Below are 72,089 nucleotides of genomic sequence, written 5' to 3'. Positions count from 1 at the left end.
CAGTTTGACATTTGCTTGCCTTTATGGTCAGATGGGCCTGCTCAAAAGCCTGCAAAACACATCCCAGGAGATCAATATGTTCTTTTCATGTAGGGCTGAACACTGCAATGTCATCCATGTATGCCATGCAGAAGTCCTCCATCCCATTCAGAACTTGATTAACCATCCTTTGAAATGTAGCAGGTGCATTCTTTAGTCCAGAAGGCATTACCTTAGACTGGTAGAGGCCTGCTGGGATAGAACATGCAGTTTTCTCCTTGGCATGTTCTGTCAGTGCTATTTGCCAATAGCCTGAGGTTAGATCAAATATACTGAGGTACTTGGCTGAACCAAGTCTATCCACCAGCTCATCTGTCCTTGGCAAAGGATGGGCATCAGTCTTGGTGACTGCATTTAGAGCTCTATAGTCCACACAGAATCACAACTCCCTGGATCCTGCCTTTGGTACTAGAACAACTGGACTAGACCATGGACTTGTAGAGGGCTCTATAACCCCGAGATCAAGCATCTTGTTGACTTCTCCTTTGATGTGGGATCTCGCATGTTCTGATATTCTGTACCCCCTGCTTTTGACAGGTAAACAGTCACCAGTGAGGATATCATGCTGGCCCCAAGGGGTCAAGCCTGGTGAAAACTGGGAGGCAAACTGATTCAACATAACTTTGCACTCCTCCTGTTGTTCAGAATTGAGCTGAGAAGAGAGATTAACTCCTATCTGTTCATCTAAAGGTTGGCCTCTGAGGAGGTCAGGTAGAGGTTCACTCTCCTCTTCCTCTTGAGCTGAAGCTAGAAGCAAAGCTCCCTCTTCTGGTCTCGAGACATAAGCCTTTAAACGGTTGGTGTGAAAGACTCTGGGAGCCTCCTTAGGTCTGCCTAAATCCACCAAATAGTTAACTCTACAAGTTTGCCCACAACCTTGAAGGGTCCTATCCATTTGTCCTGCAAGGCCCTCTGCCTTGGTGGCACCATAACTAGTACAAGCTGGTCGTGAGTAAACTCAACCATGTGTCATGATTCCTGCCCCTCATGTCCCCAGCCCTCCAAGATGTCAGGCAGGAGCCAGGCCACGGACACCTACAACTCTCACTGACATCCTCTTTTTCTTGCCTTTACCTGACCTATGGACCCTTCATATGGTCTCTGTGCTCTTTCCTTTCTCCTATTCTCCCATTAATGGTGGCACCCGTTGGGATGTCCTCTTGGCCTCCTTCCACTCCTCTAAGGCCATCATTAATGTCTACGCTAATGGGACCGTCTTGGTCCAAGGCCCTCAGGCCAACCTTCACCTCTTTGATAGACGCTTCCCGCGCCTCATCAACTTCCTTTCCTCTCCTGCTGTCCCCCCTCCTCTGTCCTCAGCTACCTTGCTTCTACCCTCCCTCCCTGTGCCCTCCCGTGCTCCTTCTTCACCTCCGCAGGGCGTACCTCTGATCTGTACCCCTCCCCGGAAGTCCTTCAAGGATGACAACCTTCTCCACATTGCCACTCTTAACTCTCGCTCTGCCGTCAAACATTCCTCTGATATCTGCCGCCTTCTTGAGGAACTGGACCTTGACGTACTCGGTCTCACTGAGACATGGTTCACGACCAGCTTTGACACACTCCTACCTGACGGTTACAAGATCCTCTCCGTGCCCAGGCCCAACCGTGCTGGGGGGGGAGTGGCCCTTATCTTCCCTGAGTGGATTCCTGCCACTGTTACTCCCACGCAGACCTACTCCTCTTTTGAATGTCTTGTCTGCCGACTCTCTCTCTCCTAGCCATTCCCTTACCGTGGCTACTATCTATCGGCCACCTGGTCAAATTTCCTCCTTCCTCTCCAAGTGGGCGGACCTCTCCTCCTCACTCCTGTCCTCAACCACTCAACTCCTCTTTCTTGGAGACTTCAACATACACCTGGATGCCTCCTGTCCCCCCTCTGGACTGTTTCGTGACCTCTGCGACTCTCTCTCTCTCTATTCTCCCGTCTGGGCCGACTCATTCTGCAGGGCACACTCTTGATGCCCTGATCTCTTCTGACCTTCTGCTCTCTGTCCCTCTCTCCACTCCTCTCTCCTGGAGTGATCACTTTCTCCTCTCCTCCCACCTCACCCTCCCTACCCCACAGGCAAAGCCACTCTCATCACTGCCATCTTCCTTCTCGGTCATCCTACCCATAAAGCATGTGCCAGTTGAGGCTTTCGCTGCCACCTTCTCACCCCCTCAACCCCCTTCGGCTGACTCCCACCCTGACACAGCCGTCTCCACTCTCTACTCTGCTATATCTGATACTCTTGATATTCTTGCCCCTGTCATGAGAATCCGCCTGAAGCCCAAAGCCAAATGTAACTCCTGGTATGACTCGGATCTCGTCACCCTTAAACGCAAGTGCAGGGTGGCAGAGAGGAAATGGCATGCTTCATGTTCATCCTCTGACAAACTGGCCTGTCGCCTGCTCCAAAGGCAATACCGGCTCTCCGTTCTCACCAAGAAGAGAGCCCTTATCCAAGCCCGCATCACTGCGGCATCTAACAATTCGGCCAAACTCTTTAAAATGTGCAAGGAGCTGGCCAACCCTGCTGCAGTCTCTACCTCTCCTGTCCCCTCCCAGGCCCTCTGCACGGCACTGGACTCTCACTTCATTTCAAAAACTCAGGACATCCTGTCCTCACTCTCCTCCTATCACCTCCCCCCCCTCTATTCCCTGCCCTTCTTCTGGCCCTTCTGCAGCCACCCCTCCTCTCTCCTTCTCTGCCTTTCCCCTTTTTTCTGCTGACGAGGTTTCGGGACAAGTCCGATCTATGAAAGTCTTGTCAAAACAGGTCCACCCCTGTTCCTCCAAAACTATCAAGGACCACATCGACTCCTTGGCTCCTGCCCTTGCTGACTTCTGTAATCACTCCTTCGCCTCTGGAGTCTTCCCATCCCCTCTCAAGCACTCCCTTGTGCACCCCCTTCTTAAGAAACCCTCTTCCGACCCTTCCTGCCCAGCTAACTATCGCCCAATCTCTATCACTCCCTTCCTGGGCAAGCTCCTGGAGAAACTGGCCATCTCCCAGCTAAATCTCCATGCTGAATCTGTTGGTAGCCTTCATGACCATCAGTCAGGCTCTGGCGTGGCTGACCTCTTTCCAGTGATACCCAGGTTATCACAGAGACGGTTGAGCCGGATGGCATGGTTGACAGTATCAAAGGCAGAAGAGAGATCGGGCAAAATGAGAACACACAGAGTGTTGGAGTCAAGGTTCGAGAGCAGGTCCTCACGGATGTTCAGGAGAGCAGCTTCCGTGCTTCCGGCAGCTCTGAAGCCAGACTGATGGTCATGAAGACTACCAACAGATCCAGCATGGAGATTAAGCTGGGAGATGGCCAGATTTCTCCAGGAGCTTGCCCAGGAAGGGAGCGATGGAGATTGGGCGATAGTTAGCTGGGCAGGAGGGGTCGGAAGAGGGTTTCTTAAGAAGAGGGTGAACAAGGGAGTGCTTAAGGGGGGGATGGGAAGACTCCAGAGGGATATACACATAGGGAGTTAAACTCTACCAATCCTGTGTTTCAGGTCCAGTCTCCAGTCGAGTAGACTCCAGGGAAGGGTTCCAGGTCATAAGAGGTCAGAACCGGCTGAGTGACGTCCCCGTGGATACCAGGTGAGCGTTACACCATGTTGGCCTTCTGGTCATGCCAATGATTGACCAGGGCCTCACCTGCTTTTACGTTATCACTTGCTTCTGCCATCATGTGTGACATTCTCCTCCGGAGACCAATCACATAGTCAGTCACTCTGACTGGCTTGGGGGAAGGAACACTCTCCAACCCCTCCTTGATCAGGGCCAATGGACTTCTGACTGGATGGCAATAGAGAAGTTCAAAGGAACTGTAACCAACTCCCTCCTGAGGGACTTCTCTATATGCAAAGAGAAGACATGGCAGTAGAAGGTCCCACTTTCTTTTAAGGGGTTCTTCTAAAGCACCTATCATGCTCTTCATAGTACGATTAAACACCTCTACCAATCCATTTGTCTGTGGATGGGATACTGTAGAGAACTTGTAAGTGACACCACAGTTTTCCACATGGCTTGCATGTAGTGAGACATAAAGTTGGATCCCCTCTCGGATGTCACTTCCATAGGAAACCCTACTCTGGTAAAAATACCAAGTAGAGCCTTAGCCACAGCCTGAGCAGTAACAGTCCTCATAGGTATGGCTTCTGGGTACCTTGTAGCATGGTCTACTACAACCAGGATAAACCTGTTCCCTGAAGATATAGGAGGGTCAAGGGACCGACAATGTCAATGGCCAACCCGCTCAAAAGTAACTCCCACCAGTGGGAGAGGCACCAAAGTGCCACATTCTTGGCTCCACTCTTGCCAGAGGTTTGGCAAGTATGACAGCTCCTACAGAATTTGTCAACTTCTGAACCCATTTTAGGCCAGTAGACGTAGAGAGAGAGTCTGTCCTTGATCTTCTTGAAAATCAAGTGACCAGCTAAAGGTATCTCATGGGCTAACTGTAGGAACTGGAGTCTGTTAGAGCAAGGGGCACTACAATTCTTTTGCAGTCCCCAGGGATAGACTCAGTCGGTTCACTGTAGAAGAGGCCATCTTCCCAGCTCAACCTGTGCTTCCCAACTTCTTGCCCATCAAGTTGGTTAGCAGCCTGTTGAAGACCTTCAAGAGTAGGACACTCTCTCTGTCATTTGCTAAAGTCTGCCCTGTTGGTTCCACCTTCTGGCAGTAAAGACTGCATCTCAGGATGGTCAACAGGGTCAAGATCTCCAACTAAGACAGTGTCTTCTTCCAGATCTGACTCTTCAGATGCTGGCACAACCACACAAGGTTGCACCTCACACTCTGCCTCAGCAGGTGGAGAAGTCACAGGAGTCACTTTGGACAGTCTTGGTGATGTCCTTGTTGGTAGCACAGGGGTGCTGTCTGACTTTTTCCTGGAGGTCTTGGGTTTCCCCTTTGCCTCTGTTTTCCTAGAAATAGCAGTGAGCAACTCCAGTGGAGTGGGAGTGATAGTTTCCTCTATCATCTCCTCTGGAGAGCCTCTCAAGGTTCTCTCCCTTGCAGACCTAGTGAGCTCCCGTTTCCTTTTACTGGGAGGCCTGGGGGTGCTTGACACAACTCCAAGAGTTTTCAGGTCATCACCCAACAGGACTCTCCCAGACACTTCACTCTGCACACTAACAGGTATCTTGACAGTCATATCATTACACTGGATGAGAGCTGGTAACTGGGGAAGCATTTGCACAGGGCCTACAGCTAACTTGGTGAGGTGTTTGGGTGCCTTAGCAACATCCTCCACCTTGAAAAATGATTCATCCACCACAGTTATACTGGCTCCAGTGTATCCGAAGGCAGAGGTTTCCTGACCATTCACAAGAACACTATCTTTATAATACTCTTTAGTATTATCTGGGATGGTATTATAGACCTCTAAATTCTGTTGTTCCCACAAGCCCAGGGACATTAAAGAAACACTAGCTGAGACTCTCATGGGTTCATCAGCCGGTAGGTGTAAGTTGCCACTTGCCATAGGTACTTCTTCCTCTGGGGAGAAGGCTAAGGAGACAGTGTTGGACCCCTGAAGGTTTAACCTTACATCTGGGATCCCCTTTCACATGGTCATTTGACCCACAAACATAACATTTCCAAAATGTTTTGATGAATGGGGGTTTGTTCTGACCTCCATCTGGTTTGGGTCCAGATGGCACACTAGCCTGATTTGGTTTCCCTTGTGGTTTATCCTTATGTTGCTGTTTGTGGCCCTCTTTTGGATTGGAGGTATTAGAATTCTCTTTGCTGTCTTTCTTTGGCCGTTTCCCCTCATCCTTTTTCTGAGTAGCCCCAGAATCCTTGTGAGTAGCCCTGTTGGTAACCCACAAGTCAGCAGCCTTAGCTAGCTTCTTTGGATCTATCTCCTTACAATCAGCCAAGTGCTGTCTGAGGTCAGGAGAGCAGACATCAAAAATAGACTGCAACATAACAAGATTTCTCATTCCTTCAGAAGTGTTTACTCTGTAACCCTTAATCCAACCATCTAGGTTTTTCAAACACTTGCATACCCATGTAGCCCAAGGGGTACTGTCATGCTTTTTGAGGTTCCTAAACCTCTTAAGGTACTGGGAAGGGGTCTTCCCAAATCTAGCAATTAAAGCTAGCTAGCTTCTTTTTTTTATTTTTAATTGTATATGGTTTACAAGAAACCTTTACAAAAAATGACTTTAAGAAGTGAAAAGACATTCATTACATTTACATTTCAATTATACAAACAAGCATTAAAACATAGATCCAATTTCCAGTTAAAATTTCCAGAGAATAAGGGACAAATTTAAATTTAGATTTGAAAGGTTCAGTGCGAAGTACAGTGCAGCATTAAAGAAAATACCGACATTAAAATTTAAAATTTCCAAAATTCTAAAATAGAAATAAACCTGCAGAAACTGAAAAAGAAATTTCATAAAGACAAGCATAATCATAACAATCATAATCATAACAACGGGGCGTATAAATCTAAAGCTTTGATAAAACCAGCCACTGCAAGTCCATCCTTAATATTTGAAATAGAGAGACACTGTGACCAGATCAGATTGCCCGCCCCCATTTGCCCCATTACATTAAAACAACCTAAATATTTGTCCCTTAAAGATGTGAAAGCAGTACAGTCTAAAAAGAGATGCCGAGCAGTTTCAATCACCCCCAGAGTTTTACAAAAACGGCAGATAGGATCTAAATCAGAAAACTCCTTCATTTTATGTAGAACTTCCCGAGTGGGGAGGAGATTCCATCTGAGTTTAATGAGAAGGGAGCGATAATATCTGTTGGGAAATTGATTCAGAATAAAAGACAGCAGGCCTCTTTTCTTATGGTCAAATTGTAAGTCTCTCAAAGAGGGATACAAATGTAATTTTTCAATAGTGTTACTCCAGTCGTGACTGAAAAGACATTCCTTGACCTTGTTAGGATTCGTTAGTAGGGTGTCCCTATCAGACGAAATATCCAACAGGGTCTTGTCACAGAGATCACTAAAAGCTAGCTTCACACACTCATAATCCATCCTATCCACCTCCCTCAACTCCATCACAACATCGGATGCAACAGTGGGTAGCCTACAGAAGAACCAGGGAAGCAATTGATTCTCTCAAAGACTTTGAATACCATGGTTATATTCAAACATTTCCAACCAATCCAAAATATCAAGCTTAACCTCATACATACCCACAATTTATTTAGGCATATGGGGTCTCTTAGGACTGGAAGACCTAGAAGACTCTGGGAGAGAAGCATTTTCAAGAGACAATTTCTTCATTTCAAGTTCATGATTAAACTCCATTTCTCTGAGCTTAAGTTCTTGGTGTTTTTGTTCATTTTGAGCATTTAACCGTTTGAATTCCAGTTCAAGCCTCATTTTCTCTAGATCAATGAATTCAGGGCTGAGTGTAGGACCTGTGGGGTCCCAGTGGACAAGGGTCGAGGTTGCTCAGCAGGAAAGGGGCCAGGGAGGCCTACATTAAGAGACACAAATACCTCTACCAACTCATCATTAACAGACATAGATTTATCCTCAATACTTTCCACATTTGCTAGAGAGTCAGGTATTTCAGACCCACTCCCCAGACTTTGGTTCTTTAACAACTTTTCAACTAATTCAATCTTTTTGTCTTTGGCAGAGAGTTTCATTTCTTTACACAGATTTCTTAAATGATCAGCAGTGCAACTCAGGAGGGTCTCCTGACTGGCTATCCATACCAGACATGATTGGTATTGTTAGTAGTGATGTTAGCCTTGTGGTTAGTTGATCCAAGGTAATAGCAGCACTCTGAGGAGCAACATGGCACTCCAGCAATTTAAAAGGGAGGGAAAGACTAAGTTATTAGAAATTAGCTCAAACCAACAGGTAAGTACTCAGGGCAATTGAACAAGAGGAACTTCAGTGAGGAGATCAGCTAGAAAAGGCTTAAGGCCAAAGTCAATGGGTCAAAAGTATTTTGCTCAAGATCACACAGTTCAGGGTAGTTTGTGGTAAAGTTTGTGGCACAGATTCTGGACGAGGTTGGTTGAGGGAAAAGTTATTTCAAAGAGAAGAGAAGGACCAGCCTTCGGATTGGAGAAAGATTTCAAACACTTTCACCGCGGTTGAATGAAACGAACAACCGGATTCGCACAGTACCTTAAAACGGAGAGGGAGCTGTAGCTGAGGCGGACGTTCCTGGTGTTTCCTGCAGGCTCACAGTGCCTGTAGCGACTGTCAGACTGACACGAAGTAGGAACACTGGAGGGTTCTGCGCCACCCAGGGGAGAAGCCAGCAGCAGAGCAAAACAACAAATAAAAGGTGTGCTCCTTAAAACCCAAGCAGGGTCCGATCTTCCTGGCTATCCAGCCCACTGTAGCTCTGTACAGCGAATTCGACCAGAGGAGGGGTCCTGGCTTGCAGTTTGGGCGAACTGGTTGCTCCCACCAGCTCAAGGGAAGAAGTTTCCTGGAGGATCTTCTCTGTCGTCGGATTCTGGAGATTCGGACCTGCAGCAGGGCTTCACCGGGCGGTTCAGTCATTGTAGTGGTCCTCTTCTTCCAGTTCCTCGTTGGTTATTTCATTCCAGTGGCGACTCTGCCTTTCCAGTCCCAGAGACCTGCTTTTTATGCAGTTTTCCCCCATTCATACAGCCTGTCAATCACACAGCAGGGTGGCTGTCCTGGCAAGGACAGTCCCCTCAGCCAATCAAACAGGAGTGCGACTTGGGTTACCAAGGGAACCCATGGCAGGGGTCCGAAGACCCCTCCCTCACATCCTGCCTAACTAGACTTTCAGGTGCCTTAAGGAGGGCTTCTCTGCAGAAGCCCGCTAAAGGCAGCGAACAAAGGAATCATCCCCGGTTTGGCACACAGAGAAAAACACGAGAAAGCCTTTAACAAAAAGAAATGGCGAATAAACCCAGCCAGTGCCAAAGTAAAATGTATTTGGTCAAGCGGGTTTATGTTCGAGGCTAATATAATAGCCTAAAACATTACCATTTTTATATATGATAATCGCGGTAGAAAAGTTAGGGTAGATACCACTGCCACCAGCCAAGTCTTAATGTAAAGGGAGTGAAACAATGCCCCAAGAGGCACAGACAAAAAGGTATAAGAGTTAACCCTTCCCAATACTCTATATAAGATGGGGTGTACTGGGTCTGTGGTTTAAAGTGACTACATAAAGTTAATGACAAGTTTACATGTTTCTGGGGGACAATAGTCAGCCCCAGAAAAATGGAGTCAGTGGGAAGTCTCAAAGACAACCCTGTGTCACTGCACTGAGGCCATGGAGTAGGTGAGGCTCCAGTGCTCAAGATCACACAAAAAGTGAAAACGCACACAGCAAAACACATGTAAGAGTGGGGAAAAGGTTCACACTCTTACCAGGTGAAAAATATAAATCCTAGAAATCCAGCAAAGCTGCTGAGGGACTCATTAGGTAAGGGAAATCAGCCATTTATGAGAATTCTCCCTAACACGGGACTGCAAGTCCAAAATGTCTATTACGGACCCGCACCGCATCTGCTTGTGGTGACTGGGTGAAAGTCATGATACCGACAACTGCTCGAAGTGCTAGTCCATGACTGCCAAGGCCTTGCGGTAGTGTAAGGGGAAGTTATAGGTAGGTCGGTTTCTAAACCTCGTAAATCCAAGAAATCGATGGGTATTTCCACCGACGATTCGAGAGGTGACTCGCCCTGTCGGAAGGAATCCCTGGGATCTCGGTCCTGCAGTGAGTCCCGCCACTCGTCCTCATCTCGGCACTCTCGGAAGCAGCATCACTGGTCGCCTTCCCCGTCCTCGTTGGATGATGGCTCTGCGAGGAAAGTGGCTTGTCCCACTAAATACTCAACTCCTGAGGAATGGGAGGCATTCAGGGAGCAAATGCTGGCGATTATTCAATCCCAGGGCACAGTTCCATCCGTGCCTTCGGTAGAAGCCAGCAGGGAATAGTCTTGGTCCTATGCTTGCGCGCCTTCAGGCCCAAACACTCAGCGTGATCAACATCGGGAACAGTCGAGGTTCAGTTCGGACAAGGCTCTGGTGGATCGCCAGAGACGTGCCAGATCCAGGTCTCGGTCTTCGCCCCCAACGAAACCGGCAAAATCTGGAAAGGTGTCGAGGTCCGCGTCCAGCACTGTGTCCGTCGAGTGCGACTGTTGGGGCTTTGCCTTCGGGCCGGCCCACGGAGACTTCAGCACCTTTGTCGACACCGGAGCCTTCAGTGCCCTCTGGGCATAATGGCTAGAATTTGCCGGTGGATGCCCCTGTTACTGTGGATCCTCCGAGAAAGGCTTTATGTAGGGGTTGACTACCCCACTCCTGTGCCTAGGAAGGAGTTTTTTCATTCTCTGCAGGATATTTATGAGGATGATGAGAGGTCAGACATGGAGTTGGAGCCTGTTGAAACACCTGAGGCTCCCGACATAGATTTTTCTGAGGAAAGTCAGTTAGAGGAGTTGCGTTGTTCGTTAGATGATGCCAGTGGCCTTGACACATCTCCTGAGGTGGAGTTTGGTAGGCCAGAGCCTGGGGCTCATGCTGAATCCTCCTATAGTAGGTTGATGTCTAGATTTACAGAGTATCTAGGGTGGTCCGGTCCGCCGGTTCCATTTGATCAGGATGACCTGACTGATATTTTGGATCAGGGTCCGTCCACTGACCCTGTGTTGCCTTTTCATTTGGTATTACAGAAAAGGGTGACAGCTACTTGGCAGACCCCGGAGGCTCTTCAGGCGGTCAACAAGTCGTTGACTAAGAAATACCGCCCATCCAGTAGCGACCCCAGCTACCAATCCACTCACCCCACTCCCAAGAGTTTGGTGGTTCAGGCCGCTACGACCACCTTGAGGCAGGCAGCGTACCCTACCATCCCTCCTGACAGGGACGACAAGCGATTCAATGGTTGGGCATGCCAGGTATTTTCTGGGGGAGTATGGCACTGAAGACGGCCAACTCCACCTGTGCCTTGGCAAGGTTTTGACATACTCTGTGGAATTGTCTCTCTCTTGCGGCTGAGCTTATTCCTGAGGGGGAAGAAAGGGATGGGTTCCTTGCTCTTGTGCAGGATGGCAAGGATGCCATGTGTGAATCCCTTGAGTCTGGGTTGGACACGGCTGATAGTGTTAGCCGGTCGATGGCTGCGAGCACCGTGACAGTTGGGTTTTGCTCTGGATGTGCAAGCTGTCTTCTGAACATGCCCTTTTGATGGCTCTCATTTGTTTGGCAGCAAGGCTGACGAGAGCCTTAAGAGGTTGCAGACCTCCAAAGCTGCTGGTAAATCTTTGGGCGCAGCTGTGCATCAACCTCTGCCTTTTCATCCTCGGGCACAACAGTGTAGGGGGGTTCCTTTCGTTACTACTCCTCTTTTGGTAGAACGAGAGTAGCCGCTAATCAAAAGGGCCACCGTAAAGGTACCCGTGGTGGATGTTAGGCAGAATCCTGTGCAGTGCCCTTAGGGACCACTACACACAATTAAGACTACAAGTGGCAATACAAGTTCACCTTTGGTACAAGCCTGTACTTCGAGGGGATTGGGTCCTCCGACGTATTCCATATCTATGACATGTAATCACCACAGCTTGCTGCTTCGGAAACTTTTTTCGGCGTCTGCGTCCTGCGTCGATGACGTCAATGCGCCGTCGTCGAGGACCTCGTCCGACGTCATCCGATGTGATAAGTAGGACGCACGACGCCCGTAGCCTCAGTTCCGTTTTTTCCGCGAACGTGTTGCTTCGTGAATCTCGGTTAACGCCTCGACTCTTTGGAGTTCTGTTCTTCTCGGTTCTTCAAACCTGTTCGTTTTTGTGAAAATCCTTCGTGTGAAGATGTCTTCTACTTCGTCTTCGACCACGCGTCCGGGCTTCAAGAAGTGCGGGGAGTGTGGGTCGAAGATGTCGGTGACGGACTCGCATGACGCCTGCCTCTGGTGCCTCGGGGAGGCCCACGACACGGATGACTGTATCAACTGCCAGTCGCTCACGTCCAAAGCCTTACGCGAAGGTAAGAAGAAGTTGTCCGTAGGTCGGGTGTCCAAGCCCCGGAAGTCTATGTCTGCGAGGCTTTCGACGGATGATTCGAGGGGTGACTCTCTGCGTCATCGTCGGAAGTCTCGTGGGTCTCCTTCTCTTCGAGGCATTCTCGGAAGCGCCGACACCGGTCGTCTTCCAGGTCCTCTTCGGAGGACTCTGCCTGGCACGTCGCTTACCCCACCAGCCGTGCGACGCCAGAGGAATGGGCTTCCTTCGGGAAGAAAATGCTGGCGATTCTTGAGTCGCAGGGTACTAAGCCGTCCGCGCCCCGAGTGGGGTCGGTCGTGAGAGGTCGAGAGACACCGCTCGCAAGAGTGGTCGGCACGAGTCACGGGAGAGGTCCCGTTCGGACAAGGAGACTCGTTCTCGACGTACCCGTTCCAGGTCCCGGTCCTCGACACGTTCGAGACCGTGTGCACCTGTGTGGTCTTCGAGGAAGACATCGACGTCTGAGCCGTTGAGGGCGTCGACAGGCTTTCTCGAGGCTCTGGCTCCGAGGAAGTCGTCGAAGCCGTTGACGCTCAGGTCGTCGAAGGACACGCTCGGGGCTCCGGCTTCGAGGGCTGTGTCGACGCCGCCGATGCTGGCAGCGCTGCATCTGACGTTGACGCCGATTTCCTCGACGGTGACGCCGATCCTCTCGGCGCCGATGCCTGTTCTCTCGACGCCGGCGCCGATTCGCTCGACGCCATCGACGCCTTTCGTGTCAGAGATACCCCGTGGCACGGGGGAAGGCTCTGGTTAAGAGCAAGCACTCTCGGGTGCCTTCTTTTCGCCACCTGGAATATATTTCAGAGGCGGATGAGGATTCTGATGGCCTGGTTCCTAGTCAGGTTCCAGATGAAATTGTCTCGGGCCATAGTCAGTTTGACGATTTGAGGCAGTCACTGCATGATGCCAGTGGACTGGACACCTCTCCGGAGGTGGAGTTTTGTAGGCCTGAGCCTGGCTCTCATGCCGATTCCTCGTACCGGCGCCTTATGGCTAGGGTTTCTGAGTACTTGGGATGGTCTGCTCCCCTAGGGGAGTTTGTGCAGGATGATCTAACGGACATCCTTGATGTTGGTCCCCCAACTGACCCGGTACTGCTGTTCCATATGGCTTTACTGAGAAGGGTGGCGGCGGCTTGGACTGCTCCGGAGAGTCTCCCGGCGGTGGGCAGATCCTTGTCGCGAAAATACCGTCCAGCCAGTAGCGACCCCTGCTACTTGACCAGGCACCCCACTCTGGAGAGCTTGGTGGTGCAGGCGGCCACGGCCCCGGCAAAGCAGGCGTCGTACCCTACCATCCCGCCTGATAGGGACGACAAACGTTTTGATGGCTGGGCGAAGAAAGTGTTTTCTTCTGGTGGTATGGCGCTTCAGGCGGCCAACTCCATTTGTGCCTTGTCTCGTTTCACACACACTCTGTGGAACTGTGTTGCGTTTGCGGCTGAGGCTGAACATATTCCCGAAGGGGACGAACGGGATGGTTTCCTTGCTATGGTCCAGGATGGTAAGGATGCCATGTGTGAGTCCGTTCAGTCGGGTTTGGACTTAGCTAAATGCGTCAGTAGGTCCATGGCGGCGAGCACCGTGATACGCAGGTTTGCGTGGTTGCGGAAGTCGGGGTTTGCTCTTGATGTGCAGTCCCGGCTCCTCAACATGCCCTTTGACGGTGAACACCTTTTTGGCAGCAAGGATGACGAGAGTCTTGAGAGGTTGCAGACCTCAAAAGCTGCAGCGAAGTCGTTGGGCGCTGCAGTTCGCCAACCTCCGCCTTTTCGTCCTAGGGGACAGCAGTGGAGGGGTGGTTCCTTTCGCTATTACTCGTCCTTCAGTAAAGCGAGAGGAGCTGGCAGTCAAAGAGGCCAACGCAGGGGTACCAGAGGTGGACGACAGGGTACCCGTGGTGCCAAGGCCGCTCGGGCAGTTGCCTCTTTGCCCTCAGGTAACGCCGCAGCCGCTCCCACTCAGTCATGAGGCCATGTCCCATGGTTCGCCGGTTGGGGGAAGGCTGGCGCAGCATCTTGTAGAGTGGCAAGCCATTACTTCAGATGTGTGGGTTCTGGAGATCATAACCCACGGCTACTGTCTTCCCTTTCGGCACAGGCCTCGCGACAATCCACCGGGGAACCTCTCTTTGCAGAGTCCGGATCCGCTCCTTGCGTAGGAAATTCAAGCCCTGCTGGAGAAAGGCGCCATAGAACTGGTGCCTGTAGCGGAGAGGAACAAGGGATGGTATTCCCCTTATTTTTTGATTTCGAAGAAAGACGGGGGATTGAGACCCATCATGGACTTGCACGGTTTGAACAAACTCCTCAGGAAGGACAAGTTCAAGATGGTTACTCTCTCTCAAGTCCTCCAGGCCCTTCAGCTTTAGGACTGGTTGGTGTCACTCGACCTCAAGGATGCTTACTTCCATGTGCCGATCCATCCCAAGCACAAGAAGTACCTGAGGTTCGCGGTCGCACTTTCAGTTTCGGGTCCTGCCGTTCGGATTGACCTCTGCCCCGAGGGTTTTCACCAAGCTCGTGGTGGTGGTGGCAGCGCATCTCAGGCAAGGGGGGGATTCACGTCTACCCCTACCTGGACGATTGGTTGATCAGGGGGAGCTCTCCCGAGCAAGTCCTGGATCATCTGTCCGTCACCTGCCACTCCCTTCACAGGCTGCGCTTCTCCCTCAATTTAAAGAAGTCCCATTTGACGCCAACACAGTGGCTCCAGTACATCGGAGCAGTGCTCGACACTTCCCTGGGACAGTGTTTTCCTCCCCAGGTGAGGGCTCTTCACATTCAGCAGATGGTGCACAAGTTTCAGCATGCCCAGACGCTCCCAGCATTCGAGTTCTTAAGGTTGCTCGGCCTCATGGCATCCTGCATTCTTCTGGTGCAAGAGGCTCGCCTGCGGATGAGATCTTTGCAGTGGGCACTCAAGACGCAATGGTCGCAGTCCTCGAGCAGGATGTCGGACCCGGTTCAGGTGCCGCCCTCGGTCGCCCAGGACCTTCTGTGGTGGGCCGTCGAAGGCAACTTGATGAAGGGGGCTCCGTTTTGGCTTCCCTGGCCGGAGGTGACGATCGTGACGGATGCATTCCTCACGGGATGGGGAGCTCATGCCAACGGGCTGATAGTCAGCGGTCGTTGGTCTCCGTCGGAGTCCAGACTCCATATCAATCTGTTGGAGCTGAGGGCCGTCAGGCTAGCCCTGAAGGCTTTTCTGCCGACTGTGTGAGGAAAGTGTGTCCTGATCCTGACGGACAACACAGTGGCCATGCACTACCTCAACAAAAAGGGGGGGGGCATGGTCACTTCCTCTGTGCAGAGGGGCGATGCAGCTCGAGTTCTGGGCCATCCAGCAGGAAGTTTCGATCTCGGCAGTTCATCTGGCCGGAGATGAAAACGTGACGGCGGACGCTCTGAGCAGGCAGAGCACGATCTCTCACGAGTGGGAGTTGGCTCAGGAGATTCTCCTGGAGATCTTCGCCCTTTGGGGGACCCCGCAAGTGGATCTCTTCGACTCCAGTGTCAACCGGAAGTGCGAAAGGTTTTGCTCGCGGGAATTTCCTCCAAAAGGAGCCTTAGGAGACGCGTTCGTGGTGGAGTGGTCATTCCCGCTGCTGTACGCGTTTCCTCCAGTCCCCGTCATCCCTCAAGTGCTGCGGAGGTTACAGAAGTTCGGTTCCCGGATGATCCTCATTGCTCCGGCGTGGGCTCGGAGGACGTGGTACCCGGACCTTCTCGACTTGTCCATCTGCCCTCCACGTCGTCTTCCCTACCAAGACGATCTGCTCTCACGGGAGGGGGGTCAGGTTCTCCATCCAGAGGTCAGATCCCTCAACCTTCACGCTTGGCTTCTGAAAGGTTGAGGTATAAGGATTGGGACCTCCCTGAAGACGTGATGGAGGTGTTGCTTTCAGCCCGAAGGCCAGCAACAAAGTCTCTGTACCGTTGCCGTTGGCGTAAATTCTGCGACTGGTGCAGAGTTCAGAATGTGGATCCTTTTGCATGTGACATCCCCATGGTTCTGTCCTTTTTGCTTTCTTTGGCCCACAGGGGCTTGCAAGTGGGTACCATTAAAGGTTACCTGGCGGCGCTGTCCATCTTTAAGCGCTTGTCTGAAGAGTGTTCTTACTTTAAAATCCCTTTAATTTCACAGTTTCTGAAAGGGCTCACTAATGTGTTCCCTCCGTCACCTTTCCTGGTGCCCGGTTGGGATTTAAACCTTGTTCTTAGGTTTCTTATGGGTGCTCCGTTTGAGCCTTTACATTATTGCCCTTTGAGGCTTTTAACTCTGAAAACTGTGTTTTTAGTTGCGGTTACTTCCGCTCGCAGAGTGAGTGAGTTACAGGCACTTTCAGTTAAGCCACCCTTCACTGTATTTCACAAGGACAGGGTTGTCCTTAGAGTTCGTCCTTCTTTTCTTCCGAAGGTAGTGACGGAATTTCATTTGGCCCAGAAGGTTGTTCTTCCGGCATTCTATCCTCCTCCGCATCCTGGTAAGGAAGAGGAGAGGCTCCATAGGCTTGATCCTAGGAGAGCTTTAAGCTTTTATGTTTCACGCATGTCCCGGGTCAGAGTGGACGATCAACTCTTTATTGTTTACGCTGGAAGGCGTTTGGGGCAAGCTGTGACGAAACAGACTTTGTCTTGCTGGATTATTTTGGCCATCTCGGAGTGTTACCGCTTGGCGGGTAAGGACCCACCGGCTGGCTTGCGGGCCCATTCTACCAGGGGTATGGCTGCATCTACTGCCCTGCAGAGGGGTGTTCCTATTCGCAACATCTGTGATGCAGCCACCTGGGCTTCAGTACATACATTTGTACGTCACTATTCCCTCGATTCCATCCGAGGACAGGATCTGGCCTTTGGCAAGGCAGTCCTTTGCTCTGCTATTTGATTGGCTATTCTAAATTTTGATTCTAAATTCTTTCCCTCCTCCTTGCTCTGGTACTGCTTTGGGAGTCTGTCATAGACATGGAATACGTCGGAGGACCCAATCCCCTCGAAGAACAAGTTACTTTCTTACCTGGTAACGTTCTTTCGATGGGATGGTCCGACGACGTATTCCATATCGCTCCCGCCCTGCCTTCCCCGCTGCAGAATTTCTTTTGCGATTGCAGCTTACGTTCCGCAAGGCTTTGTGTCTGACTGGCAGTTGACTAATGTCACACGTTCTGGGGGAAAAAACTACAACTGAGGCTACGGGCGTCGTGCGTCCTACTTATCACATCGGATGATGTCGGACGTCGGAGGAGGTCCTAGACGACGGCGCATCGACGTCATCGACGCAGGAAAAAATTTCCGAAGCAGCACAGCTGTGGTGATTACATGTCATAGATATGGAATACGTCGTCGGACCATCCCATCGAAAGAACGTTACCAGGTAAGAAAGTAACTTGTTCTACTATGCTAAAGTGGTAGCAGTAGAGGAGCAGCCAGGCTTATCTCAAGAGTATATGAGCAGTAGCAGAGATTACACAAAGGGACCACAATTACTGTGATTCAAGCAAACACTGACTCAAGGTTTCAGGTAAAAAATATAAGTACATTTATTTTTAAACCATCTGTTATAAAACACAACACTTCTATTAATTCAAAACCACACGTAAAATATACTACAACTAACCAATTCACTTTGTACGGTATAACTCAAGGTAAGTACCCTATGTTTTAACGGACCGGTGTTGTAAAACAAAAGACGTTACTGGGAATACATTTGCGATAATTTTTGACAGTAAGGACAGTTCGGTATTACTAAAGAAACGTGTATCCGTGGCAAGAAATGTTACCGGGGCAAAAACACACTTAGCACCTGAGATACCCAGAGAGCATTGGGGGCAAAAATCATAGGCAATACGTTTGTCAGGGCAGACAGAATAAGAGAACACTCGTTGACAGAAATACAAGAGTCAATAGGCCGGCGCCAGTGTCAAGTGGAATCGGGTTCCTTTTGTCGAGGATCACACAGTGGGACAGTTCAAGATTCAACATTGCCAGGCGTACTTGGATATTGTCAACAGAGGAAGCAAAAGTTATAAGGAGGGGAAGACCAGGGCAAGCCTTGGATGAAGAGCAAAGGGATTCACCCTAGCTCCTCGAAGCAGAACACAGTACCTTATTCAATTTAGAAGCCGGTGCCAGAGCAGTTCCTGGTAGTTTCCTGCAGACCCACGGTTCCTGGTGCTTCAGTCATGGAGACGAGAAGGAGGACGTCTGGAGGGGTCTGCACTACGCAGGGATGAAGCCAGCAGCAGCGATGGTGAATAAAAGGTGCGCTCCTTAAAAAACAGGAGAGGCTCTTCAGATGGCTATCCTGACCACTACAGCAGTGTGCAGCGATTTCGAAGGGGATCCTCTTGCTGTGAGAGATGAGCTGGTTGACCCCACCAAGCTCAAGGGAAGAAGACTCCGGACTGGATCTTCTCTGGTCGTCGAAGGGTAGATAGCTCAGGACTGCAGCAGGGCTTCACCGGGACGGGGTAGTTGCAGCAGCCATCTTCTTCTTCGCTTCGGTTTCTTGTAGTTCCAGTGGCGACTCTGACTTCCAGCCCAAGAGTCCTGCCTTTTATGTGAAAATCCCCCATTCACACAGCCTGGCTGTCAATCACGCAGCAGGGGGGTTGTCCAGCCTGAACAACCAGCTCAGCCAATCATGGCAAAGTGTGACTTGGGTTTCCTAGGATACCCTGTGACTACGCCCCTCCCTCACATTCAGCCCACCTAGACACCCAGGCGCCTAGAGGAGGGCTTCTTGGCAGAGGCCCGCCAAAAGACAGTGAACAAAGAAGGCAAACCTGGTTTGCCGCGCAAAGTAAAACACAAGAAGGACTTTAACAAAAAGAAATGGTGAATAAACTCGACCGGAGCCAAAAGAAAGAGTATTTGATCAAGCAGGTTTATGTTCGAGGCTAATATAATAGCCTAAAACAGTACCACGTTTATATAGTATAAACGCGGTAGAAAAGTTAGGGTAGATAGCACTGCCACCAGCCAAATCTAAATGTTAAAAGAGCAAAACAAGGCTCTATGAGGTACAGATAAAAAGGGCTAAGAAGGAACCCTTTCCAACACTCTATGTAGGATAGAGTGTACTGGATCTGTGGTTAAATGACTATGTAAAGTTAATGGCAACTTTACCCTTTTCTGGGGGACAGTAGTCAGCCTCAGAAATGGAGTCGTCGGAAGTCTAAAAGACAACCCTGTGTCACTGCACTGAAGGTGCTGTGTAACACACAAAAGAATGGGGCTACTGAAGTGGTGTACTCCAGTGTCCACAATCACAAAAACATGTGAAATACACATGGCAAAACATGGGTAAGAGTGGGGGAAAAGCTCACACTCTTACCAAGTGGAAAAATAAACTCCAGAAATCCAGCAAAGCTGCTGTGGGACTCACTAGGTAAGGGAAATTAGCCATCTAATGAGAATTCTCCCCAACAGTGGACGGGGAAATAGAGGTGCCAAAGCCGCTCAGGCAGCTGCCTCTTTGCCTTCAGGCACTGTCAGAGCTGCTCCAAAACAGCTATGTCACCATGTTTCATTGTTCGCCGGTTGGGGGCAGACTGTCTCAGCATCTCGAAGAATGGCGAGCTATTACTTCCGATTTGTGGGTACTGCATACAATAGCCCACGGCTACTGCCTTCCCTTCCTAAAGCGGCCTCACGACAATCCACCAGAGACTCTCTTTGAAGCTTCCGGAACCCCTCCTTGTGCAGGAAATCTTGACCCTGCTGGAGAAAGGCGCTATAGAACTCGTGCCGGTGGCAGAGAGGAACAAGTGATGGTATTCCCCATATTTTTTGATTCTAAAGAAAGATGGGGGACTGAGACCCATCTTGGACTTGCGTTGGTTGTACAAGTTCCTCAGGAAGGACAAGTTCAAGATGGTCACTCTTTCTCGGGTCCTTCAGGTCCTTTGACTTCAGGATTGGTTGGTGTGTCTGGATCTACAGGATGCTTATTTTCTTGTGCCGATTCATCCAAAGCACAGAAAATACCTGTGGTTTGTGGCTGGCAACTCGCACTTTCAGTTTAGGGTCCTGCCATTTGGCTTGACCTCTGCCCAAGGGTCTTCACCAACCTAATGGTGGTGGTGGCAGAGTACCGGAGGAGGGGGGGGGGGGGTTCATGTCGACCCCTACCTAGACGACTGGCTGATCCGGGCGTGTTCTCCCGAACAAGCTTTGGATCATCTCAGGCTCACCTGCCGCTCCCTTCACAAGCTGAGCTTCTTCCTCAATTTCAAGAAGTCCCATATGACACCTTCCCAGCAGCTCCAGTATATTGGGGCTGTGTTGGACACGTCCTTGGGGAAGTGCTCGCCTCCCAAGGTGAGGGCTCATCACTTTGTACAGATGGTTGACAAATTCCAACATGCCCAGAGTCTTCCGGCTTTCAAATTTTTAAGGTTGCTCAGCCTCATGGCATCCTGCATTTTTCTGGTGCCAGAAGCCAGAATGAAAATGTGATCCCTTTAGTGGGCTCTCAAGATGCAGTGGTCGCAATACTCAGGCAAGATGTTGGATCCGATTCAGATTCCACTCTCGGTCTCGCAGGATCTTCTGTGATGGGCCAGCAAAGGGAATCTGATGAAGGGGGAGCCTTTTTGGCAACCGTGGCGGGAGGTGACAGTGGTAACAGACGCTTCCCTCACAGGATGGGGTGCTCACGCCAACGAGCTGACAGCCAGCGGTCATTGGTCTCCGTCCGAGTCCAAACTCCACATAAACCTTTTGGAGCTGAAGGCCATCAGGCTAGCCCTGAAGGCTTTTCTGCCATCTGTGCAGGGGAAGAGTGTCCTGATCATGATGGACAACATAGTGGCCATGCATTACCTCAACAAAAAAGGGGGGGGGCAGGGTCACTTCCGCTGTGCAGAGAGGCGCGATGCAGCTCTGTTTTTAAGCGATACAGCAAGGTATCGCACTCTCGGCAGTTCATCTGGCCGGAGAGGAGAATGCAGCGGCGGATGCTCTGAGCAGGCAGAGCGCGGTCTCCCACGAGTGGGAGTTGGCTCTGGAAGTCCTTCAGGAGATCTTTTCCCTTTGGGGAGCACATCAATTGGATCTGTTCACGACCTGTGCCAACCGGAAGTGCAATAGATTTTGCTCAAGGGAATTTCCTCCGAGAGGAGCCTTAGGGGACGCGTTCGTCGTGGATTGGTCATTCCCGCTTCTATACGAGTTTCCTCTGGTCCACGTCATTCCTCAGGTGCTAAGGAGGTTGCAGAGATTCGGGTCCCACTTGATCCTCATTGCTTCAGATTGGGCCAGGAGAGCATGGTGCCCAGACCTTCTAGAAATGTCCTTCAGTCCTCCACGCTGGCTTCCCCACAGAGAGGACCTCCTCTTGCGCGATTGGGGAGGGATGTGCGGGGAGGGGTTGGGGTTCTCCATCCAGAGGTCAAAACACTCAACCTTCACGCTTGGTTTCTGAAAGGTTGAGATATAAGGATTGGGACCTCCAGGATGACGTGCTGGAGGTGCTGCTTTCGGCCAGGCGGCCAGCGACCAAATCCCTGTACTGTTGACGTTGGTGTAAGTTTTGCGATTGGTGCAGAGGAAATAATGTTGATCCTTTTCAGTGTTCCATTCCAATGGTTCTTTCTTTCATGCTTTCTTTGGCCCACAAGGGTCTTCAAGTGGGTACCATTAAAGGTTACCTGGCAGTGCTATTTTCAAGCGCTCGTCAGAGGAATGTTCTTATTTTAAGATTCCTTTGGTGTCCCAATTTGTAAAAGGGCTCACAAATGTGTTCCCGCCGTCCCCTTTTCAGGTGCCGGTTTGGGATCTGAATTTAGTCTTGAAATTGCTGATGGGTGCTCCGTTTGAACCTCTGTACTCTTGTCCTTTGAGACTGTCTTTCAAGACGGTTTTCTTAGTTGTAGTTACATCTGTGTGTGTGAATTGCAGGCACTTTCATCTGAGGTTGCCTCATGGCATCCTGCATTCTTCTGATGCCATAATCCTGACTAAGGACGAGTTCCCTTCAGTGGACCCTCAGATCCCAATCGTCATAATTCTAGGCAGGATGACTGACCTTCTTCAGGTACCGAGCAGGGTCACCTAGGCTCTCCTGTGGCGCGCCTTCCGAGGAGAATGTGATGATAGCGGAACCTTTTTGACAACCCTGGCCGGAGAAAACACTAGTCACAGATTCTTCCCTCATGGGCTGGGGAGCTCACATGAGCGATCTTACAATCGGCTGTCTTTCTACCCCATCAGAATCCAGACTGCACATGAACGTTTTACAGCAGAGGGCAATTAGACTGGCACTAACAGCCTTTTGGCCATCCATACATTGTAAGAACATCCTGATGTTGACAGGCGACATGGTAGCCATGCATTACCTCAACAAGAGAGCCGGTGTAAGGTCACTACCACTGTGCAGGCAGGCAGTGCAGCTCTGGTTTAGGGCGCTACATGACAGGATTTCTTGATCAGCTGTTAACCTAGTCGGAGAAGAGAACATGATGACAGACACCCTGAGCAGGCAGAGCATAGTCTCCGACAAGTGTGAGCTTGCTCAGGAAGTCCTGCTAGAGATGATAGCCCTTCAGGGAAATAACCCTTCAGGGAACCCCTCAAGTAGATCTTTTTCTGTCCAGTATCAACTGGAAATATAACCTATTTTGCTCCAGGGAATATCTTCAGGGAGCAGCTCAGGGGGACGCATTTGTTGTGGACTGAGAATTTCCACTCCTGTAGGCTTTCCCTCCAGTCACCGTCATTCCTCATGTCATCAGGAGGTTGAGAACGTGCAGCAAGCCCATTAACCCGATTGCACCGCAATGGGCCAGAAGCACCTGGTACCCAGACCTTCTAGGCATGCCCATCTGCCTTCCCCAGAGAGTGGACCTGCTCTCGCAAAAGGCAGGCTACCTTCTTCACCCAGAAATCAGAACTCTGAACCTTCACGCCTGGTTTCTGAGAGGTTAAGATACAGAGATTGGGGCCTACCAGATGACGTGATGGAGGTGTTGCTTTCGGCCAGAAGACCAGCAATAACGGCACAATACCGCTAAAAAATCCTTTTACTTGCAATAAACTGCAGTTTTTCTTTTTTACTGCACCTAGCCCACTTGGGGCTGCAGCTGACTACAGTCAAGTGTTACCTGGTGGCTTTACCCATCTTTAAACGTACGCCACAACAAGTTACTCATTTTAAGATACCTATTGTAATTCAGTTCCTTTAGGGAGGAAAACATATTTTCCCACCAGTCCCTTTGTTAGTCACACTTGGGATCTAAACTTGGTACTAACATTTTTGATGTGAGCTCTATTTGAACCTCTCCATTCCTGTCCACTGAGGCTATTAACATTCAAAACAATCTTTTTGGTAGCCATCACTTCTGCTCACAAAGTGAATAAGCTGCAAGCTCTGTCATGTGAGTCTCCTTGCACAATATTTTCCAGGGAGAAGTTAGTATTGAAGGTTTGTCTCTGCTTCCTTCCAAAGGTGGTGTCCGAATTCCATCTGTGACAAAAATTACCTTACAAACTACTCAGGGATATTGGTTATTTGTTGGTAAATTACACCTCGTAAGGAGATTATGACCTTCCTGTTAAATCTATCGTTTGATAACACACAAAACAAGAACAGGTGTACAGTCAATTTTTAACATGATTTGCTGTGTCTCTTATTGTGTTCTCTATGTCTAACCCTAATAGGAAGAACAATGTCCCTCTGTGTTGTTCTCACCCTTGGTTACACTGGTGTAACGCCTACCTAACAGGATAGGTGGAAGAGCGAGCTAACCCTATTGCTACAGTGAAAATTATATACTTATCATATAATAAAAACACAATCAGGGAACCAGTCCCATAATTGAGAGGCGGTATGTTAAAGCAGTTCACGTGGGACTATCCAAGGAATGGTGTAGTACCATATAATTTATTAACCCTCCGTGAAGTGTGGGGGGCGTGGGTACATGGCCGTGGGATAGGACTAGTCTCTGGTGGGCTCCTGCCGATCCTTCTTTGATCCTGCAAGAAATTGTGTTTTATTGCCAGCTGTTCACAGCCAATGCATATGTAGGGATGCATGAATAGTGGGTGCATACAACGGTCGCATTTGAGGATGAATTAGCAGTACAAGAAACAAACGACGAGAAGTGGAAGTCCCGAGGAGCCCGACCTGCAGATGATACAAAATGGCACTTGGCGAGAACAAAGGGATGAGCAGCAGAATCCCTGCAGCACAATGAGGGGAGTGGAACAAACACACAGCAGTGGACCCTGCCTGCCCACGGAAAAGTGAATAGTGTCCTACTGAGACGGTGGCCAGACTAACAGCTGCTGGAGAGCGAGAACCCGCAAGTGTGTGCCAGCCAAGGACGGCGGAACCCAGACAGCAGACCAGGTGGACATATTCGGGTGATGGAGGAGCAGACGCGCCACCATCGGCACCGCATGGGGCCGCAACGGTGAGGATTGAGCTCGCCTCCCCAGGAGAGGCACCCGGGCGAAGAGTAATGCAGGGCTAAGAGCTTAGCTCCCACAAGACAACAGCATTGCCGAGAAGAGGCATAGGACACGGCAGGGTCCGGAGTGCCTCCCTGCTGAAGGGGGAGACACAGCCGGCGGCAGGACGCTGGGTCCTGTACAAAGGAGGCGTTATATTCACCATAACTCATGGACAAAGCGGGTGCCGCTCGCCCGACCCCACCATTAAACACTGGCACACACTGCAGAGAGCTATAATAGATATCATTGGTCCCATGCGGGTCCGCAATAGGTGAGAGGACGAAGTACGCAGCACCTACGGCCCACATTCGGAGGCAGTCGGAGGGGCTGCAGTAGGACGGCCTTCATCAGAAGTACGGGCGGAGCGCCCGGGGAGCACAGCAAACGAAATTCAGGCGGATGCTGTAGACGCTGTAGATGCCTCTGAGGCAGCACGCACCATTGTAACATAGTTGCTGCAGCTATTGAATGGCGACAGAAGGGGGGCCCTGCTTCTTGCAGCGCCGCCAGCCGCACCAGAAATGGAACAGTGGGGATAACACAGGCGAGTGTGCTGGACTGACATAGCCAGTTCAACCCAGCAGCAGCTACAAACGGTCCGTTAGGGCCACTCACAGAGATAAGTGCATAAAGAGCCATAAACGAAACTGCGCTGGACGGCCAGACAAGATAAGATCCATAGCGCCCTTAGTGAATGTCATTGGAAAGCACAGAGGTCCATGATGCCAAATCATCAAATAACACCAGGAGGCTGATGGAAGAGGCAGGAGCACACTACCAGATTTAGCATGGAGGCACAATAACCCAGGACAAGACGCATAAGTGTACACTACCACACGCTGACATCCATACATCACGCTTCCATACCACAGGCGGCATAACAACCCACTATAGTACCAAATCAGATCCACAGGCACTGGGATGCGCAGATAAGTAGGGTGACCTAACCTGAGCCGGGACAATAAGACGAAGAGGAAGAGCGGCGGCCAAAGACATGGGAGGACACAACCCATTTGCGAAACAGCCATAACAGTAGACAAACGCTTCTACCACAGCTCCCCTTGAGCATCATAGTTGAGAACGGACTAGCCCCGGGGCGCCGGAGATCACACCCCTGGGGGCCCAGCGGAAAGCATATGGCAACTGCAAGATAGCGAACAAACAGGCCAAGACCAAGGGCAAACAACCCACGCTGGAAGAATATGCGAGAACACCACAGATGGCAGAAGGAGCTAGGAGCAAAGAGAAGACCCCAGACACCGTCACAGCAAGCAAAGACCAGCAGATTCTGGAAGCAATTGCGGACCTGAAACTAGCGTGGGAATCCAAATTGAAATCGGCTCTGGTCAAACTGAAGGTGGCACTGGAACTTAGAGTTGGCGCAGAGTTGGCACAGTACAGGAAGAGGTGAATCTCCTAAGGCAGGATGTAAGAACGCTTGCAGAACGTACAGACGAACTGGAAAAGGAAATGGCCCCGTACACAGCCGCATGTGTGTCCCACAAATCAGAGATCCATATCCTAGAACAACGTGTGAGCAAACTGGAAAACAGGGCGGAGGAGGCAGATGGGACGCACCCGGAGAAACAATGTATGCATCGTGGGATCGAAATCCCACAGACTATATTGAAACAAGTTTTGCAAAGGTAGCGGGCGCCCCTCTCTCGAAAGAACAGACTTGATAACCTGTTCAGTGGTTATTAACCACTTGAGAGTTCGCAGCCACTGCTTTTACTCACTGTGCCTTTCACAGATGGGAAATATCCATTTGCATATCAGTCTTTGTCCTGCCCAGGGGCAGTCCAGCACCGAAATGCAATGGCAATTCCAACCTGAACGAGAGTACCACCAGCAACCCCATACACGTGTTTCACCCTTGTTGGGGATCATCAGTGAGGTGAAGCTGATGCCTCTCTAAGCACAGTGAGAGGGAGACCACGTCTGGTTGCCCCCAGGAGACCTAGGGTTACCAATCCCAGGTTCCTTGAAAAATAGTTTTGCAAAGGTAGCGGGCGCCCCTCTCTCGAAAGAACAGACTTGATAACCTGTTCAGTGGTTATTAACCACTTGAGAGTTCGCAGCCACTGCTTTTACTCACTGTGCCTTTCACAGATGGGAAATATCCAATTGCATATCAGTCTTTGTCCTGCCCAGGGGCAGTCCAGCACCGAAATGCAATGGCAATTCCAACCTGAACGAGAGTACCACCAGCAACCCCATACACGTGTTTCACCCTTGTTGGGGATCATCAGTGAGGTGAAGCTGATGCCTCTCTAAGCACAGTTGCATTTCAGTGCTGGACTGCTCCTGGGCAGGACAAAGACTGATATGCAAATGGATATTTCCCATCTGTGAAAGGCACAGTGAGTAAAAGCAGTGGCTGCGAACTCTCAAGTGGTTAATAACCACTGAACAGGTTATCAAGTCTGTTCTTTCGAGAGAGGGGCGCCCGCTACCTTTGTAAAACTATATTGAAACGATGCTGCTGCAAGAAATAACAGGAGGGGTGCTATCCCAAGGATTTGCAGTGGAAAGAGCGCATAGGGCCCTGACAAGGAGGCCCCCACCCGGTGCCCCCCCTCCCACCCCAATCCTTAACTATCTAGACAGAGAAAAAATATTGGAACACTTTCGGAAAGGAGGCACGATACAAAGGGCATCGGCGAGCATCACGGCATATCCAGACTATACATTGCAGGTACAAAGACGTTGCATGAACTATGGTGCAGTAAAGAGAAGACTGTGGGAAGCGGGCTACAAGTATATGCTGATATACCCAGCCAAACTGAAGGTGTACCACAGAAATAGAGCACTGTTCTTCGACACCCCAGAGGACGCGCCAGAGTGGTTGGACACACAGAACTGCCGATTGGAAACTGGCATTCAGAAGGAAGACGGCGCAGATAAGTAAAACAGAGGCTGCGGCGCCCTCAGAGCAACAGACTCAGGCATTGGCACTAGAATATAAAATAGGGCAAAGACAGCTGGGAGATATACAACATGGGCTGCGTAGATACCTATGTTTTAGCACGATGGTATAGCACAAGATTGCAGGATTCTTATGGAACGAGTCCTCACACCCCCAAGAATAGATTAGTTAGGTTACTGTTAGATCGGTAACACCCTGCTGGATTCCAGATTTTGGCACACCGAGATAGGGCCAAATGCGGGGGATCCTGAGATCCAAGGATGGAGCTGGGCACCTGTTGGGGACGGGCAGGGAGGAGGGAGGGATGGGAGTATGTGTAGTGAATGGGCATCAGTTGAGGACGGGTAGGGAGGGATGGAGGGAGGGGCGGGAAGGTGTGTTGTGAATGTAGTTGGGGGTAAAGGGGGGCGGGTTAGTTGGGGAGTTATTTTGCAATTGGGAGGGGTACGAGCCCATATTCATGCCAAACGAGACAGGAGGAACAAAGAGGGAGGGATAGGGGACAAACCACGCATGGCGATGGGTAGTCTTAGAATTGTCACCTGGAACGTGAGAGGCCTAATTAGTTACCTGAAGAGGAACAAAGTAACGATGTACCTGAGAAGACTGAAAGTGGACATAGCCCTGCTAAAGGAAACTCACCTTACTAGAGAGAAACTGGAGGTGGTTAGGAAAAAGTGGAAAGGGACCACCATAGGAGCGACATACTCTGCTTATGCTAGGGGGGTGGTTATCTGGGTAGCACCTCATGTGCCGTTCCAAATGCTGCAGGCCACAGCGGAACCAGATGGGAGGATGGTACTGATGCGCGGGTTGCTGGAAAATAGAGAAGTAAGCATTATAAATACCAATGCCCCCAACCAAGACACAGCCGCCTATTTCAGGGCTCTATACGGCAAGATTAACTGCATGTTATACTCCAGAATGGACAGGTCAGATGATAAACTGAATAAGACCACCCCTGCCGTGAAAGCACTATCGGCCCTGTTGAGAGATTTTGGACTAGAGGACATCTGGAGACAGCAACACCCAAAGGATAGGCAGTACTCGCACTACGCCGCCCAGCATGGCCTGTATACGAGTTTGGATTATATTTTTGTTGTTTCGGAACTCGTAGGGGAAATGATAGGCTCAGAATACAAAGCGAGTATTATCGGACCACTCCCCCCTGGTCTTGGAGTGGCGACATCAGCCCCCCAGAGCGAGAATCCCGGCATGGAGGCTCAGAGCTGAGTCCCTGCAGGATTCGGTATTCTGAGAGGATTTAAGGGAGGAGATTATCGAGTACATTGACATCAACAGAGGGAGCATGCAGTCAGAGGGAACCTTATGGGAGGTGTTTAAAGTGGTAGTAAGAGGCGCGGCTATCTCCAAATCCAGAGGGCTCCAAGGGGGCATAGAGCGAGAGCTACAAGAGACAGAAAAGAAACTGGAAGAAATGATGAAAAAGGAGGGCACCTCACAGGAGGACGCCGAACAGTAAACAACAATGTAAATTGAACTATAAAAAATACATCGAAAGGCAGCACGCGGGGGGAGATAAACCAGGAAGGCTGCTAGCATGGCTATATAAAAATGAGACACCAAGACCAATTGTCAGAGAGATAAAGGGAGAGGAAGGACCGACCTGGGACACCCAAGAAGGGGTAAACTGGTGGTTCCTTAGTTTCTATAAACGTCTCTATGAGGGCCCGGAGGAGGAGACGGGTCAGGAAATCCAGGAAACACTGGAAGACATAGGATTACCCAAATTAAACGATGAAGAACGGGAGAACCTGGATGCCCCAATCACAATAGAGGAATTAGAGATGGTGGGTCGGATGGGCTCCCTAGTGAATTCTATAAAACATACAAGCAGGAAGTACTCCCCCCTGCTGCTAGCCATGTTAAATGAAGCATTCGAGAGGGGAAGGCTGCCGGAGTGTCTGAGGGAGGAGGTGATTATTCCACTCCTAAAACCGGGTAAGCCAAGTACGGATTGCGGGTCATACAGACCCCTGTCCATGTTGAACCAAGATAGCAAAATTCTAACGGCAGTGCTGGCATACAGACTTAAAAGGGTGATTGGCAAACTTATACACCCGGACCAAACAGGCTATGTCCCAGGCAGGAACATAACTGACAACCATAGGAGGCTGCACCACATTATAGAACAGACAGAGAAGGACCCAGGCGAAATGGCTATAATCTCGCTGGACGCAATAAAAGCCTTTGACTCTGTGAGGTGGCCGTGGTTGTTGGCGGCCCTAGAGGAATACGCGATGGGACCAGGGTACCTGAAGTGGGTGAAGATGATATATAGCTCCCCAATGGCCAGGGTCAAAACGGGTGCAATGATTTCAAACAAATGGCAGCTAGGTAGGGGCACTAGACAGGGCTGCCCCTGGTCACCCATGCTCTACATTCTTGCATTGGAACCACTAGCGATCTGTCTCAGACAACAGTATGGGGAGATAGGAATCCACACGAAGGGGAGACCGCAACGGATATCATTGTATGCCGCTGATGTACTGCTGTACCTGCGCTTCCCAGAGGAAAACGTACAGTATGTCCTGGAAGTGATGGACCGCTACGCGACCCTCTCGGGCATATCGGTAAACCCCAAGAAGTCAAGCATGTTCCCCCTGGGGAGATATAGAGGGGCCCCGCACAGGAGCCTACCTGTTTTGCCGATACCCTGGCGGGCCAGGACATTCCGATACTTGGGGATTAACATATATCATACGACCGCAGACGAACATAAACACAATACGGAAAGGGCAGTGGAAGGCATCAAAAATAGTATGGGGTTCTGGGCAACGCTCCCCCTAGCTATGATGGGAAGGGCAGCCCTGATTAAGATGGTGATTCTGCCCAGGCTGTTACATTTTTTCACAAACATCCCACACATGCTCCCTAAACGCTTTTTTACGAAGCTCCACAGCCTATGCAGGGACTTCTTGTGGCAAAACTCCAGAAACAGGGTGGCCCTTTGGAAGCTGCAGAACCCTTGTGATAAGGGGGGCATAAGCCTACCAAATCTCAAGATATACTACCTGGCGTGACAGCTCCAGTATGTGGCAAGGTGGCTGTCCGAAGAGGAGACGGCTGAAGCTAGATTGCTGAGCAGGGATTCCGCCCCGTTCTTTCTGAGGGAGCTGGTGTGGCTGCCGCAATCGGAGATGCAAGGTAGCGCAAGATTGCGGGAACTGGGTCGCAAAATGTGGCGCAGAGTGTGCCAAATAGCGGGGAACCCGACCCCAAGCTCCCTGCAGGTGCCGCTGGTGGCGCTATGCGGGGAAGACACGCAAATTATAAAAGGCATCCGCAAAAACTGGGAACCGATGGGCCTTGCAACCCTAGGGGATATTTGGCAAGAGGTGGAGGTGCTAGACTTCCAGAGGATAATGGAAGACACTGGGGTAGATAACGGACAATACATTACATATACGAGAATTATCAAATGACTGCGAGAGAGGTGGCCTGAGGTAGCACTAGTGGAACAACCCGATACAGTCATTGAGACGATGTATGATATTTCGGAGGGTGGGCACGAAATATCCCGAATCTACGAATTACTGATGACCAGGGTGGGCAAGGAGTTGCTACAACTGAGGCGGGATTGGGAGGAGGAAGCGGGGGAACCTTTGCAAGACGGACAATGGGAGAGGGCCCAGAGGTATCCCGGAATGCAAAGCTACAACAGGTCCAGTTATATGTCACCCACAGGGCATACATGACCCCTATCAGAATTGCCAGGTTTGGAAGCTCGGGGATACAGAAGTGCCCCAGGTGTGGGGAGGTGGAGGCCGGGATGATTCACATGTTCTGGGCATGTCTGGAAGTGGGCAGATTATGGTTGGAGGTTCAACAACGTCTGTCCCAAAAGGGGATTCAGTTGGAGGTGGAGTCAGTATGGGCATGCATGCAGGGGGGCTTTGTCAGACTATGCAACCTGAGGCACATCAGCACATAGCTTACATCTTGGCCAAACAGAGAATTGCAATGGGCTGGAAAGCAGCCCAAAGACCCAGAATAGAGGTGTGGTGGGCTGACCTCCTGAAATGGGCATAGGCGGAGACGGTGGCATGGTATGAAGCAGTCACCAGGGGAGGGGAGGAGGCAGGACCCCTGATAGCGTGGAGACAACTGGTAGCCACGATGGCGGGACTCTCTCATGCTGAATTTAGCGAAGATGAGACGCTTGAGAACAAGTAGGGGGATAAACCCTAAGGAACGAATTTTGAGTTATTGAAGTTGGGGCTCGAGTTAAAGGGGTTGGAGTGGGGTGGACTGTGACGCAAAACATGCGAAAATAATTATGTGATGCATATACGTGAATGTCCTAAACGTTGGTAAAGTTGTTGTGTTGTTATAAAACAATAAATAAGTTTTAAAACATTTTTACAAAAATTTAAAAAACTCTCCGTGAAGTGTTCTTCACCCTACTGCAGGTTAAGGTAAAAAATTGAGGAAGTGAGGAGGCTCTCACTTCAGAAATGTTTCCCTTTTTCTTTTTTTTAATAAAATTAATACATAGGTTACTTCTTACTCATTAACACAGAGTACTTGGCAATATCAATTATTGCATCTCTTTTGGCACCAGTCATGGAAAACAATGAATGTATGTAGGACCACTATTGTGTCATATAGACACTGGTCATTGATCATTGTTGTTTTTTAGCATGTGTCTCCCATAATTGTGAGATATCCACATAATCTCTGGTCTACCGGTTTCAATGACTTGTCATTGGAGTCATCTTCATCAGGACCGATTTCATGGAATTGCTATAATCAATCATCCACCCGTCAGATTCGGCGGGGCACCCAGCTTGACCTAGGGGAGGTTAGGCAGAAACCTGTGCAGTTCCCTTAGGGACCACTGCAAAATGTTTAAGACTACAGATGTTAGCAGTAAACCCAATTGGTAGCAGTCTGCACCACCCAGATTTACCTGGTAGCTGTGGCTGAACAGTCAGACTTCTCTCAAGAAGAGTTAGGCAGTATATAGAGGATACACAATAGGGCTATAAATACAGTAGCACAAGCAAACACTGACCAGAGCTTTGGTATAAAAGTATATAATTATTTACTTAAAAACACACTTGTAAAAATACACTGGCACTAATATGTCAAGCAGGTTCAAACACAGTCACTAGAAATATATACAGCTCCCTAATTAATTATTTGACAAGTCTAGGTTAAGACACCACTTATTTAGCAAAACAGAGGTGAGCGCGTAACCATAGATGGTACTCCAATAATTTGTTCAAAAAGGGAGAGAAAAGGCAGAATAGGAAAATCACACAGTACCAACACTTTTAAAGAACCACAGCAAGTCAAGAAAGGCAGGGTCTACTGTAGAGCAAAAAGTTCATAGGAGAGGCCCACTCTTGGAGAGAGCAAGGCGGAATGTGCCCAAGATCACACAGTGGAAATGCACTCAAAGTCTTTGCAGGAAAGTCAAAAAGAGGTTGGATCAAGTTAGAAAGGTAATGTTAACGGGTCCGAGGTCACCTCAGGATACAGAGTCAAGGATTTACGGGACACCTTGGACAGTCTGTTGCAAGGGAGACCAGGCGGACACAGTACCTGAAATGGTGAGAAAGCTCCAGCGGGGGCAGTTGTTCCTGGCAGCGGGTGCAAGTCGGGGCTTCATCCAGGGTAAGAGAAGATCTCGACGTGGAGGAAAGCTGGAGGTCGTTGCACTGCCAGGGAAGAAACCAGCCACGGAGTTTCCCGGTTAAAAGGTACTACCCTTTTATTCGCGGTAGTGGTGAAGCGTGGCTATCCGGCCGCCGGGGTGCTTGGCACGGGCGATTCGACCACAAGACGATCCAGGAGGGCGAACTGGTTGGTCCCACCAGCTCAAAGGGAAGAAGACTCTCCTGGAAGAAGATCTTCTCCCACGTCGGGAAAGTGGTGAGTTTCGTACAGCAGGGCTCCACCGGTGGTGTCGTTGTAGATGGCTCAGCTTCTCCCCTCTTCGAATTCTTTAGGTCCTGTGGCGACTTCTGAAGTTCCAATCCCCAAAGCCCCATTCATCAGCCTAGCTGTCAATCAAACATGCTAAGTGGTGAGCCAGGCGGCTCACCACTGGGCCAAACACACAAGAGTGTGACTTGAGTTGCCAAGGCAACTCAGTCCAGGGTGCCTATTCCCCCCTCCCACACATCCTGTAGACCCGGACAGAGTGGCACCACTTTTGGAGGCTTCTGTGCAGAAGCCCGCCAAAAGTGGAACAAAGGCCTCAACTTGGGTTGGAGTTTCAAAGGCGAACACAAACGCCATTTTAAAACCGAGTCCGGGCAAAAAGACCCAACCGGGGAATAAATATTAAATAAACAACCCGGCGGTATCTTTAACATTGCACCAAAAAAGTGGTGCGTTTAAAATTAATAGGAAAATCCCATAGGAAATATTCCGGTGGAATATTTCCCGTGATATCCACTGCCACCAGCTAGAAACTCGACAAGGGGGGACTGGACAGTGCCCCCTTGAAAAACAGACCCAGGGGCACTCGTGTTACCCCTACCAGTACTTCCACAATATGATGGTTTGTACTGGTTCTGTTCACAATTTAAGACTAGTAAAGCCAATGGTGACTTTACATGCCCTGGGAGACAGCAGTCAGTCCCAGGGTATGGAGTCTATGTTTGGGGGTCACTATGACACCCCTGTGTTACTGCACTGAGGGTGCTGTGTAACACACTTACCAAAAACACATGAAGCCCTATGGAGTAAAAGACCCCATAGCCCATAAAACACATTACAAAGTCAAAGGACATTCTCAAATCATGCCTAAGAGTGGGAGAAAAAGAGTCTCACTCTTAGCAGGAGAAAAAATTAAACCCCAAAAAAATCCAGCAAAGCTGCTGGTGGACTCGCTAGGTTTGGGAAATTAGCCTTAACAGAGAATTCTCCCTAACAAGGGACAAAGTAAAAAATTACTTGTTTGTGGTCAGGTTGTATTATAACATCAGGGAACTTCTCGTTAAATAAAGGCATCTCATGCTATTATTACTATTATGTGCAAAGACATTTACTGCCCCTCTCTCCCATATATCTTGGGCACGCACCGCATCCCAGGGTTATCTCAGTCAAACCCACAAGCCTTTGTTTATGTATATACTTCTAAGGGTGGGATCCATGGTTATAGTTTAATAGGCCATTTCTATTGGCTAGAAATGACCTTGTTCGCGTTCTCATGTGTTTCAATAGTGTTTTTTTTGGTTGTCATCTGGTTATGCTGGGGCTCCAGTTGTTTCACGTGAGTATACTGTAATGGATGAAAAGGGGAAACATAGTTTTTGTTTGTCTCTTTCTCTTTCATTTTTGTTTCCTGTGCCCCGCTTATATTAGTTTAAGAAAGTGAAAGTTAAAGTTTTCATGGGTGAGAAAATTCTACAGGCAGCCCAAGTGCTCATGCCATGTTCACAGTTATAGCAACAACGGTTGCTGTTTCTCCTATTTATGTTGATGGGTCCATGAGGCCGGGAGAGAAGGCAGAAAACCCCTTTCCGTAGCGTCATGCACCCTGGGCGTATTTTCTAATGTGTCCTCTTATTTGCGCTCACAACCATGAACTGCATGTGATAGAGATGCGCGTGTGCGGGTTGAATGCTTGCAGGACTAAACCGTTCTGCGAGTATGCCATCTCAAGTGTGACATCTCTAAATGGTTCTACTCAAGCTTTTGCAATTTGTTTCGTGGTTCGGTGTGCATACAATTGCAATGAGCGGTTTTATACTTTTTGAGTAGCACTGTGTGGTTTTTCGTGCTTCCAGGCTCAACAGGACAATCCCGCAAGATTGCAAAGTGGCAGACGGTTGTCACACCCGTAGTATTCCTTACCTATTTCCCCTCTGTGTTTGTTTCATTCAAGCAGCAAGGCTCTGTGGGGAATCTCGCGCAACTGTTAATGCAAAAGGTCACCATGGTGATTAGGGCTTCCTTTTACGTCTGCAACTCGAAAGGAGGATGTACTTCCTTTTACGTGTAGACATGGCGGCCATCTTGGTAGTGTTGAATTTACCAAAACACAGCCCCTCAGTTATGGTGGAGCTAAATGCTATGATTTTTGGAGGCAGAAAAGGGACAGGAAAAGGGGAGAGATACCAGGACGTGGCACTTGCAGTCTTGGTAATTAATTTAATTGTCTCCATTTATTCGTTTTTGATTCAGACTTCCTTTTATGTCAGCAGCTGGAACGGAGGGTGTATTTCCTCATTTGTGTGACACAGTGGCCATCTTGGTAGCTTTGGATTAACCAAACCACGGCCACTCAGTTATGGTATACAGAGTTCTGTGATTGTTGGAGGTAGAAAAAACGGGAAGGACACAAGAAGCGTGGTCCTTACAATTGCATTGGTTCAATTGAATTGTCTCAGTTGTTTCTATTATTTGGTTGTTGTCTACCTCCCTGTATCTTGGGCAAAAACATAGTTTTATTTCATGGACATTTTGAGAAATTTGGGGAATATTTATAAAACACAGTCGCTCTCAATGGGGCCCAACCTGGGCAAATAGTTATTCAAAGTTCAAAATAGTTTGATCAAACGTATCAAAGGTAATATACTTGTTCAAAATGAAAAGAGTCTGTTGGTTGTTTATATCAGAAATGGTAATTTATCCAAAGCAATTCAAAGCAAAGCCATCACTAAGGTCTTCTTAGTGAGGAAGTAGTTGCCACAACCCATATATAGTACAGACTTAATGTGCCAATGCATTTCGGAAAACATTTCCTTCTTCAGGGCAAGTCTAATGGATTCCAAGTCAATAACATAATGCAACAATATCAACATGATAAATGAATAAACATATATAGATGTAAAAATTAAAATAAAATAATGAAAATAAGAACATACCAATCAGTGGTGATTCCAAGGGAGATTAGTCAATGAAAAAAATAAAGAAATGATGAGTGATTTATCATGTAATAAACTAACAGAAAGAAAAATGTGTAAAACCTGCTTTACCTTAATAGTGTGGCACAGAAGAAAACGTTGGTTGTTTATACCAAAAATAAGATAGGCCAAAAGATGTCATAAATACTGCGGCTGTAATGTGAAACACGCTTGTGTTTACAGATGGTAGATCATATCTGATAATGGGAAAAGATAGGGTTAAGTATCGTAGTGTGGCAAGCACAGATAGCAAGAAAAGGATTAAAGGAGTGTGCTGTAATCAGATCTAGTACCTTTCCTCACACGGAGCGTTGGAGTCTTCCTGCATGCAGCTGCAGGGCAGTGTCTGTGACTGCCGTGTTAGGCCGTTGCCGAGGCAACGGCTCTTTTATGTTACACGTTACCACCTCGCGCCATTGGGAGGCTGGTGGACACGAACAGAAGTGTCTTGCAGGAGATAGCATGCACGGATCACAAAACCATTAATTTTAGGGGGATACCTACAGAATATCCTCAATTCTAGTGACTTAATATCAAAAGTCAAAAATATCAATAGAAATAGAAAAAATACTGCGAATGCTAACGGGAGCCCGGTGAGACCAGGGTCTGAACAAAACATTTGTGGTGGTGTCCCTTAATTATATAATGATGAAAGAAAAACCAAAAATGAACATGAAACAAATACAAACCGAATAACATGGAAATAAACATAAAACCAATAGAAACCTGTTCAATTAAAGCACTACACAACGATAGTCAATGCACTCAATAATGTACATATGGTATTGATCGGACATTGGAATAATAATACACTAATGATGGGACTTCTTGTGATCACTTAGAGCAACCTCGTTGCAGAAGGTGTCGCCCTCAGGCGGCACCTTGGGTCCCAGACAGGAGTCCGAGACGTGCGTCAAGGTTGCTGTTGGGTAGGAACAGAAATTAGATCAATTAGAACAACCTCGTCGCGGAAGGTGTCGCCCACAGACAGCACCTTGGGTCCCAGATGGGAGTCCGGGACGTACGGCAAGGTTTTTGTTGGGTAACATAGGAACAGAAATGGTACCAAATTCGGAAACATGTAATCAATTACAATTAAGGCAAAGCAATAAAAGCAGGAAGCACTACACATGGAGTGCACCAGGTCATCAAAGTGGGCACAAATGTTCTAGTATTTCAGTGAGTTTTAGATGTAGCAATGTGTTGTGTCCTCGAAGGATGACAGGACGCCTGGGGTGATTCTAACTGCCTTTATTGCTTAACAAAACAGGTGACTGCAACTGTCCATGTGCGGGGCAGGGAGAGGTACTCAGTCTCAGGCTGGGCCTTCCAGTTACTTCACTGGAGGCAGGGTGTGCACTTGGACTGCACACTGTAAACTTCTAGGGCCCCCATGAGGCCTCCTGTGGCATTGGATTTATGCCCTGGAAGGTGGGTTGCACGTGCTCATAGGGCCTCAGTTACCTTGGCTCCTCATCAGGAGCAGCGCTCTCCAGACCGACTTGTCTGGCGCTCTGCCAGCCTTCACTGGCACCAATGTCCTGTCGCGGAGCGCGGGTCCGCGAGGTCTTGTTATGCCGAGATCTCGCGAGACCGCGCTCCCGCAATCACGTGACATCTCCACACACCTCCTTTGCTGGGAAAAGGATGGATGGTCATTCCATGACAAAGTCTGCAAACTTGCTGGGTTTCCTTTTCTCTCTCTGTGGTCTGCCTTGATCTAGAAGCGGGGCAGGGTTACGGGAGTACTCTTGGGGAGGTGCGGGTGATTCAGGTTCTCCTTGTTTTGCCCTTCGCTGAAACTCCCTGAGTGGGGTTGGGGAGTTGCTGCTTGAGAACTCGCTGCCGTAGGGTGACTCCGAGGCATCTCTTTGTGACTGGCGAGGGTTTTCGGATAGCTCTTGTAGGTCTTGATCTTCTCCGGTTTCCCAGTGTGGCTGTTCAATAGATTCTTTCCTGCGGTACATGGCCACCCTTTCTAGATTCCATTTCCTTCCGTCGCTGGTGCAGATGTGGTTTGGCCCTTTGGCAACGACCTCTGTGGGACTGCTTTATCTGGAGCCTGTCACAGTGTCCTTGTGGGGAAGCCGTATCTTGACCAGGTCGCCTCTGTTAACTGCTGTGTGGCGAGCAGCCCGCCGCGTGTCTCCTTGAGCCTTCATGGCTTCTTTGCTCCGCTGCATGCGAAAGACTACGTCTTCCATGTCCACATCTTCGTCAGCCCTCACTTGATGGAGCCACGGTGGTACCAGTGTGGATGCTGCCCTTCTCCCCCTTAGCAGATGGAATGGTGACACGCCGGTGACAGCGTTGGGAGTGATGCGGTGGGCTGCGACGGCCTCCTTGACCGTCTTGTACGGGTTTAGGCCCGAGGCATGCGCTAGTTGCAGTACCCCTTTGATGAAGCGGTTCGCCCGCTCGACCAGGCCATTGGCCTGTGGGTGGTAGAGACTTGCTCTTCGCTGTTGAATATTGTTGAGTTTGAGGAATTTCTCCATTTCTCGCGAGACCAACTGGACACCGTTGTCCATCACAATTTCTTCCCGGAGGCCTTCGCGCTGGAATATGGCGGTGAGTGCTTCAATGACTGTGTTTGTGGTGATGTCCAAAATGAAGTCAACTTCGACCCATTTTGAGAAATAGTCAACCGTGACTATCCCGTATTTATGTTCTGGGGGCATGCTGTCCAGCGGCCCGATGAAGTCCAACCCTAGTTTGCACCACACCCCTTTGGGGATTTAGGTGGGCAGCATGGGGGCTTGTCTCACAGACAGGCGCTTGTTGCTGTTTGTGCACTCATGGCACCTTTCAACCATTTGTCGTATGTCCTGATCCATGCCTGGCCACCAGTAGGCATTGCGTATCCTGCGCCTGGTCATGTTGCACCCCAGATGGCCTGAGTGCGCTATGCACAGTATTACTTTGCGAATTTTGCTGGACGGGATCACTTGGTCGCCTCTCAGAATGAGACCGTTCATGGCAGTGATTTCATCGTTCACCTTCCAGTAAGGAAATAGGCCTTCGGGAATAGCTCTTTCATCAGGCCACCCTTCGCAGACCCAGGCTGCTACGCGCCGTAGGGCATCGTCCTGCTCGAACTCCTCCTGCCAGTGGTGCTCACTCAGGTCCATGTACTCGCCATTCCTCAAGTCGCCTATGGAGGCTACGACACATTCGTCTTCTAAGAATGTGGTCCCAGGGGCGTTTTGGTTCAGGAGCCTGGACATGCAGTCCGCTTGTGCGTTTTTACAGCCGGCAATGTGGGCTATCTTGTATGTGTAATCTTGAAGTTTTGCGGCGATCCTGGCCAGTCTCGTGGTGGCAGTCTTGGTGCCGCCTGGGCTCAACATGTGAATGAGGGGTTTGTGGTCGGTGACCAGTCTAAATTTCGTGCCCCAAACGTAAGATCTGAAGTAGTCGACGGCCCAGGCACAAGCCAATATTTCTTTCTCTACGGTGGAGTAATTCTTCTCCGCTGACGATAGTGCTTTTGATGCAAACGCCACGATATTTTCAGTGTCGCCCTTCTTCTGGGTCAGGGTGGCCCCCAGTCCGTACGCGCGAGCATCCGTAGTGATGCAGGTGTCCCATTCGGCGTTGAAGGGTTTTAGGCATGGTGCGTGCAGAATCCTACTTTTGATTTCAGTGAAGGCTCCGTCTTGCTCTGGCCCCCAGGAGTAGGTTGCCCCTTTCTTCAGAAGTTCCCTCATGGGGGACGTGGTTTCGGAGAACCTTGGGACAAATTTTGCGTAGCACTCCGCTAGGCCCAGGAACGAGCAGAGTTCTTCTCTGGACATCGGGGCCGGGGCATCTGCTATGGCCTCCATTAGGTTCTTCTTGGGGCTCACCCCTTCGCTTGAGATGCAGTACCCAAGGTATTCTACCTTGCTCACTCGGAAGACACATTTCTCGTGGTGAAGATGAACGCCTGCCTCTTGAAGCTTGCTCAGGACTGCCCTGAGTGCTTTGTCATGGGTCTCTTTGTCCTTGGCATACATGAGGATGTCGTCCTGAAAGAATGAGACGTTTGTGAGTCATTTGAGTAGGGAATTCATCATTCTCTGGAATGCGTACGCTGCCGAGGACAGCCCAAACAGCATGCAGGTGTATTGAAAGGTGCCGAAGGGAGTGATGAACGCCGTAAGAGGGCTTGAATACTTGTGTAATGGAATCTGGTGATAGGCGTCACGCATGTCCAGCTTCGAGAAGATTGCCGCCTCTTTCATCATTAGGACAATTTCGCTGGTACTGGGGAGCGGAAAGCTATCTGTAACAACCTCTAGATTCAGACTTCTCAGGTCGATGCATATTCTGAGATCGTCGCTGGATTTCTTCTTGACTAGAACCACCGGACTCTGCCACTCTGAGGATTCCACTGTCTCAATGGTCCCTTCTTCGACCATCTTCCGGAGATGGGCATCTAACGCAGGTCTCGCCGTGGCAGGCACCGGTCTAACTTTGTGTTTCACAGGCACCGCATTGGGTTTCAAACGAATCTTGTGGACAAAGTCTCTCACTTTCCCCGGTTTCTCGGAAAACAGGCTTGGGAACATCTCCTTGAAATTTTGCGCTGCTCCTGGGGCGACCATGAGTACCTGTTCCGGAGTGCTGCGGTCTAGTTTAATGCTGAGTCTGTGTTGATCGTCCCATCCGAGCACGCCCTGACCTTTGGGTGAGAAGTACACTTTGGTGGTGGTAGACCTCCCTTTGAATTCAATTTGGGCTCTGATGTATCCTAGTAGGTCGACGGTTGCACCTCCGAAGACCGTCGGTTTTTGCCTGGTCGTTCTGATCTCCACTTTTGCTTGTCCCATCATCTCCTTGTACGTGTCTATGGGAAGGATTGTGAGGTCTGATCCTGAGTCTGCCATGACACGTGTTTCCATACCGTTTACTTTAATGGTGTAGTGGGGCTTTTCTCTCCTGGCGTGGAGGGCATTGACCATGATGACCATGGGTCTGTCCTGCAGCTCGTCATCGTGTGGTTTTCCCACCACATGCATGCAGGGGCCACGTGACCGATGCGTCCACACTTGGAGCACTCCTTATTCCTGGCGGGGCAGTCACGATCATTCGCCATGTGTTTGGTGGTGGCACATCTGTAGCATTTAGGCACATCCCTTTGCCTGGGGCCTTTTTCTCAGGGGCTGTCACGGGACTGCTTGTCTCTGCGCCCTCTCCATTGCAGCGCCATAAGCTCGGGTACAGGTAGATGACTTCCCGCCTCTTTGCGCCAACTGGAGGTTTCTTCTTCCGCCCTGGCGATTTGGAAGGCCTTGTCGAGGGCCACTTCCTTTTCTTGTATGAACTTGTCCTGCACTTTCCTGGAGTTGGTGTGAACGACCAGCATGTAGCAGATGACCTGTTCTGCGTTTTCGCCAAAGGCGTATAAGAATGCCAGCTCCCTCATCCTGGTGATGTAGTCGTCCACGGGTTCACTCCCTTCTTGTTTATGGGTGTAGAACCTCAGCCTGTGTAGAACCACGTTCTCCTTATTGGTGAACCGCTTTACAATGCGACGGATTGCCTCTTTGTAGACGTTGTTGTCGCCATCATCCACTGGTATGGCTGTCAAACTGGCAAAAATGCACTGTCCTTCAACCCCCATTGCGTTCAGCAGCATCACCTTCTTCCTGGCGGGGGCATATCCTGTGCCGCCTACGGCCTCCAGGTACTTGGAGAAGAGGGGCTCCCACTGCATCCACGTAATTGCCGGGGTCCCAGGGGTGGCCAGTCATAATTTAAAAAAAAAAATGTCGACAGACAAAAATGTCGACAAAAAAATGTCGAAAAAAAAAATGTCGACTTTCGTTTTTTTAATTATATATTTATTTTAGGGGTTCGGGAGTTAAAAAAAAGGGAACAATTAAAAAAAAAAATTAAAAAAAGGGTTGGGGGAACCCCCCCATTTAAAAAAAAAATGCATTGAAAAAAAAGTCGACATTTTTTTTTCGAAATTTTGACTTTCGACATTTTTGTTGTCGAAATTATCACTATAAACCGGTCCCAGGTGAGAGGAGAAACGCAGGGGGTGGTGTGGCGCCTTGCATGGTGGGTCCGTGGGTATTCAGATATCTTAGTCGCCAGTTATGTTGTGGCCTCTAAGGACGACAGGACGCCTGGAGTGATTCTAACTGCCTTTATTACTTAACAAAACAGGTGACTGCAATTGTAATGTGCGGGGCAGGGGCAGGTACTCACAGTCTCAGGCTGGGCCTTCCAGTTACTTCACTGGAGGCAGGGTGTGCACTTGGACTGCACGCTGTAAACTTCCAGGGCCCCCATGAGGTCTCCTGTGGCATTGGATTCATGCCCTGGAAGTTGGGTTGCACAGGCTCGTAGGGCCTCAGTTACCTTGGCTCCTCATCAGGAGCAGCGCTCTCCAGACCGACTTGTCTGGCGCTCTGCCAGCCTTCACTGGCGCCAATGTCCTCTCACGGAGCGCGGGTCTGCGAGATCTCGTTATGGCGAGATCTCGCGAGACCACGCTCCCGTGATCACATGACATCTCCAAACAATGGTAGTTGATTGCCTCGTTCAGACCATTCAGGACCAGACTACAGAGTTTGTCAATTCAGAATGTCTCCCTGCGATTGAGGCGTAAGCCTAAATCTTCGTGAGGGTTGTTCCTGGTCCAGACCTCCAGAACCAAAAACTTAATTTGTGAAAGGTTGTGGTAATTTTTGGCCCAATGTCGGGCCACAGCTGAGTTCAGGTTAGAATTACGGATGCAGGAACGGTGTTCATTCCATCGTATTTTGGCTGCTCTGGTTGACTGGCCCACGTAGTATTTTCCACATGGGCATTTAATGCCATATATGATATTGATGCTGTCACAAGTTCCAAATGACTTAAGAGAAATCTTTTTGCCTGTACGTGGATGAAAAATAACATTCCCTTTGATCACGGAATTACAATTAATGCAGTGTAAACAGGGGACTTACACTTAATACCTGAACGTATTAGTTACAGAACCCCGCCACATATGAACCTTAAACCCCACGAAATGAGGCTTATCAAGGATCTGTACAGCGACCAAAAAATAACAATTCGCCCTGCGGATAAAGGAGGTGCTCTTGTCATCCTTAATACTGTTGATTATGATTCAGAATGCCGAAGACAACTTCAAGATCATACCACATGTGCTACATTAGATCATGATCCCACCATCTCTATTAAAACTAACTTAGCTACCTTGCTTGACAAGGCATTAGAACTGGACTGGATAAATCAACACACACACACAAGTTCCTGTTGAATGATCACCCCAGAATTCCAAACTTTTACACGCTTCCTAAGATCCACAAGGACCCCACCAAACCCCCTGGGAGACCAATAGTCGCAGGGATGGACCGAATTAATCAGCCACTCAGCGTTTACATCGACTTTTTTCTCCAAACACTCATACAGAAAACTTCAACCTATACCCCAGACACAACTAATTTTCTTCACTCTACCACCTTCCAACAAAACCAACTGATGTTCACCATAGACGTCAAGAGTCTATATACTTCCATACCACATGACCTCGGGATCGAAGCAGTTGAATGGTTGTTACTCCAATCACCAGATGTTCGTGCACAAAAATAATTTATTCTGACTCTGTTACAATTTATTTCTGAGAACTCTTATTTCCAATATCACAACCAGTTTTTTCTGCAAATCTCTGGTACTTCAATGGGTGCCACTATGGCGCCCACATATGCCAATTGTTTAATGTACAAATTTGAGCTGGATCATATATTGAGCAAACAAGAATGGAAGAAAGATATTCATCTGTGGACTCGATATATAGATGACAATTTTGGCATTTGGACAGGCACAGAGACCGCATTTGATGATTTTTTTAAATACATAAACAACATTGATCCACGTGTGCAATTTACCAGGGAGTCATCACACAACAAGATCACTTTTCTCGATGTACAAATAATGAAGAAAGACACTGGCTGCAGCACTACCCTTTTTCGGAAGCCCACCGATCGCAACAACCTGTTGCACCGCCTTAGCTTCCATCAACCGAGTTTATTGAGGAACCTGCCATTTAGCCAACTTCTTGTTGGTGACCCTGAAGACTGTATCTTGCAACAACTTGTGAAGAAAGAAAAATTCCTCAAACGGGGCTACCACCAAGAACATTGGACTCAGCAGTTCAAAGAGTCAACATTCTCGACCGTGAAACTCTCTTATCCGCTCCGAAAAAAACAGTTATGGAGCTTAAATCACCAGTATATGTGTCCAAATTCTCCATCCAAAGTAACAAAATCAAGAAGACAGTCAAAAAGCATTGGGGCATTTTCAAGAACGACACGAGAGTACAGAATCTATTCAATGAACTACCGGTTTTTGCCTTTCAGAGAAGCAAGAACCTCAGGGACGAACTGGTACATAAGAGACCATCTCCTAAAAAATTGATCACACAACGTACTGGTACATTCCCCTGTTTACACTGCATTAATTGTAATTCCGTGATGAAAGGGAATGTTTTTTTTCATCCACGTACAGGCAAAAAGATTTCTCTTAAGTCATTTGGAACTTGTGACAGCATCAATATCATATATGGCATTAAATGCCCATGTGGAAAATACTATGTGGCCCAGTCAACCAGAGCAGCCAAAATACGTTGGAACGAACACCGTTCCTGCATCCGTAATTCTAACCCGAACTCAGCTGTGGCCCGACATTGGGCCGAAAATAACCACAACCTTTTGCAAATTAAGTTTTTGGTTCTGGAGGTCTTGACCAGGAACAACCCTCACGAAGATTTAGGCTTACGCCTCAATCACAGGGAGACATTCTGGATTGACAAACTCTGTAGTCTGGTCCCGAATGGTCTGAACGAGGAAATCAACTACCATTGCTACATCTAAAACTCACTGAAATACTAAAACATTTGTGCCCACTTTGATGACCTAGTGCACTCCATGTGTGGTGCTTGCTGCTTTTACTGTTTTGCCTTAGTTGTAATTGATTACATGTTTCCGAATTTGGTACCATTTCTGTTCCTATGTTACGCAACAAAAACCTTGCTGCACGTCCCGGACTCCCGTCTGGGACCCAAGGTGCCGTCTGTGGGCGACACCTTCCGCAACAAGGTTGTTCTAATTGATCTAATTTCTGTTCCTACCCAACAGCAACCTTCACGCACTTCCCGGACTCCTGTCTGGGACCCAAGGTGCCGCCTGAGAGCGACAGCTTCTGCGACGAGGTTGCTCTTAGTGATCACAAGAAGTCCCATCATTAGTGTATTATTATTCCAATGTCCGGTAAATACCAAATGTACGTCGAGTGCCTTGACTACCGTTGTGTAGTGCTTTAATTGAACAGGTTTCTATTGGTTTTATGTTTATTTCCATGTTATACGGTTTGTATTTGTTTCATGTTCATTTTGGTTTTTTCTTTCATCATTATATAATTAAGGGACACCACCACGATTTTTTTGTTCAGCCCCTGGTCTCACCGGGCTCCCGTTAGCATTCGCAGTATTTTTTCTATTTCTATTTTTATTGATATTTTCAACTTTTGATATTAAGTCACTAGAATTGAGGATATTCAGATATGATCTACCATCTGTAAACACAAGCGTGTTTCACATTACAGCCGTGGTATTTACGGAATCTTGTGGCCTATCTTATTTTTGGTATAAACAACCAACATTTTCTCCTGTGCCACACCATTAAGGTAAACCAGGTTTTACACATTTTTCTTTCTGTTGGTTTATTACATGATAAATCAATCATCATTTCTTTATTTTTTTCATTGACTAATCTCCCTTGGAATCACCACTGATTGGTATGTTCTTATTTTCATTATTTTATTTTAATTTTTTACATCTACTTATGTTTATTCATTTATCATGTTGATATTGTTGCATTATGTTATTGACTTGGAATCCATTAGACTTGCCCTGAAGAAGGAAATGTTTTCCGAAATGCATTGGCACATTAAGTCTGTACTATGTATGGTTTGTGGCAACTGCTTCCTCACTAAGAAGACATTAGTTATAGCTTTGCTTTGAATTGCTTTGGATAAACTACAATTTCTGATATAAACAGCCAACAGGCTCTTTTCATTTTTGAACAAGTATATTACCTTTGATACCGGATCAAACTATTTTGAACTTTGAATAACTATTTGCCCAGGTTGGGCCCCATTGAGAGCGACTGTGTGACTTGGTATTTTTACCTGGTCTTTGGCTTTTGTTGCAATTTTGAGTCGGGGTGTCTCCAGACTTGTCACAGCCAGCTCCATCTGAACTACAGTTTGAACGTTCAGCCTTTACCTCCACATTGACTTTAAGATTTGAAAGACTTTTAACCCTGTGGTGCCCACTCACTTCTCCGATTGAATTTTTATAAAGGCCTGATATATTGGAATGGTTATGTTTCCGATCGTTAGATGGATTCAGTTGATAATCAGAACATTTTTCATTCCGGTATAGTGGGCTGGTTGTATGTTGATTGCATGTGAGTGCAGCTATCCAATGTCACTAATCATTCTGCTGTGGAAAGGGGGGCCTAACTCTGTACACATTAGCCTTTTCCAGATGGAACGTGTTGTGAGTTCACATTGCTGGTACGCTCCTAAATGGTAATGGGTGAAATGCCAGTCATCGTTGTCAGTAGTGTGTGATGGCCCTGTTGGTGACCTCATCCGCCCCGAAGCAGTGTGGGTTGTTGATTTTATTAGAGCTAAGCTGTTCCGCTGGATCTCTTTGTTGAGGCCTTTCTCTATGGTATCTAAATGAAAGATCCAGTGTTGTTCCTTTTTAAGCAATACATTCTGATAATTACCCCCTCTTCGTGGCGAAGTGATCTTCTCTAGGATGGTCCCCTCAAATTGTTCTGCTGTATGTTGTAGCAGTTTGTAGTGTGCTGCCATAGGTGCTGTGAGCTTCTGTGTCCTAGTACATGACTTATGTTCTATCAACCTCTTCTTTACTGCTTGACAGGTCATCCCCACGTATTTTAGACCACAGGGGCAGACAATCAAGTTGATGACGCCTTTACGGTTGCAATTGCTGAACTTTCTTTATTGCCAAGGTGTCTTCCAGCCTGTGTCCACGCTCTTACTCCTAGTTGTCTGGGTGCACATGACACATCACCCACATTGGGAGTGGCCACTAAGTGCGTTTGCTCCCCAGATGGTATTTTGTGGGGGTTCTTCATTATGTTCTTTCAAGGTGTGCACTAATCTGTCACATATATTTTATCTCCGAATTATGGCGAAAGATGTTTGGGTTAATATACTCTGACAGGTGTTGAGAATCAGCCACCATTTCTTGATTTCTCTCTTCAGGGTATTAAAGATTGGGGAGTAACTCAGGACTGCCGTAATATTCTCAAGCAGTGGTTTTGTTCTATGTTGTTGTAAGGTGACTTCACGGGGGATGTTTCTTGCCCTTTTTCGTGTGTTATTTACTACCTTTCGCGGGTAACCTCTGGACAGAAGTTGGTTCTTGAGTTCAGATGACTGTGTATTGAAGTCTAAAATGTTGGTGCATATGCGCCTATACCGGAGAAACTGCCCGAAGGGCAAATTTTCCTGCAGTGCGCGTGGGTGGTAACTTGTATTGGTGAGCAATGCATTACGGTCAGTGTTCTTCTTATAGACCTTAGAATTCAGAAGCAACTGGAAAATGCCAAACAGAACAAACCGAGGAAGAGGTAAACAAATCAGCATAGATTCCTTCAAAAGAAAATCTGAAAAGAAACCACCTACCCAGTCAAACGCAGTGATGGCTATGCCGAACACTGCACAACAAGTGGGAAGTGAAAGGGAAGGACCTATACTGGAAGAAATTGCCACCCTGAAGGCGTCCCTGGAAAATAAGATGGACACAGCGATAGTGCCCTGAAGGCATCCCTAGAAAACAAATTAGTCATGGTGTATGTGGGCCTCCTCCTGCAAATTGCACGAAACGTGACGGAGCGAGTGACGACAGCAGGTGCACCAAAACACCACCAATGTCGCCGTCACACAGACGCAAATGACGGAGGTGATGCAGCGAGTAAACATCCTGGAACGCAGGGCGGAGGATGTGGATGGGAGGGTGCGAAGGAACACAACATCCATATAGTCGGACTGCCGGAAGGTGAGGAAGGCAGAGACCCCACAGAGTACTTTGAAAATCTACTGCTCCAGGAGATTGTGGCAGGGGTACTGTCACAGGGTTTTGCAGTAGAAAGAGCACAAAGAGCCCTGACCAGGAAGCCCTAACCCGGCGCACCCCCAAGATCAATGATCTCCAAGATCATGAACTTCAAAGATAGGGAAACGATATTGACATTTTCGAGAGAAGGGGGAGTGATCACCAGGAAGTCCTGCAGAATCACTATATTCCCAGATTACACTGTCATGGTCCAGACGCGAAGAGCTCGTTTCGGCCCAGCTAAAGAACGCCTCAAGGTGGCAGGTGTACGTTACATGCTGCTATATCCAGCTAAACTCAAGGTGATGCACCAAGGCAGGTTGTGCTTCTTTGAGATGACAGAGGAGGCCCACACATGGATGGACCAGCAAGGTATCCCCCAGCAAAGACCTAGGAATGCCAATGATGATGGGAACCTACCCCTGTGATAAAGTGCGGGGACCAATATGAGTAGAGACATTTCAACATAAAGAACATAATGCAAGCCAGAAGGAATTTATAAAGGAGTGACGGGCTCCAGGTCTGCCGAAAGGGCCGACAAGACACACAACCCCAGAGTGTTTTAAGTTTGGATGTCACTTTTGAGGCATCACGCTGCGACAGGCCGGCCCTACTACGGTGGGCGGAGCAAGAGAAGCAGCGAAGCCCCAGCAGGGGGAGGGTGGCTGGGCGTTGGTTTGATAGTTATAGTTGGTTAATTGTTTGGTTGGTTGGTAGAAGGCACTAACAGTAGAGGAAGCAGCATAGACAGAAGCAGACGGAATGGAGCAAAAGGCAGCAGGTATGATGAAGAGCAATGGGGCCAGGCTCAGAGAAACAGCCCCAGTCGGAGGCCTATGGAACTGGAGACACATGAAGACATTGGAGAGAGGAGGATGAGAATCGGTCTACAAGAAGATGGGTTATCCCGAGCTGGAGCCGAGGGATGGAGGTGCGGGGCAGTGGGGATACAGAGGGCTATGGGACCGCAGAGCCAAAAGAGACACTGCAAATATGGGCCCGGATGAGATAATGATTGCAGCTTGGAATGTTAGGGGGCTCAATGCCTACGTTAAAATACTTAGAGTATATGCCTGGCTAAATAAGATGAAGGTTAAGATAGCAATGTTGCAAAAGACTCAACTAACGCAGGAGAAACAAATCAAAGTTGACAAGAAATGGTGGGGGGAGACAGGTGTACAGTTCCACATATTCGAACTGTGCCAGGGGAGTACTGATATGGGTTGCCCCAGGGGTCCCATTTCAACTAATAAAACAAGACTGCGACTCAGAAGGAAGACTAGTCATAGTGCACGGAATGCTGGAGAGTAAGGAAATATGCCTGATAAATACATATGCTCCGAATCACGATGCAACAGAATTTTTTAGGAATCTTATTTATTTATTTGCATTTGTTAAGCGCACTTGCAGCCCATGAGGCATCGAGGCGCTGTTACAGAGGAAACACAGATTAAGATTAGGTTTTTTTTTTTTTTTCTTTGTCTTAGTTACGTATTTATAACGCGCTTAAACACTCAGAGGTTTCTAAGCGCGGACCCGGGGATCGAACCTGTTGTTGCTTTGTGTCGTCTTGCTTCCAAGACGCGCACGCTGCCGCTGTGCTATCCTCCCGGGATCTTGTGCCCAAACTAGCCCAATACAGAGAAGCAACGTTTATCTGCGTGGGAGACTTCAACTGCACTCTGGACCCGCTCCGGTCAGATCGGATGACAAATACAGGGAGCCAGCACCCCCAGCCAAGGTGTTACAAACGGTCCTGACCCGATTGCAGCTGACGGACGTCTGGAGACAGGTACACGGCGATGAGAGAGGGTATACACATTATAGTGCACCCCATTGACTATTTACACTGATAGATTATTTATTCACAGGCACTGAATCTTTAAAAGGTATTAAGACACGCACACTATCCGACCATGCACCATTACTAGCAACATGGGCACACACCTATAGAAGGGCTCCGATACCAACATGGCGGCAGAGGGCGGAGGCATTGAAGGAGGGCCAGTTTGAAGAATATTTGCATGACTTGATAGGAGATTAGTTTGATCACAACGTGGGAAATGTAGAGAGTAATGGCACATACTTGGATGCGTTCAAATGGTGATAAGTGAGGCAGCAATAGGGAAACAAGGGGACTAAGAGGAGAGGCCCTGGCAGAGTTTAGCAATCTGGAAAGGGAGATAGAATTGGGGGAAAGCCCAGCGGGATCACTGAGGAGGAGCCTAGAGAAGTGATGGCGCTGAGACTGAGATGTGTAGAACTATGGGAGAAACTGGGAAGACTCGATCATGGGAAATAAATACAGTGGCTGCATGCGGAGGTGGACAAACCTGGCAGGCTTCTGGCCTGGCTCACCAAGCAGGAATGTAAAAGAGACCCAATTAATGCAATAAACAGCGACGCTGGGATAGAGGTCAGAAGTCAGGAGAGCATCAACATACTATTCTCCCGCTTTTATGAGCGATTGTACGCCCTAACCCAGCGGTGGAGCCAGGGGATATAGCAGACCGCTGCCAGAACTAGCAGCATAACAGGCCCAACTGTTAGATGCTCGCCTTACAGTGAAAGAAATAGAGACAGTCATCACTGAACTCCCATCAGGCAAATCCCCAGGACCTGATGGGCTCCTGGGTGAATTCTACAAGACGTACAAGGGCACCATAGCCTCCGAGATGGCTTGATATGTATCAAGAGGCATATGAGAAGGAGCAGCTGTCAGACAGCATGTCAGAATCAGTAATTATACCGATCCTCAAACCCGGGAAATCACAGCTGGAGTGTGCCTCCATATAGGCCGATTTCCCTCATTAATCAATATTCCAAAATCCTTAAGCAGGGCTTGCTAACCGCCTGAAACAGGTGATACCCATGCTGATACAATCGGATCAGACGGGTTACGTCCCAGGGAGAAATACGTCATGCAATCTCCGAAGGCTCCACCACATGGTAGACTGGACAAATTTCAGATGGGGCGATTGCGCTATAGTGTCGTTGGATGCTGTTTAAGGCCTTCAATTCCGTGAATTGGGAGTGGCTTTTGAGTGTCCTCGCTCACTTTGGAATAGGGGGAAGGGTTCCTTCAGTGGATTAGGCTGCATTATAAAGATCCCAGAGCTTGAGTGAAAACGGGACGACACTACTCAGAGGTCTGGAGGATATACAGAGGAACCAAGCAGGGGGGCCCACTGTCGCCGATGTTGTATATATTGACTCTGGAACTGCTGGCGGTCTTCTTTAGAGCCGAGTATGGGGACACAGTGATAGATGAAGACGGAGTGGTGCATCAAAATACACTGTACGCAGACGACACGCTCCTTCTTGTGGGGAACCCGCGAGAAAACCTACCCTGCTTGCGAGAAGCGATTGATGTGTACACTAAACTTTCGGGCATAGCTGTCAATAAAGAAAAGTCCTCACTATTCCCCTTGGCAGACCTAAGACGGATCCCCTCAAACCAGCTTCCAGATTTGGGCCTTTTGTGGGCACCACGCTCCTTCCGATATTTGGGGATAGAAATACACCATGACACCGCAGACGCACACAAAATCAACACATGTGCAGCCCTCGACAGAACACAAAAGGCTATGGACTTCTCGGGTACACTTCCACTGAGAATGATAGGGAGGGCGGCCCTCTTGAAGATGGTGGTACTGCCACGCATGTTATAGTACTTCACAAACATTCCACATGACATACCCAGGGCCTTCTTCAAACAGCTGAACACAATTGCACGAAAGTTCCTGTGGGGGGGGAGAGGGGAGGATTGCCATGACGAGACTGCAAAGATACTACGAAGCAGGAGACATTCGATTGCTGGATTTTGAAAAGTACTACCTGGCGGGGCAATTGCAATTTGTGGTCAAATGGCTGGGGAAGAGACAACAATAAACACAATACTCTTCCAGCCGGCACTGAAACTGTACTGTTTGAGGGAACTGCCATGGATCGATAAAGCTCTGATCAAGACTCTACCAAACATGGTCAGACTCGCAATAACCCTGTGGACCAGGGCATACAAACGCCAAGGGATGAAAGATCTCTGCTCGATACAGATCCCCCTAGCTGGGATTTGCAGGCTTGGACACAGGAACTCTCACAACATATCGATCCCAGTGGGAGGCCAAGGGTGTAACACAAATAGGTGATCTGAGGAAGGAGGGACAATGGGCGCAATTCCTAAACCTCGTAGAGGATCAAGATATACATGGAGGCCAATTTATTGATAAGAACAATCAAGAAGAGATGGGCAGAATGGCCGGAGGAAGACGATACGGGGGGGGGGAGGGTTTGGGTTGGATGTGTGTTACGACATATCGGAAGGGGGACACGCGGCCTCTAGATTATATGAACAGCTGTTCGAATTCAGCAATGCACAAGTGCTACAAATGAGAGAACATTGGGAAGAGGAGCTCCAGAGGCCCTTTAGCGAACAGGAATGGGTTAGAGTGCTGAGATATCCCAAAAAAGTGTCCAGAAACGCAAGATTCAGACAAGCGCAGTTATACCTTATGCACAGGGCATACCTTACCTTACCTTACGCCCAGAAGGATGACCATGATAAGACTGGGAGAAACCCGTAAATGGCCTGGCTGCCCTGAGGAAGAAGCAGACATGTTCCATATGTTTGGACTTGATCAGAGATACAGACTTTCAGGGAGGGAATCAAGGAGAAGGTGGCGGGGGTGGAATCCAAATGCAATTATGGAATCCTGAGTCATACTTACTGGGCCTTTTTCCCAGAGGAGGCAGACAAAGTACGCACCTGCCAAAATGAAGGATTTGGTGTGCATATTGGCCAAGCGTCGGATAGCAATGGCATGGACCTCCAGTGCATGCCCAAGTATAGACACATGGTGGTCAGATCTCCAGAGATGGGCAGTGGCGGAAACCATGTTGTGGACAAGAGCAGTGCAGAGGGGGGAAGGGGAAAGTGGGAATAACATACTGCCATGGAACTCCCTGATGCAAGATCTATTTGGACGAGGGGCAGAGAGCAGTACAGTTGAACCCAGGAGAGCAGAGGAACACTAACTAGAAAAGAGACAGATGTACATCGTGCCCCTAAATGAGCTGGTGCACAAGAGAGGTGGATCTGAGACTGAACAATTGGACAGCAGTAGACCAGGGCAGCATGGCCGCAGAATCGCTTCATGATGGGAATGAAAAGGTGGAATCCACAAAGTGCCAGAGTGACAGTTAGGTTTTGTTTGTTTCTTATTGCTGGTTATTTTTACAATAAAAATGAATAAAGAGTTTTTTTAAAAAAAATATCATCAATATATCTCTGCCATGTTTTTATTCGAAGCAGGTAGGGATTTGTGGCGAAGTATATGTTCTCGTGTAGTCTACATATAGATTAGCAAGGCTAGGAGCGAATGTAGCGCCCATGGTGGTACTGGAAATTTGCTGAAAGTATTCATCGTTGCATACAAAAAGGTTTTTCTTTCATGCTAATTCGGCTTCGAAAGTGAGGGATCCTATAAGGATGAGCATTGCTGTTGAATCATTTACGAAGGATTTCAACTTGGGAATATCGTCCCTCCGAAAGATGTCCACATATTGTGACAATGGTTCTAGAATGGATGAGATCCCTGATACTATGGGTCTCCCTGGGAGGGGTACTACTCCCTTGGGTAGAGCATAAAAGGCGGGCAACCTTGGGTGAGTTGGCATAAGGAAGGCTTCTTCTTGCGTTGTCACATACCCTTCAGCAAGGGCCTTGTCTATTACTAGGGCTATTAGTGCTCGAATGGAGCTTGTCTGATCTGCTGGTAATAGTCTGTAGCTTTTCTTATCTTGTAGTAGACAATTCACCATTTGGTTATAGTCAGAGAAGTCCATAATCACTGTTGCGCCCCCCCTTATCAGCCGGTTTTATGATGATTTTATAATTTCGTGCCATGTCATCGAGTGCCTGAATTTGTTCCTTAGAACAGTTGTTGTTAATGAAGGGTAGGTGATCCTCAAGTTCTTCAAGTTTTTTTAATAATGCCTGTTCAAAGGTAACTGATTCGGCCGTATTGCTCTGTACCGGTGGGAGAAACTGAGGTTGTGGTTGTAAGCCCGTATCTGTTGTTGGCACATCTGTGGGTTTTTCAGCAAATAATTGTTTTAATCTTATTTTATGCATCAATTGCGTTATTTCGATATGTGTTTGGAAAGGGTTGTATCTGGCCGGTGGGACGAATGAGAGTCCATTTTGGAGGATCTGTTCTTCAGTAGGTGACAAGATATGTATAGAGTTATTCATGATTGGGGAAACATTGGTTGGGAGAAGTTCTGTCCCATGCTGCGTGTGATCCTGGGAGAATACGTCTGCCATCTGGGCCTGCCTTGGTTGTTGCCGTGCTGACCTAATAAATGTTGTTGTTGAGTGCAACCCCAACCAAGTTGCCCAGATGTTGTCTAGGCATTAAACTACACTTGTTGTTTTGGGCGATAGAATTGGCCTTCTGCTACTGCTGCAGCTGCCTTGCGTCATCGTCTGAACCCGTACTTCAATTATTGGAGGAACCTGATCTAGTATTCCTGAAGCTTCTATTGCCGCCTTGCATATTTTGTTGTTGATAGGCATCTCTTCTGGCCTGTCTTGCTTCTGGTGTGAAATAGTCATCTGTTGTGTACGGGTAGACTTTACTATGTTCGAACTATGTAAGTCAGGTCCTTCTTGAGTTTAGTGATTTTTCTCAATGTATTCATGTCTTTAAATTCTTTTAGTGTAGCATCCAAAGCTACTAGTTTTGTCTTGTATAGCTCTAAGTCCAATTGGTCTTTGATGGTTGTCAATTTTTGTTCAGATTCGCGTACTAGGTTCTCCGATATTGATTTGGCAGTGTTAATTATCAATACGAGCCAGTCGTGCGTGCATTTGTTAGCAATGCATGACCAATCCTTGCAAAACTGTAGATGTTCTAAAAAGATTCTCGGTATAATACAGGTTCAATACGAATAATCAGGCCATTTGGTGCGGCATCGGCCCTGAGGTACTCTGTCATTAAGGCCACATGAAGTTCTGCCTTGATCAGTTTATTTCTCAGAATCTCAATTTAATTCCATTCGTCAACGTTGGTGAGGTTAGGCACAGGGATGTTTATATCCTAAAGGGAAGGGTTGGACAGAATTCCTGCTACCAGTTCTTCCGCGTATGCCAAGTAGTTCTTATCTGCCATGGTTTTTATTGGTCCTACGAGGAGCAAAGATCTAAGATGCTCTGAATTGGGTTATCTTTCTAATACGTTGTATGCCCCTTACATGGGGGAAGGCACACGTTAGTGTAACCAAGATTATTGTCACAGCAGGAGGATCCCTCCTACTGTTTGGATTCCAATTATTTTCATCCCATCGGTGAAAAAAAACTTCACTACACAAAGAATACAAATTACTCCGGGATATTGGTTATTTGTTGGTAAGTTACACCTCATAAGGGTATTATGACCTTCCTGTTAAATCTGTCGCTTGATAACACACAAAACAAGAACAAGTGTACAGTCCATTTTTTTTCAAATTTGTTTTGATTGGTTTTCACAAAATAATGAATAACAGCGCATTTTTGGCATAAGTATCGAGTTACAACTACTCATCCAGTATTGGGTTTGCAATGTTCTCTAGGGATACAAAACCCTCGTAGATAATGCAACTTCCCCCTATCCCTCCATGGTGGGTCAATGGCACAATCAGAGCACATTATCATGCATACATCTTCATGTCACGTAGGGCCGGCTATCCTTCTCATTCAACATGTTTTACATTACAGAAAGTCTCATTGGCTTGGCATTGCACAGATTGCTGAGAGTATCCTAATGCGAATTCACCAGAGAATGGTACAGGCATTTTCAACAACTATTTTTGCATTCATGCAGGATGCCTTACAGGCTCAGTAACAAACGTATTTGCAAAGTCGTTGCACATCGTTTCGTGTTGGGGCGACTTTCCGTGGAGAGCGCCGGTGATTCTTTCCATTGTCCATATGTTTTCAGCTACTCCAATCCACTCTTTCTTAGAGGGGGGATGTTGTGCTTTCCACCTAATCACTAGGAAGGCTCGCGCCGCAAGCAGCAAGGGAGCCGTAAGTCCACCAACTCTCCATCACTCCATTCTCACCCTCCTCCAGTCCAAACAATATAAGGAGAGGCGTTGCTTCTCTAGAGATCCCATCGACCTGCCTTATGCAGCCCAAGATTTCGCTCCAATACACCCGTACCCGGGGACATTCCCACCACATGTGCCAGTGGGTGGCTCGAATTTCACACTCTCTCCAGCATATAGGACTGGTGGTTTGGAACATTTTAGATAGCCTATAGGGATCATATTGCCATCTATGCAGTAATTTAATGGCATGTAATTTTTATTGTGTGGCAATTGATACCTATGAGGGTGTTTTGCATTTCCGAGCACATGTGTGTTGGTCAAATTCTCTACCAAAATCTTGTTCCCACCTGTGTTTAGCTTCAGTATTGAACTCGAGACAGAGTCTAACAGCGCTCGGTACATGTGTGTAATCAAGCCCTTGGTCTCAGTAACCGCATCGAGAAGCTTCTCAAACCGTGTCAGTTCCCTTTGTATTTACTTTCCCCACTTTTCTCTAGACATCACACCTTTTAAGCTGTAAATAAAGGAAGACCGAGATCGTGTTCAGCTAGAGTGCCTCCTCAAGTTGTGGGACTGTCAAGAATACCCCTCCCATCCATAGCTGTCCAACCCTCTGCAGGCCTGCCTCGAATCAAAACCTTCCTCTTTGCCTCCGCTTTCTCTCCCCCTCTCCCCTGCTAATATTACTGAAACTGCACTGAATCTGCAAATGGGCCATTCACCGTTCTCGGCCCAGCCACTCTCTCCTGCACTGCCTCCACGGCAACCCCTGCACTACGGGACTGTGTCTGTATCCATACAGCCCCCCTTCCCAGCACTTGTCTGCACTTACCTCGCACTTGCCACCAGCTGGCCCTTGTTATTTATCCTGTATGCTGTATGTTAATAACCCTGTACTGCACTTTCCCCTCTCCCTTTCCCCCATGCACTTTTCCCTTCCCCTCTACCCTTGCACTTGCGCGATCTGAATGACACCTGGTCTAGTAAGATCGTTGTCTGTCTCCCCTTGTTCCCCCCCCCTACCTCGTCGCGCCTTGAAACACTTGTGTATAGGCGCGTTACAAATGCCTTATCATATCATATCATTATCATAACTGGTATCTTGGTTGATCGGGTATCTCTTCGCGAATCCCCGGGGCCCATCTGTGGCTTAAGGGGGATGGCCACATTGTGACGCCTACCATGTCTGCTCCTTCCTTCCATATATCCCAGATAGTACCCAGTATGTGGTGATCTCAGAGTCTTCACAAGAGTTTGGACCGGGGAAGCCACAACCATTCCGATGGCCGGGACCAAATTATCATTATCCAGGTGGACCCACTGTAGACCTTTCCTGTCCCTTAAATGGGGGATCAGTACCCGCAATTGAACCGCTTGATAATATAATTTTAGATCAGGGAGGCCCACCCCACCTTTATCCTAGGGATTGTAAGGACTTCATATGATATTCTCATTTTTTTACTCCTCCCAGCGGAAGTGTAGCATAGCACTTTTCACTTCCTTAAAAAATGTATCTGGGACTTTCAGGGGGAGGACCAGAAAAAAATATAGAAAGCGAGGGAGACCTACCATTTTGATGGCATTGAACCGCCCAATCCAAGAGATTGTGAAGGGTCGCCATTTTCCGGGTCCGCATGGAATGCTGAGAGGAGCTGTGATAAGTTGGCCTCATACATTTCATTCATGTTCCTTGTTAAGTTGATACCCAAATATTGTAACGTTGAACTCCCTATAACTAAACCTAATAGTGAAAGTTCTCTGGAGGACTTGGGGGGTGAGCTTGTGTAGGGGAAACAGAAAAGATTTGGTCCGGTTTATTTTAAACCCTGATAGAGAGGTGTATGTCTCAATAAGCTGTATGGCCTGGGGCACGGAAGTTGAAGGGTTCTGAATATGGAGTAAAATGTCATCTGCATAGAGGGCTAGTTTGTATTCTCTGCCGTGGCCCCTCAAGTCTTCCACCAAGCTGTCGGCTCTAAGCTCTTGGGCAAGCGGTTCCAGCGAGAGAGCAAACAATATCATGACGCTTAGGCAATGTATACACTGCTTTGACCCCTCTTCTGAGTACCGGGCCGAGTCCTATTTTGCGCAGTACCGCTTCTTGGAAATCCCATTCCACTCTGTCAAATGCTTTCTCAGCATTAATGGACAGTAGCAAGGGAACGTTTGACATTTTCTGTGCCTCATGTATTAAGTGTAGGGTCTTACGGGTGGTGTCGGCCCCCTGCCGACCCAGGATGAATCCGACTTGGTCTGGATGTATCAAGGTTGGCATATGGGTTTGGCAGCCTTGCTGCTAATACACGTGTGTAGATTCTTGTGTCAATGTTGAGTAGGGAGATGGGTCGGTAGGATGCGCACTGTTTGGGGTTCTTACCGTCTTTGGGGATAACAGAGATGAGCGCCTGCAAAAAGGATTCTGGTGCTATTCCCGTTTGCAGAATGTGGTTGAACAGGTCCACTAAGAAGGGGAGGAGGGGACCGGGGAAGGTCTTGTAAAAATCTGCAGTGTACCCATCCTTCCTGGGAGCTTTTCCCAAGGGTAGCCGTTTGATAGCGTTCTCAACCTCTTCAGGTGTTATCGGGGACTCTAGTGACGCAACTTTATCTAGTGGGAGTTTTGGCATGCTTATCCTCTCCATGTATTGGTCAATTTCTGTCGCCCCCTCCCCCCTGTGTGGTCTCAGATTTTTAGAGGTGCTCGTAAAAATCCGCGAAGGCCTCAGGAATACTTTTGGGGTCTGTAGATGAGGAGTTGTGTTCATTCTCTATTGCTGCGACCCAACGCTCAGCTTGCTGTCCTATTAGCCTAGCGGCCAGAAGTTCATCAGCCTTGTCCCCTTTTTCATAGTGTTTTTGCTTAAGGAATTGGAGCTTGCAAATGACTAGTCCCTCCTCCAGATGTCGGAGTTCCTCCCTCTATTGGACCGCCTCAGCTATCCTAAGTCTCCTTTCCTCATCGCTGGATTGCGCCTGGAGATCTAGCTGTGCAATCTCTTTTCTAAGCCTGTTCTCTATTAGAGCCCTCTCCCTTGTCTGCCTCCTCTCTGATCAATTTGCCTCTCCATGTCGCTTTTCCAGCCTCCCAAACCGTGTTCTTAGATACCTCCGCTGTGTCATTCCGCCCAAAGTACTCAGAGATTTCTTTCGACAGCTGTTCATGATTGACAGGGTCCTTCCATGTACTGTCAAAAAAGGTTAACGTGTACAGAGTTGGGTCCTCCTTTCCACAGCAGAATGATTAGTGACATCGGATAGCTGCACTCACATGCGATCAACATACAACCAGCTCAATATACTGGGATGAAAAATGTTCTGATTATCAACTGAATCCATCTAACGATCGGAAACATAACCATTTCATTATAACAGGCCTTTTATAAAAATTCCCAAAATTTCTCAAAATGTCCATGAAATAAAACTATGCATACAAGGAGGTAGACGACAACCAAATAATAGAAACAACGGAGACCATTCAATTGAACGTATGTAATTGTAAGGACCATGCTTCATTTGTCCTTCCCGTTTTTTCTACCTCCAACAATCACAGAACTCTGTATACCATAACTGGGTGGCCGTGGTTTGGTTAATCCAACACTACCAAGAGGGCCGCCGTGCCACACATATAATGAAATGCACCCTCCGTTCGAGCTGCTGACATTAAAGGAAGTCTGAATCAAAAACGAATAAATGGACACAATTAAATGAAATTATTTTAACTAACAAGACTGTGCCATGTCCCTGTGTGTGTCCCCTTTTCCTATCCTTTTTCTGCCTCCATAAAGCATAGCATTTAGCGCCACTATAACTGAGGGGCTGTGTTCAGGTAAATTCAACACTACCAAGATGGCCACCATGTCTACACGTAAAAGGAAGTACGTTCTCTTTTCGAGTCGGAGACATAAAAGGAAGCCCTAATCACCATGGCGACCTTTTGCAGCAACAGTTGCGCGAGATTCACCATGGAGCCTCGTTGCTTGAATGAAACAAACACGGAGAGGAAAGAGATAAGGAGTACTATGGGTGTGACAACTGTCTGCCACTTTGCAATCTTGTGGGATTGTCCTGTCGAGCCCGGAAGCACTGTTAGGCAGAATCCTGTGCAGTTCCCTTAGGGAGCACTACACAAGATTAGGACTACAGGTGAGAGCAATAAATCCCCTTTGGTATCAGTCTGTACCACAAAGATTTAGTTGGTAGCTGTGGTTGAGCAGTCAGACTTCTCTCAAGAGGGAGATGAGCAGATTTCAGGGTTTACACAATAGGCCCACTAGACTATGGAGCAAGGAAACACTGACCAGAGCTGGCTTTAAAAAGTAGATATATTTTTATTTTATGCACTTCTAATAAAACACAAATATCACAGTCATCAAGCAAGTTAAATTAAGTCAAAGGAAAAATATACACACTCCCAAGTTGAATTGTAGACCGAGTGAACCAGAGTGAAAACTGAGCAAAACGGCACAGTGACAATTACACACAAGGGATCTTCTAACAATTCCTCACCAGGGAGGGAAAACACAAGTTATCTAGAAATAGTTTCTTATACACCCTAGAAACACTTCCCATCAGTTTGTGCATCAGTATAGGCAATACTTAAAATGAAAACTGAGCAAAATGGCATTTCACAATGTTTAAGAATGGGAAGAAAAGGGTAGTTAAAAGAAATAGGTGCACCAACACAGTTCTCAGTGAGAATCAATCTAAAGAAGGCAGATCTAACAAATGTAGCCAGAATCAGTAGGCCTGTGCCAGAGTCAGTGGTACAGGGCAGGGACCCAGGAGCAAAATGTTCTTGTAGCTGCAGTCAAGTCTTTGGTTAACAATTTTGAAAAGGTGGATGGAGAAAGCGAAAGACAATATTAAGAGAGAGGGGCGGCCAACTCAACAGGTAGGTAAAGGATTTAAAACACCTTTAGCGCTACCGCAAAGGAAGGGCGGCCTGGCGGAACAATGTACCTTGAAATGGAGAAGTGGTTCCTGCGGTGGCGGTTGTTCCTGGTAGTTCCTGCAGTTCGGGTGATCCAGCAGAGGAAGAGAGGCTCTTGTCATGGAGGAAGGTTCGAGTTACTGCACTACCCAGGGATGAAACCAGCCGCGGTGCTGCCCGACGAATAAAAGGTACGCTCCTTTAAATCGTGGTCCGGGTGGACTGGTGCCTGGCTATCTGGCCTCTGAGTACAGGGTACAGGAGATTCGACCAAGGCAGGTCCGGGAAGGCGATTGGCAAACTGGTTGGCCCCACCAGCTCAAGGGAAGAAGGCTCTTGTAGATGAAGATCTTCTCTCGTTGTGTGGAGAAAAGTGGTGAGACGCTGCAGCAGGGCTTCACCGGTGGTTCAGTCGTTGCAGATGTCTTTGGCTTCTCTCCTCTTCGGCTTCTTAGTTCCAGTGGCAATGTCTTGTTCTTCCAGTCTTCAGGACCCTGCTTTTATGCAAAAAGATCCCCATTCATACAGCCTAGCTGTCACTCAAACAGTGGAGTGGTCATCTTGGCAGGAGACCCTCCAGCCTATCAGGATAGAGTGCGACATGGGTTGCTGAGGCAACCCTGTCCAGGGGTCCTACTTCCCCCTCCCACACAATGGACCCACCCCAGACTCAGTGGCGCCGAAAGGAGGGCTTCTCGGCATAAGCCCGCCAAAAGGACAAACAAAGGATCCCCAACCTGGGTTAGGAGTTTAGAGGAAGACACGAGAAAGAAGTTATATTAAAGTTCTGGCAAATAAAACCTATCGGAGGAAAGTTAATATTAAAATACACCGGTATGTTAGAGGCTGTCAGAAAATGTTCTAGCCTCGAACAATGGGAAAATCCCACAGGGAAATATTTGCAGTCGAATATTTATGGTAGTAACCACTGCCACCAGCCAGAAACTTTTGAGAGAGGGACTGTACGGTACCCTCTCGAAAATGAACATAGGGGAAAAACTATTAACCCCTTCCAGTACTTCCATAGTAAGATGGGTTGTACTGGTTTAATTCATAGGATTCGACTAGTAAAGTCAATGGGGACTTTACATCCCCTGGGAGACAGTAGTCAGTCCCAGGGTATAAAGTCTATGTTTGGGGGTTGCTACGACACCCCTGTGTCACTGCACTGAGGGTGCTGGGTAATACAGGTGAATAAAGATGGTTCCTATGGGGTTGAGAAAGATCCCATAGGCATTAAACACAAAAATAGCCTAGAACACACATAGCAAAAATGCCTTAGACTGGGAAAAAGAGTCTCACTCTTAGGTAAAAAGAAACAAACCCTTCAAATCCAGCAAAGCTGCTGGGGGACTCCATAGGTAAGGGAAATTAGCCATAGAATGAGAATTCTCCCTAACAAGCACGAAACACCACACAGTGCTAGTCAAAAAGTATAAAACCGCTAATTTTATGTCTTGCAATTGTATGCACGCCGAACCACGAAACAAATTACAAAAGCATGAGTAGAACCATTTACCGATAACGTCACGCTCGAGATGACATACTTGCAGAACGGTTGAGTCCTGCGAGCGTTCAATACGCACACGCGTGTCTCTATCACATGCAGTTCATGGTTATGAGTGCAAATAACATGACATTCGAAAATACGCCCCGGGTGCATGATGCTGCGGAAAGGGGTTTTCTGCCTTCTCTCCCGGCCTCACAGGCCTATCAACATAAGTAGGAGAAACAGCAGCCGTCGTTGCTATAACTGTGAACACGGCATGAGCACTTGGGCTGCCCGTAGAATTTCCTCGCCTGTGAAAACTTTAGCTTTCACTTTCTTAAACTAATATAAGCGGGGCACAGGAAACAAAAATGAAAGGGAAAGAGATAAACAAAAACTGTTTCCCCTTTTCATCCATTACAGTATCCTCATCTGAAACAACTGGATCCCCGGCATAACCAGATGACAACAAAATAACCCACTATGGAAACACATGAGAAAACGCGAATAAGGTAATTTCTAGCCAATAAGAATGACCTTATTACAACTATAATCATTGATCCCACCCTTAGAAGTAGATACATAAATGAAGACTTGTGGGGTTTTCTGAAATAACACTGGGATGCGGTGCATGCCCAAGATATATGGGAGAGAGGCAGTAAATATCTTTGAACATAATAGTGATAATAGCATGAGATGCCTTTATTTGATGAGAAGTTACCTGATGTTATAATACAACCTGACCTAAAACGAGTAATTTTTGACTTTGTCCTCTAGGTCAAGCTGGGTGCCCCGCCGAATCTGACGGTTGGATGATTGATTGTCGCAATTCAAAGGAATCGTTCCTGATGAAGATGACTCCAATGACAAGCCATTGAAATCAGTCGACCAGAGACTATGTGGATATCTCACAATTATGGGAGACACATGCTAAAAAACAATGATCACTGGCCACTTACATTCATTATGTTTTCCATAACTGGTGACAAAAGAGATGCAATAATTGATATTGCCAAGTACTCTTTTTGTTAAGAAGAGTAAGAAGTAGCCTATGTATTAATTTTATTTAAAAAAAGAAAAGAGGGGGCATGTGGCTTGGAGCTGTCATGAGTGGCATGGCTCCCTAGAAGCTCCTGGCTGGCCATAAACATCGAGCGTATCTACACCGGCTCTTTCATCCGTAAAGCCATAAAAAACACAATTATGGAATGAGGAAGGAAAGGAGCAGCTGTCGCTTGTATTTTGACAGAGTGAACCACCAGGGTTGCAGAGCATTAGTGAACTCAATACTCCTGGGACCGGCGCAGAAATGAAAAGAAAATGGGGGCTGCAACTTTCTTGAGTTCCTCGGCGTTGGTAAGCAAGAGGAGCCACTGTATGCAGGCAGGCAGGCATTTGGGCCTAGCGTGGAGGCATGATGCAATAAGCAGCAAAGTGTTCACTGCTGCAGTGGCGTGGAACTCTTCCGGCTTCCACCCCGGCCCCGCAGCTTCAGAAACCAGCGATGACCCATTCCGGATCTCGCTGAGGCGGCAGGCGTCTCACGCAACTCTGATCTCTGGAAGCCTTTGACTGGTGCATCTCTGAATCTTTAGAGAGTCCTGGAATCTCCTGTCAGGAGAGCATCTGGGCCAAACGCAAAAGCATCTTCACCCCTACGGCCCACTGGTCATACCACATCACCACACCTCCATACCCGCTCCCTCCCGCCCTCTACATCTACGCCCACGCTTGTGGTGCCCGACGATCCGAGCTGCCTTCTGGAGCATCTGGTTGAGGCAGCTCCAGCTTCATCCCAACAGGCACTAGGTGGATCACCTGGCTCCGACGCTGTCTCTACGGTGAGCCGGGGAACACTGTGGTCCCCCACTGGAGCGTGGGACTCAGAGCTCACTATCCCAACAGCCCGGCTGCCGAGGCGGAGTTGTGGGGGTACCACAAGGAGCAGAGCCTTGTATGCAGCACTCCGTACGGCCCCCCGTGCACTAACACTACAGAAGAACTGCAACCAGATGATAGGGGGCTGAGGGAGGAGCAGCCACCCACGATTTCCCCTGAGCACTGCGGCGACCTCAGTTGATGCAAACAACAAGCAAGCATGGCAGCCTGCGGCAGGGGGCTGAGGGCTGAGCTGGGGAGCCCAACACACAGCAACGCAGACCCGGAGGTGGGGCAAACAGCCTTGAAAAACATGGGGCTACGAGCTACAGGCCGCCCTAACCCACAAGGACATCAGTCGGACACTGGTTGGTGTGTGGCCCCCATAAATGGACGCTGCTGAGGGAACACACTAGCACTGCACGGAGTCCTCCTAGAGTTGCGCCCTGGACCCAACTCAACCACCTGATAACGGAGTGGTGCTGCACCCACCGCAGCCTGTCAGTGCATCATCATCTACACCACAGAAGGAGAGCTTGTGGTTGGAAGTGTCCCCTATACGGAATCCCCCCTTGGACGATTGAAGTGTGGGGCCCGGTCTATCCCGAGTGCCCAAGACCACCAGTGAGGGGGCTTCCTTAAAAGCTAAGGAGTGCACTGGGTTCAGAAAACCAGGCAATCTTCTCAAAGATGGGCTTCATGACGCTTGGGACCCCGCAGAGAAGGCAACGACAACTGAATCCTCATAGGTGTGAGAAAATAGTCATCCCCCATTGTACTTCTCGCCTAAACAACAGGGATCAATGGTGACAAGTGGCAAGGGAACCAAACAAACGGATATTGCCACGCTTATGGTCAACAGCAGCCCGGGGACGCCGAAGAAGGGGGACCTTCCAGTGGATTAAGCACCAGGCTCCAATTCTAACCAGGAGACCCTGGAAGTGGAGTACTTAGCTACCAGATCAGACCTGAAGGACCTGCTTACAGCCCTGACCAAAGAAATTCAAAAGGGGGCGGATGAAGTAATGAAAAAGATCAACTCCCGTGACAAAAGGGTAGAAGCAGTGGAGTGCCAGATGGCAGACATGGAGAGTGCTCTATGTGATCAAACCTACGAGTGGGAGAAAGTCCAGGACAGACTAACAGCACTGGAAGCGAGGTGCGAGGCACTTTAGGCGAAGGAGGAAGATGCAGAAAAAACAGGTTGAGACAGAATAATATGTGCCTGCGGAGGGATCCCGTCCCCTGTCTCGGACTCAGATCTGGAGAGCTACGTAGTGGGTCTATTTAGATTTAGAATAACACTCCCGACGAATCCCCGTTGGAAATAGACTGGGTGCATAGAACAATCCTGAGGCAGTCTGCCACATCCCCTCTGGATGTCCTTGCCAGAGTTCACTTCTTTAGGGTAAAAGAAGAAATCATGAGGGAAGCCAGATCAATGCAGCAAATCTCCTTCAGAGATTCTAACATCCTCTTATACCAGGACCTGGTGAAATCCACCCTTCAGAAAAGAAAGACCCTCAAGCCACTGACAGAATGGCTGCATGCAAGAAAGGTCCCGTATCGTTGGGGCTTTCCAACATCCGTAAAATGTACCTGGGAGGGAACACAACAACAATTCCACTCCCTAAAGGAGGCCAAGAAATTCATGGGCGTCGGGAGAGCAAGCAAAGAATACGGATCTGAGGTGTTCACCCGAGACCCCGCCAAGAAGCAGACGACTGCGACATGGACAAGAGTTAGCAGAAGGCGTAGGATTCAGGGACCCCCTTCCCTGAAGAAAGCCCAACCCAGACTGAACTACTTAAGATCTTTGTGTGCAGCCAAGGTCAGTTGTTAGGCCCCAGGGACTCCGAATTGTTAATGGGGTGGGGGGGTACTGTTGGAAACACGCCACCGGCTGGGGTCCCTGGAGTCGGGAGGGTACCAAGGAAACTCCTAACATCCGGGGTGGAACAAGCCAAAGACAAGCTGCGTACTGATTATATATTACGCTGCAAATTCAAAGTTGACATTATGTCCTGCCGACGACATGTTAGGCCCAGTTGGCCATAAGTGCTCGATGTTGGAGCACTTCCAGTTGCCCCGTTGGGTAGGATAGTATTATTCCCAGTGGTTCAAGGGGATGGAGGGGTGGTATAGGGTGGGGAGGTGCAATAACAAGGGCGAGAGTGTACATGCATTTACACTCCCACAAGTAATGGAAAATACCAATACACTGGCGTCTACAGGCATCACAACAACACACAATTAGAACAACTTCATGCATGGAGCAAGAGTGAGATGGGATGGGATGATACGCAATTTTACAACCACTAAAGAACATTATGGGATCGGGTGAGGTGAGGGAAATTAGAATTCTTTTGTGGAATGTCCAGGGCCTTAATTTCCGGTGGAAGCGCAGATCAGTGGAACAGAAGCTCAATCAACTGGCGGGAGACATAGTGCTCCTCCAGGAGACACACCTCTTACAGACTGTTGAAAAACAGGTCAGATTCAAAAGATTGAAAAAAACTTTCTTTGCCACATCTGCGGGTAAAAAGAGAGGAGTTGCAATTCTTTTGAGCGAGAATGTCCCTCTAACACGAATTACGGTTACATGTGATCCGGGAGGCAGGTTTCTCTTAGTGAAGGGGCGACTAGTAGAGCAGCCTATCACAGTAGCAGTTGTTTACTGCCCAAATAGCGGCCAAGACAAGTACCTAGCAACCCTAATCCCAACTATGCTGGCGTTCTCTGAGGGGCACCTCCTTATAGGCGGAGACTTCACTATGGTCCTTGATCCACTATCGAATAAATCCCTCCCCCCAACCAGAGCAGACTATATACAGGCATTATCTCGTGCTAGGTTCTTCAGGGAAACGGGGACGGTGGATCTGTGGAGGCTGGCCAACAGGAGAACTAGGGACTACACCCACTATTCTCATGTGCATAAGGGGTTTTCGAGAATAGACCTCTTGTTGGTCACAAGTACAATATACCCATGCTTGGACAAGGTGGAGATACATACCCGAGCGATCTCGGATCATGCCCCAGTATCTGCTTAAGTATACAAGGTTTCCCCTGGGCCCCAGTGAGACATTGGAAGCTGTGTGATGCCATGCTGCTGCACGATTGTATTAGAAGGGAAACTGGAGAAACATTAACCAACTATTTTCTGGAAAACACAACAGCTGACACAGCTATATATGTAATCTGGGACGCCATGAAATCGGTAGTGAGAGGGACACTCATTAGCGCAGGGGCCGAACACCGGAGGGTCTCGAAAATCCTAGTAACCAAACTAGAGGGAACGCTAGCATCCTTAGAAAAAGAATTACAATCCCACTGGCCAAGAAAAGGAGAAATGGCATTGAGGAAAGCTAATATTGCTCTGGAAATGCACTGGGTTTACCGTTCAGCAAAATCTCTGACCTACACAAAACAATTTTATTACAGTAAAAGCAATAAAGCAAACTTGATACTTGCATATAAACTAAAAAAGACACACAATAGGAAGAACGTAACCTGCCTTAGGAGGAAAGAATGTTAGGGCCCGGTACAGTGAGGGTGACATTATGGAAGTACTGGTGAACCACCATAAAGCAGTAATGACAGGCCCGCCCACAGCCCTCGATAAATTACCCAGCTATTTACTATCCAGTAAGGCCCAACAATATAAAATGCAACTGAAAACCTTGGATGACCATATCACTTTGGAAGAAACGTTGGAGGTCATAAAATCGCTGAAAAACACGGCCCCAGGCCCGGACAGGCTGACCGTGAAATTTTACAAAATGTACTCTCACATACTAACTCTGTGACTGATTACCTTACCAAACTGGATTCATACCAGGGAGGGGGACACACGATAATATTAGGCGCTCCATAAACCTATTAGAGAGCACGGGCAGGCTGGGGGAAGGCACACTGGTCATTTCATTGGATGCCCACAAGGCATTTGATTTGGTGGACTGGGGCCATCGCATTTAGGTTTTGTCCCGAACTACATTAAATGGACGATGGCTAATTATCAAGCCCCTACCACACAGCTACTGGTCAATGGTAATAGATCAGAAATTATATATATTTCCAGGGGTACGAGGCAGGGCTGTCTCCTATCGCCCCTGGTCTTTGCCTTATCAATGGAGCCGTTCGCTAACAGGATCCGGCAAAACCCGGAGATAAAAGGGCTTGCGGTGGGGGGGGCCATGAATACAAAATCGCGCTATACGCGGATGGTGTGCTAGTAACCACGACCAAGCCAAAGACCTCTCTGAGCCCTCTCTCGGAAGAGATCGAGGAATTCGGTCGGGTGTCCGGGTTTAGGATGAATCTGGATAAATCGGTGGCAATGGCAATTAATTTGACAAAGGCACAAAAAGTGGACCTTAGTCCAGCACTCCCATTCCCCTAGGCGGTCTCTGCGATCGGATACTTGGAGGTTCAGATTCCCAGGGACATCTCCCGTATATATCCAAGCAACTTCCCTCAACTGCTCAGCGAGTTCAGGCGCGACCTAGAGCATTGGAAAACACAAAAAATCTCCTGGTTTGGGCGACTAGCCGCAGTGAAAATGAACCTGATCCCTAGGCTGCTTTACCACTGCACGGTGCTTCCGGTACACATCCCAGAAAACGAGTTACTCTCCCTTCAGAGAAACATATAAAAATGTATCTGGGGGTGGGGGGAGAAACCCAGAATAGCAAAGAAAATTATGCTCCGTGGGAGGGCTCTGGGTGGCTTTGGAGTCCCGGATGTGTCAAGATACGTATTAGCAGCGCAGCTATCCCATGCCTTTTCGTAGGTTCGAGGTACAGACCATCTGCTCTGGAGAAAAATAGAGGAGGCTTGGTGCCCGGTCCCCATGGCTGTTCTCCCACACCTACCAACCCCAAAAGCCCAATCCAACATGGGGCCCCTTACAACACCAATGAATGACGCACAACAGTGGAAAGCAGTGGCTAGGAAATGGGGTTGCAGGGGCACGCTAGGTCCACTCACGGCACTCTGGAACAACCTAGAATTCACACCAGGAATCCCCCCACACGGATATGCAGCATGGCAGGAGGGAGGGCTACAAAAACTATCATATTTCCCAGAGGAGGGCTCCCCGATAACCTTTCAGAAGTGTAAAGAAAAATTCAAGGTTGCCGAAACAGATAGGTTCCATTATGCCCGATTACGGCATTGGGTCTCAAACTGAACAGTTAGGGAAAAAGGGGGCGAGAGGCCTGACAGCACTAGAAACCACCCTTTTATAAGCAACTCCTAAGGGGAAAATATCCACGCTTTACTGCCTTCTGGATAGAACGTACCCCTCCAAAAAAGAAAAGTTTATGCTGGACTGGCAAAGGGACCTCGGCCGCCCAATAGATATAGAAGAGTGGGGAAAAATCTGGGCCAGGCTACACAAAAGCACCCACTGCATCTCGAACAAGGAAAGAGGGTACAAGCTCTGTTATAGATACTACACCACCCCAGATCAGCTAAACAGGGCTACCCGGACATCCCCCCAACATGCTGGAGAGGGTGCAAAGTCAGGGGCACCCCGTTTCACCTCGTATGGTCCTGCCCAAAAGCTGAGAGGTATTGGGGAGAGGTGATGGAGCACATTCAAGTAATCACTGGTTCAGCAATCCCGTGGCATCCTGGAATAATTCTCTTGGGGGAAACTGGGGGAGGGGTATTCCCACTCTCAGGGAATCTGGCTCGCCTGTGCACACACCTTCTGCTGCCCGCGAAAATAGCAATGGCCAGGTTATGGAAGAATGCAGGTGGCCCTTCAGTCCCGCTCTGGTGGTCAAAATGTTGGGAAATCGTGGTGGCAGAGAAGATAACGGCGATCCGCTCTGGTAATCCGAACACTTTCCTGAACACCTGGGCGTCCTTTATGGACTACTCTGGAAATACCCCGGACTGACCAGAGGACGCCCCCTAACGCGCTGGCTCCAGGGCTGAGCGAACTGTAATTCTAATGGAAAGGGTAATGGGGAATCAAAGACTCTGCACCTCGAGTAGGACTTATGGAGCACCGCTCCCTCCCTAATGTCCCTTACAGAATGAAATTTGTTGTTGGCCCTGTTTGACAATCTGTGGTATAGGTATGTGCCAAGTTGATGTCAGTGTACTCTGTTGCTGAATTGTTTATTAAAGTGTATTGCTGAAAAAAAAAAGAATCGAAAAGGGGAAACATTTCTGAAGTCAGAGCATCCTCACTTCCTCCATTTTTTACCTTAACCTTCGGTAGGGTTAAGCACACTTCACGGAGGGTTAATAATTATATGGTACTACACCATTCCTTGAATAGTCCCACGTGAACTGCTTTAACATACCGCCTCTCAATCATGGGACTGGTTCCTTGATTGTGTTTTTATTATATGATAAGTATATCATTTTCATTGTAGCAATAGGGTAAGCTCACTCTTCCACCTATCCTGTTAGGCGTTACAGCAGCGTCACCAAGGGCGAGAACAACACAGACGGACAGAGTGTTCTTCTTGTTAGGGTTAGAGATAGGGAACACAATAACAGACACACTAAATCATGTTAAAAATTGACAAAAATGACCTTGCTAGCATTTTATCTATCCCCTTATCCTTCCAAGGAGAAAGAGTAGTTGCATAGACATGACCTATTAAGGTCTCTAACTTAATATTTCCAGGTTGGCAAATTTCGCGCAAGATGGACAACTCTTTATTGGTTATACTGACTAGGCCTGGCCGTGACCGTGACGTCACGTTGGATCATTCTGGTATTTCAGGATGTTATTCTATGGTTGGGAAAGATGTCCCCGAAAATCTAAGGGTGCATTCCACCAGAGGAGTGGCAACCAAATCGGCTCTCCAGAGAGGTGTACCAGTGCAGGACATTTGTAATGCTGGAACTTGGTCTTGGTTACGCTCCTTTTAAAAACATTATTGTTTGGACACTTTGTCGGGTCACGATGCTAGGTTTGGAAAAGCAGTTTTGCACAATTTAAAGCGGTAAGGAAAATGTCCTTGTCTCACCTCCTCCTATGAAACTGCTACAGTAGTCTATCAAAGATGAGGAATCCGTGGGAGGACACAATCCATTAGAAAAACAAATTACTTACCACTGGCAATGTTCTTTCTACTGGATGTTCTTCCCATGGATTCCTGATCGTCCTAGCCTACCCTTCTGGCTATGGGTACATTTCTTAATACATCTCTCTTTCATCCCCTTTTCGTAATTCTCAAGTCAGCTGTGCAGAAAGGGGGAAAACTAGAACTGAGGCAATGGGTGCAGTGCATGCTATTCAT

Source organism: Ambystoma mexicanum, chromosome 12 (genome assembly GCF_040938575.1).
Source record: "Ambystoma mexicanum isolate Mex_15411 chromosome 12, UKY_AmexF1_1, whole genome shotgun sequence".
Lineage (NCBI taxonomy): Eukaryota > Metazoa > Chordata > Amphibia > Caudata > Ambystomatidae > Ambystoma > Ambystoma mexicanum.
Note: the sequence above shows the minus strand (reverse complement) of the source record.